Consider the following 72,089-nt stretch of genomic DNA (forward strand, 5'->3'; position numbering starts at 1 on the left):
GTTTATTGCCAAGATAGATTTATAAAATATTACTTGTATTTCTTAAGCATGGCATATCAAAAATCCCTAGGACTAAGCATAAACCATCAAATGAAATCACAAATAATTAATTAAAATCTTAATTCAATTAAAATTGGTGCAAAAAGTTAATATAGAATTAAATAAAATTACCCCAAGTATGAAGTTTGGCCTCCTCCGTCGTCCCAGTGTTGGGTTTTAGCTCATCATAGTAAAAATTCTCTCAAAATAATTATTTATTGCTCAAAAAGTTGTTTACAAATGATAAAAATGAGTAAAACAATTGAACAGAAAAATCGCAACAGAAATAACTGTTGCAAAGGCGCTGTTCAGCTGTTACAAAAAGAACGATAAATGATAACTGCTGTTGTACGAAGAACTACGACCCACGCGTGTGCGTCTTAGACACTGTTGATAAACGACTGCTTCTGCGAGTCCGTTCTTCGTGTTCTTCATCTTCATCAATGGCAGCAGCAGCAGCAGCAGAGAGAAATCATGGTTCTCGATCTGCAGCGTTCCTTCTCTCCTCCCAACTCTCGACAGCCTCTCTGTAGCACATTAGGAACATATTTATACGTAATTGAACCATTGAATCTCCTCCATTAATCCAAAAAATCTTCCCATTACTCGGCAGTGAATGAAAATATTCCCGATATTTTTTTCTTTAATTCTCTGATTTGTTACGGATTGTTCCATGTTTTATCTCTTCTCACGCGTCATCCTTGAGCTGTAGGGATTGTTTCCAGCCAATAAAATCAACCCATGCACGTCTCTTCCATCTAAGAATTCCAAGAATAGAATATTTTTCTTATTTTAGAATATCTTCCCTGATTTGATTACCACCGGTTATCTAACCAATTTTGACCGAATCCAACACCCATACCAGCTCTATCTAGGCCCTAGGAACAAACCCAATTAATTTGGGCCATTGAATCTCCTTTAATCCCGTCCAAACTTCCAACCCTAAATCTGCCAGTTGATAACAATTTTTTCCCGCCAATTTTGTTTTTTTGAATTTGGGAAGAAGATGTGCTCCCCCTAACCAGAACTTGGGTGCGAATAGCAGCTGCCTTGGGGTGACCTGGGGGTGCCCCTTAGTAATTAGGTTACCCCTTATCCAAAAGCGAGAGTCCGAATAACACTTGTCCTCCGGGTGACAAAATCAACTTTTCGAGCAGAATTTTCCAAAAATGTTTATTTCCAAAAAATACCTACAAATACATAAAATAACAAAATTAGTACAAAATCGAGTGCCAACAATATATAGTATTGAGATCAAATTAGACACAAAAATGTGTCTATCAAATACCCCCAAACTTATTATTTGCTAGTCCTCGAGCAAATTTATTCTTGAAAAGTGACCGAGTTAATCTCGGGTGGGTTTATCAGAGGTGTACCCACAAAAACCAATACTCCAGACCCTAACTATCTACGCAAAATCTTGGAAAGCACTAAAGAACCTCCTTGGGTGGCATACTTATTAATTATAGGAGGAAGTACCCTGATGCGAAATTCCAATTTCTGTACACGAGTTTTCACTCAAGCATACTAAAATTCATATAAGTGACAGAGCTCTACTAAGATAGTTTCACGATGGACATCATACTCGGAGTCAGACTAATCACATGAAAAGATTAAGAAGATGGAAAAAGAAAAATGTAGATGGTTGAAAAGTGAACGATGTTTCCCATATCTGTCTGAAGGCCACTGCCAGAATGAACCTATCCTAAGGGACTGAGATACCGGTCTGACTAATATCAACACAACTGGCATATACAAGGGAACCACTGATCAATAACTTAAATCTAGATCAACAAACTGGCAAATACATTAGGTTCTGGAAAACGAGTACGAAGATAGTCTCGTAAGATGGGTGAGGCATTGATGTCAAGTCCCAAGTGAGGGATATTTTTAAGAGTTAAAGAACATGGAGAATGATAATCACCCCCAAACATAGAGTTTTCGGCGTCTCTAGGTAGACTGGTCATAATCTCCCTAATTTCTAGGTCATCAGATTCCTGAAAGTGGGCGATTGATTTTTCTAAGTCAGGTTCATCCCCGCTAATCTCTACGAGTTCTTCTAAGACTATTGTTTCTAAATCGTTTGACTCGAAAACAGTACTCTCAAGATAAACTGGTTCCTCTAAACCATCATCCGTTTCGTAATCATCGTCTAAAACGGGGGTATTTCTAGTCAAATCCTCGTCCTTTTCAATAGGTAAATAATTTTTAAAATTATTTGGATTTGAACTAGAAATATCATTATAATCATCATCACCATCCTCCTCCTCATCATCATCACAATATAATTTTTGATATTCACGAATTCTCAAGCTTTGTTCCCAACTACATGGTCTATGTTTATAATATTTCTCATAGATCGTTAGAGGTGATTCCTCAATAAAAGTTGGAGTATCCATATATCGCTGCCCACGCATATATTCACCAAGAGTCATTTCCGAAGACGTCTCTTGATAACGAGAATTTCTAGACATATATTCTCGCAACGTCATCGCAGGTGGCGTCTCCTCAAAAGGATTCATCACCGAAGAAATATAAACTACAGAGGGATTCTATACAATCACAAACAAGGCCGACTCGACTCCACCAAGCAAACCTAAAGATTTCTAGCAAACAAAAAGCATGATGGCTCCACTTAGATTGTTTCTAGACCAGCTTCTATCTTTCGAAAGGGAATTCGTTGCAATTTGAGCAAACCCCTCTGGAATCAATCCGAGTCAAAGTAAGTTGAATTGAGGCGAGGGAATCTCAGTGGAGCTTTGATACCCAAGGCCTCACCGCTATCACAAGGCGGCGCAGTCACGCATTCAACTCACAGAAACCATCATGAACTTTGGAGTGTGCTTAAAGAGCAACCAATATTTTTCGAACGAGTTTCCTATTAAGCTCGTTACCCTATCGGTCTCGTTCTATTCCAAATTTTAAGCTTGGGTTCGCGTTAGGTTTCGTTTTCCTAAGGCGGGCAAGAAGGGAACGGTGATGAAATCCGAACCCTTATCTTGTTTAGGCCAGGCCTTGCCCTTTACTAGGAAAATAAAGACAATCCGGTTCGTCCTCAAACAATTATCACCTTAAGGCAGACAGTAACCCGCTTGCAGGAGATTCGCGGGTGTTTCGATTGGACTTACCTCCCGTACCAGACGGGCGATGAACCGTTGTCGTCGACTCGGGCCACGACTCCTATGCCGTGTGCGAACCCGAGGGGCCGAGACGATATAGTAATCGTCGTCCTTCCCTGCACACAGTTTATATAATATTTTTTTTTTAATTATATAACCCTTCCGTAGGGTTTTAAAAAAAATGTCCAGTGTTCAATGTCCGGGAAAAAAAAATAATGTCCAAAAATAAAAGATTACAAAAATAAAAACTTTAATTACAGTTTCTAAAAAAAAATATCTAAAAAAAAATATCTAAAAAAAAAAATTATAATAAAAAAAAGTCCTTCGTCTTCTTTCCGTTCTTTTTTGCTTTAAGCTTTGCTCCTAGTCTTTATGAAATCGCCAAAAATCTTTGACAACTTCTTCTTCTTTTTTCTTTTCGATCCAAGCCTTTAAACCTGTATCACATAGACAAATACCCAAAGAACGTAAAAAAGAACAAAGAAAAATAAATCTAAAAAAAAAAATTCTACCTAAACACAATTCCGCGTCGGCGGCGCCAAAATGATTATAAATTTTTCGTGGGTTGTAGTAATAAAGGTTCGAACTCTAAGACTTGTGAAGGTAAAGGATTTTTTTAGACTTATAAAAATATATATACAAAATATTAACAATTTTGGGCGAGAGGTAACCAAGACACTAGATTCCACTACTACGCAAGATTGAATGATAAATATTTCAAAACTCTATTCAATTCTTAAGTCCTCTTTTATCTTTAATTCACTATCAATCATACAAATTCTCAAATATTATTTGTAAACCTTAAGCATAGATTATCAAGAGATTAAACCAAGCATAACCTATCAAACTGAATAACAAATAATTAAGACAATCATTCAAACAATTTAAAACTCTGCAAAAGCAGCGATTAGGTGAATTATATAATTAAATGAAATAGTTACCCATTTATGTTGCGTGAATAGCTTCCTCCATTGCCTTGGTTACGAGGGAATTAACTCATCATGTTGGAAAACCTCTCAAAATATTTTATTAAGCTCAATTGATGTTTACAATAAAGAGAAAGATAAGTAAATGTTCTAAAACAGGATTATGCGACCCACAGAAGGCGTCCAAAATTAACGACAAAGCTGAGGTGCTGTTGTCGCTGAAATGCTACGACCCACACCTACGACCCACGGACGTGAGTCATTTTCACTGTTGATAAACGACTGCTGCTGCGAGTCCGTTCTTCGTGTTCTTGGTGTTCTTCATCAGCAGCAGCAGCAGCAGAAGAGTTTGATCAACTCTTGATTTCTGCGTCTGTGGCTCTCCTCTCTTCTCCCAACTCTCGACAGCCTCTCTGTAGCACATTAGGAACATATTTATACGTAATTGAACCATTGAATCTCCTCCATTAATCCAAAAAATCTTCCCATTACTCGGCAGTGAATGAAAATATTCCCGATATTTTTTTCTTTAATTCTCTGATTTGTTACGGATTGTTCCATGTTTTATCTCTTCTCACGCGTCATCCTTGAGCTGTAGGGATTGTTTCCAGCCAATAAAATCAACCCATGCACGTCTCTTCCATCTAAGAATTCCAAGAATAGAATATTTTTCTTATTTTAGAATATCTTCCCTGATTTGATTACCACCGGTTATCTAACCAATTTTGACCGAATCCAACACCCATACCAGCTCTATCTAGGCCCTAGGAACAAACCCATTTAATTTGGGCCATTGAATCTCCTTTAATCCCGTCCAAACTTCCAACCCTAAATCTGCCAGTTGATAACAATTTTTTCCCGCCAATTTTGTTTTTTTTGAATTTGGGAAGAAGGTGTCCTCCCCCTAACCAGAACTTGGGTGCGAATAGCAGCTGCCTTGGGGTGACCTGGGGGTGCCCCTTAGTAATTAGGTTACCCCTTATCCAAAAGCGAGAGTCCGAACAACACTTGTCCTCCGGGTGACAAAATCAACTTTTCGAGCAGAATTTTCCAAAAATGTTTATTTCCAAAAAATACCTACAAATACATAAAATAACAAAATTAGTACAAAATCGAGTGCCAACAATATATAGTATTGAGATCAAATTAGACACAAAAATGTGTCTATCAAATACCCCCAAACTTATTATTTGCTAGTCCTCGAGCAAAATTTATTCTTGAAAAGTGACCGAGTTAATCTCGGGTGGGTTTATCAGAGGTGTACCCACAAAAACCAATACTCCAGACCCTAGCTATCTACGCAGAACCTTGGAAACCACTAAAGAACCTCCTTGGTTGGCATACAATTATTGACTCTAAGAGGAAGAACCCTGATGCGAAATTCCAATTGTTGTACACGAGTTTGCACTCAAGCATACTAAAATTCATATAAGTGACAGAGCTCTACTAAGATAGTTTCACGATGGACATCATACTCGGAGTCAGACTAATCACATGAAAAGATTAAGAAGATGGAAAAAGAAAAATGTAGATGGTTGAAAAGTGAACGGTGTTTCCCATATCTGTCTGAAGGCCTCTGCCAAGGTGAACCTAACCTAAATGACTGAGATACCGGTCTGACTAATATTAACACACTGGCATATACAAGGGAACCAGTGGTCAATAACTTAAATCTAGATCAACAAACTGGCAAATACAAGGGAACCAGCAGTTGACTACACATAACAATAACCATTTTTTTTTTTAACTTAACGACATGAATAGATCTTTTGGATCCAAGCGCATGCTTCTTGTCAGCAGATTACACGATAGTTCCCACGGGTCCTGCATTCCACGCTTGCTTAGGCGACGGAAACAGGGAGAACACACGCATATTGCTATCCAAGTGTTAATACTTATTCCGATTGGTCTAACTGGTCCGGTCTTTTTTCTTTTTTTTTTTTGGAAAAGGTAACTCAGTCACTCTATTTCACCCTAGCAAAGGTAACAACTTGAATCGTGTGCCCCACCAAATCACTTGAAACAAAAGAAAACTAAAAATAGAAAGTGAAAAGGACTCGACAAGATATGGCGAAACTATCATGTTATTTCTAACACCTGAGCTCTGTGCTTTTATGAATAGACTCTATAGATGTTTCCATCTAGTCAGATTGGTTCCTCAACTCCTAAAACAAAAATGTTTCCATCCACTTAGATTGGTTAGTGCTATCCTTAATACGCATAAATTTCTAGGCTCTGGAGTTTATTTATTGCAACTAAAAAGTTTCTCCCATACCCCCAAACTTAAATCTAACATTGTCCTCAATGTTCTAAAGATGAAACTAAAAGCATGAACAAGGAGAAATTGTTACCACTTGAAGCAAAAGAGATAAGGAAGGATATTACCATGTTGCATGAGATTGGGTTACCTCCCAATAAGTGCTAAGTTTAAAGTCTTCAGCCAGACGTAGGAAAGGTTTAGTCAACTCGAACCGTATAACAGTAGCCGGAATAACTGTGGGTCTTTAAAACCAAAAAGAGCTGACAAAAGGAAACTGCAGTGAACCAAGAAAATGTACAAGACTAGCATGCCCTTACCTAGTTTCCTGATAACTATCGCTAATTGCGGTTCAGGTTCAGGTTCTATGAAGGGGTCTAAATAAACTATTTTCCTCGGATGCATTTCCTCATAGGTGGGATCCAAATTATTAGGTCCTAGAGTTTGGAAAAACTCAGATAAGAACCTGGAGTCACAAAATAACCTAAATAATTTAGGATCCTCTAAGTCAATTAGGTATGACTTACAAAGTTGACCACGGTCAGAGTAGTGGTCATTCTGAAGCAAATGTGTCGATTCTAATTTCCTAAAGTACTTAGGCTTAGTCTCAGAACTTAATAAGTGACACATTTGAAATCTATACGTTCCCACAATTGGAAGAAAACTATTTGGTGGGAAAACAAAGTCAATCTGGGTATCATAGCCTGGGCAAACCACATCGACCAGAGGATGGGTTTCTAACGACTGAACCTTTTTCAGGACATCATTAGGTTCGGGAAAACGAGTGTGAAGGTAATCTTGTAAAATTGTCGAGGCAGAGATATCAAGTCCTAAGTGAAGGGACTTTCTGAGAGTTAAAGGTAAGGCACTATGAAGGTGATAATCACCCCCAAACTTAGAGTTTTTAGTGTCTCTAGATAGACTAGTTACAATCTCCCTAATTTCTGGATCATTAGATTCTTGAAAATGGTCAATTGATTCTTTTAATTTATTATCAGGTAGTGCATCTTTAATCATCTCTACGAGTCTATGTTCTTCATTCAAGATTATTGTTTCTAAGTCGCTAGACTCTAAAACAACATTTTCAGAATAAACTCGTTCCTCTAAACCACTATCGGCTTCGTAATCAAAAGGAAATACTACATCGTCTAAAACGGTGGTATTCCTAATCAAATCCTCGTCCTCTTGAATAGGTGAATAATCATAAAAATTATTTGGATTTGAAGTAGAAACAATATAATCACTATAAAGCTCAATTGGATTACTAGATTCCTGATCACTATGCCTACATATTTCAGATTCTTCATCACTACTATCCTCATCATCATAATAGTACGAAGATGATTGAACCTTATCTAAATAAGTAGTGTTACCAATTATAACCTCGTTCTCTTGATTGTGTAAATAACTATCTTCATTCTCTAGGGTATTATTGGATACACTATATTGGAAATTCAAGTAATTTCGAGCAATTCTTTCGTTCGTCTCAGCTATCCGCTTGAGGTGGTCTTCTAAAGAAGGTTCACTCATTATTGTAGTTCTTTCGTCTATAATTATACTATTCATATCATCTAACTTACGCGTCGACTCAGCTAACTTACGTGTTGACTCTAGTAAAGAGGAATTATCAGAAGGATCATAAAAAGGACTACTTTTCAATAGTTTGATTGTATCCTCTAGAGACGAAGAACTAGTACTATAATCTTCTTGCTCGTAAGACTGATGCATGTGTGGATAGTAATTGGGCTCACCAGGGTATGACCCATATCCTTCCAAAGGATGGCGTTCCCAACCACTATTCCCAACATGGTCATAAAAAGGATGATGTCCATAATCAAAATCAGGTCGATACTCATTGTATTGGCTTCTATCATACCAGTTCGACATTATTAATTGCAGGGGAATTCTACACAATCACAAACAAGGCCGACTCGACTCCACCAAAACAAACCTAAAGATTTCTAGCAAACAAAAAGCATGATGGCTCCACTTAGATTGTTTCTAGACCAGCTTCTATCTTTCGAAAGGGAATTCGTTGCAATTTGAGCAAACCCCTCTGGAATCAATCCGAGTCAAAGTAATTTGAATTGAGGCGAGGGAAGCTCAGTGGAGCTTTGATACCCAAGGCCTCACCGCTATCACAAGGCAGCGCAGTCACGCATTCAACTCACAGAAACCGTCATGAACTTTGGAGTGTGCTTAAAGAGCAACCAATATTTTTCGAACGAGTTTCCTATTAAGCTCGTTACCCTATCGGTCTCGTTCTATTCCAAATTTTAAAGCTTAGGTTCGCGTTCGGTTTCGTTTTCCTAAGGCGGGCAAGAAGAGAACGGTGATGAAATCCGAACCCTTATCTTGTTTAGGCCAGGCCTTGCCCTTTACTAGGAAAATAAAGACAGTCCGGTTCGTCCTCAAACAATTATCACCTTAAGGCAGACAGTAACCCGCTTGCAGGAGATTCGCGGGTGTTTCGATTGGACTTACCTCCCGTACCAGACGGGCGATGAACCGTTGTCGTCGACTCGGGCCACGACTCCTATGCCGTGTGCGAACCCGAGGGGCCGAGACGATATAGTAATCGTCGTCCTTCCCTGCAAACAGTTTGTATTTAATTTTTTTATTTTTAATTTATAACCCTTCCGTAGGGTTTTAAAAATAATGTCCAAAGTCCAGAATTAAGTCCAAATAAAAAAGAAAGTCCAAAATAAAAAAAATTACAGTTTTCCTCACACACTCTAAAAAAAAAAAAATTAAAAATTAAATCCTAAAATTGTCCTTTTTTCTTCTCTTTTCGCTTTTCGCTTTAAGCTTTTTCCTCTCCAAGTCCTTAGTGCTCCACTTCGAACCTGTAAATCAAAGACAAAAAGACAAAGTAAAAAGGAACAAATAATTCTAAAAAAAAATAGTAAACCTAAAAAAAAAAAATTCTACCTAAGCACAAATCCGCGTCGGCGGCGCCAAAATGATTAAAGATTTAATGGGGGTTGTAGTAATAAAGGTTCGAACTCTAAGACTTGTGAAGGTAAAGGATTTTTTTAGACTTATAAAAATATATATACAAAATATTAACAATTTTGGGCGAGAGGTAACCAAGACACTAGATTCCACTACTACGCAAGATTGAATGATAAATATTTCAAAACTCTATTCAATTCTTAAGTCCTCTTTTATCTTTAATTCACTATCAATCATACAAATTCTCAAATATTATTTGTAAACCTTAAGCATAGATTATCAAGAGATTAAACCAAGCATAACCTATCAAACTGAATAACAAATAATTAAGACAATTATTCAAACAATTTAAAACTCTGCAAAAGCAGCGATTAGGTGAATTATATAATTAAATGAAATAGTTACCCATTTATGTTGCGTGAATAGCTTCCTCCATTGCCTTGGTTACGAGGGAATTAACTCATCATGTTGGAAAACCTCTCAAAATATTTTATTAAGCTCAATTGATGTTTACAATAAAGAGAAAGATAAGTAAATGTTCTAAAACAGGATTATGCGACCCACAGAAGGCGTCCAAAATTAACGACAAAGCTGAGGTGCTGTTGTCGCTGAAATGCTACGACCCACACCTACGACCCACGGACGTGAGTCATTTTCACTGTTGATAAACGACTGCTGCTGCGAGTCCGTTCTTCGTGTTCTTGGTGTTCTTCATCAGCAGCAGCAGCAGCAGAAGAGTTTGATCAACTCTTGATTTCTGCGTCTGTGGCTCTCCTCTCTTCTCCCAACTCTCGACAGCCTCTCTGTAGCACATTAGGAACATATTTATACGTAATTGAACCATTGAATCTCCTCCATTAATCCAAAAAATCTTCCCATTACTCGGCAGTGAATGAAAATATTCCCGATATTTTTTTCTTTAATTCTCTGATTTCTTACGGATTGTTCCATGTTTTATCTCTTCTCACGCGTCATCCTTGAGCTGTAGGGATTGTTTCCAGCCAATAAAATCAACCCATGCACGTCTCTTCCATCCAAGAATTCCAAGAATAGAATATTTTTCTTATTTTAGAATATCTTCCCTGATTTGATTACCACCGGTTATCTAACCAATTTTGACCGAATCCAACACCCATACCAGCTCTATCTAGGCCCTAGGAACAAACCCATTTAATTTGGGCCATTGAATCTCCTTTAATCCCGTCCAAACTTCCAACCCTAAATCTGCCAGTTGATAACAATTTTTTCCCGCCAATTTTGTTTTTTTGAATTTGGGAAGAAGGTGTCCTCCCCCTAACCAGAACTTGGGTGCGAATAGCAGCTGCCTTGGGGTGACCTGGGGGTGCCCCTTAGTAATTAGGTTACCCCTTATCCAAAAGCGAGAGTCCGAACAACACTTGTCCTCCGGGTGACAAAATCAACTTTTCGAGCAGAATTTTCCAAAAATGTTTATTTCCAAAAAATACCTACAAATACATAAAATAACAAAATTAGTACAAAATCGAGTGCCAACAATATATAGTATTGAGATCAAATTAGACACAAAAATGTGTCTATCAGAGGCCGCGTCAATCAGCGTACTGTCAAACTCGACATCCTTCAAGTGAACAGTTGTTAGGAGTCCCCAGTTCCATCTATGAATCGTGCTTTCCAAGAGAGGTTGGGGTTTGGAAACGGCTTCCCTGGCTGGAAATAGCTATTTTCCTGATGCAGTGCGGTTGAAGGCTGCAAATATGTCTTGACACTGCGCCTTGGAAAATACGGAATCTCACATAAATGTTTCATTATAGACTGCACGATTTTGTGGGCGAAGTCCCCAGAAATCATGCAGACGGGAAGAGGGTCTCTGTGAACTCAGGAGGGTTGCTGACTTTCTTTGCCTCGATTTTGGAGAAGTCGTTCCTGATCTTCATGCGTGATGAAACTGGATTGCTGGTTCCCTTCTACCGGGCGTTCAAGAGTAACACGAGCCTTTCCATCTGTAAACACGCGTCCTGCTGAAGTGCCTGCGCCGGGTGTTAAAAATGTTCCTTGTCAGCTTCATCTGGGGTTGACGTGACTCTTGTGGTAGCCGCTCCGTTAGTGTCTTGAGGAAAATAGGTATCTCTTTCTGAGTTGTAACCATGTCCGTCTGGGCCATACGAGAACCTTTTGTCTTTCCATCAAATCAACAGTGGTAAGAAGAGATCGGCTTCTTCTGGCTCCTCCAGTCTCTCATCCTGATGGTGGAGTAGCAGCGGCTCTGGTGACGGTTGGAGCTGTAACACTTGAAGAAACGTTGGAAGTGGCGGCAGCGTCTCTGTCTCTGGTGATTGGAGGTGTAACACCTGAAGGAATATTTTTCGCGGCAGAGGCTCTGGCTCTGGTAACCGAAGGTGTAACACTCGAAGGAACATTCTCCATGTTGCTGGTGTTGACAGGTGGCGTATTAGCACCACTGGGAGAAACGTTAACACCGAGAATAATTTCGGCGCCGGTGTTCTCAGGGTTTGTTGCTGATCCTGACTTAAGTTCTACCATCTTGAGATCGGAGTTGAAATATAAAATCGGGAATTGAGAAATTGATATTGTAACCGAGAGATTGATCTCCCATTGTGGTCGCCAATTGTTTGAGGTTGAAAACCGTTTCTGTTGATTTCTGTAATTTTGGGTGTGTGGGTGAGAAACGAATCTAAACCCTAAACAATGTACTGCACGAGAGTACTTTTGATTCGAGAGATCAATCTGTACAATCCTGGCCTAAACCATGAAATGGCCGTTCAGGCTTGCTTCGGTCACAAAGTGAAGGAGAAGGGTTGGTCTTAGGGAGGGAAGCGAAGAAAGTGTTGAGATCAGAATAGTTGATTCTGGAAGTGTGAGCGTTTGTGACTTGTATCAGAAAGTTGAACTGGCTAGCTGAATGAAAATCTATCAGATGATTTCTGGATGTTGTATTCTTTTCCTGACCAAAACTTGTTGTTTGGAGGAAATAGGTGAGACCTATTTATACAAGTCATAGTGAAACGTACCCTGGTCTCGTAGGAAGTGGAAACGATTTAGTGGTGGAAGAAAAGAGTAACGTGTAACTGCCAGGCGTTATGCTTCCATGATGAGGGAAGTGAATTCGTGTAACCGCCAATCATTACGCTTCCATGATGAAGGAAATGAATTGTTTACACCGTTACTTTTCACCACCACCAATTATCCTACTTCATGACACTTTCTTGTAGCGGGCGCATTGCACGCCGCACGTTGTAAACCGCCAGACCAATACCCTGATGAGCATCCCCCAGTTTGTGACATATTTTGATGTCTCGAGTGTTTTCGTGGAAAACATGTAGCACTGTGCTACGTAGGGCAAGTTAAAATCGAGAGGCTTGACGCAGGTAAATAACATGTGATGCTAGGCTCGTTTTGGCTAGTCGCCTAAAAATTGCTGCGAGCTTACCGGTTTGGTGGCGAACTTCGACGGCCGAGATCGCATCTTGTGAGTAAGGGTAGCCATTGATTGTGGCTACCTTGTGTTGGCGCCTGACAATGGCGCAGTGGCATTGCGGCATGACTTGTGCACGCCAGTGGCACGATGGTGCAAGTGGCGCCTGGCGTATCCATGGTCGCTGGGTTTAGACGGTTGGTCGCCTAAGAGTTCCCACAAGTCCATCAGTTCGGTGGCGAACTTGGATGGCTGAGATTGCATCTCATAAAGAAGGATGGCCATTGATTGTGGCCACATCTCGTTGCATAGCGAAGTGGCGTTAGCAACATGTTAATGGCATAATGCCAGTGGCGTGGCCATGGCAGAGTGGCATGCTAATGGCGTAGCCGTGTCATAGCGGTATGCCAGTGATGTTGCGGTATGGTAATGGTGTAGCCGTGGCATAGCGGTATGCCGGTGATGTTTCGGCATGGCCAAAGCTGAAAATTGGCTCCGTGGCCAAAGTTAGGGCTTGGCGTGGCCAAGGCGTCATGGAAGAATTCTTCGTGGAAGAATTAGGGCTTGGCGTGGAAGAATTCTTTGTGTAAGAATTAGGGCTTGGCGTGGCCAAGGCGTCGTGGAAGAATTCTTCGTGGAAGAATTAGGGCTTGGCGTGGCCAAGGTGTCGTGGAAGAATTAGGGCTTGGCATGGCCAAGGCTCCGTGGAGTCGGACCCACATGTGGCGTGGCAACATTGTCCCTATTTCCACGCCAATCCCGTTGCTCTGGGAACGTTATTTGGCTTTGGTAGCAATTTGCTCAAATTAGGGTTTGTCGAAACCCTAATTAGTGCACGTGGCGTGCGGCTGTGACATGGAGCTGCTTTTGTGCAAATGGAGCCATGGCTATGTCAGGGGAACTATGACAAGGCCATAGTGTGGAAACGGCCGCAGGAGTAGGAATTGCCGTGGGTGGCTATTTATGGCAGGTTGCCACGAAGTGGGTAGCATGTTGCGAAGTTGCCGCGGTAGAGTAGTATGTTGGCATGCTAACCAATACGTTGTTGTGGTATGGCACGTTTGGCCTTTAATGTATGGTATATTACGCGAGGCGCGAAGCCTTAACTTCTGCAAGTTAGTCAGGGCAATTGACTGAATTCTATGTGTCGACACATAGCTCTTTTAAGTTCGTTGCCAGAGAGCAGCATGCTTTTCTGATTGAATACCTTATGCAAAGATCTTATTCTTGATACTTGGAGATTCGTGCTACTCTGCTGCGAGTGGACACAAATAGTCATGCTATATCAACAGTAAGAGTTCATCCGGAGAACATAACATAGAAGGCATCAGATGGCGTTTTTTTTGCACAAATAGTCATGCTATATCAACAGTAATAGTCATGCTATATCAACACAAACACGTGGCTCTGTTTCCTTGCAGAGTGGCGTCGCATCAGATGCAAGGTTTTACGATTTTAACCCTAAGCTTAAAACCACCATCAACACCTAGGTTTATAAATATTAGGGTTCTTGATGTTTTTTTTACTGATTTTTTTGTTGGTAATTGAATGACGGTATGACACATTTTGATTATCAATTCTCTGTATACGAAGTATCAACATGAAATTATAGATGTTTTTATTGATCAATTGTGTTTGTTGTTTGTGACAAGAACTATGGAAGAACCCAGTCAAGAAACACCTACACCTCAAACTCAAACTGAAGTTGGATCATCTAATGTACCTAGTCAATCCACAGCTGGAGTTGGAGCTCAATCTACACCTGGAGTTGGAGCTCAATATGCACCTCGTAATGAAGCTACAGTCAGATGATGAAAACAAAGACAAGTCTAAAGTTACATCTGATGTATGGTTACAATTCACAAGGGTAAGGTTAGAGAAAGCAAAATTTCATCATTGTTTGTACACCTTTGCTGCTAACACGGGAAGAAATGGCACTTCTGGATTGTGGGATCACTTGGATAGATGCCGTAAAATCCAAACAGGAAGAAGAAAGGACAGACAAGTTTGTTGTTTCCTCCCCCCAAACCAGGTCAAGATGCTAACTTAGTTTCTTATATCTATAATCCTTAAAAGTGTAGAAGGGCTTTAGTTGAATTTATAATCAAAGCTGAGTTGCCTTTTAGCAGGGTAGAAAATGAAGGGTTTAGGGCTTATAGTCAGATGTTGGAACCTAGGTTCAAGGTCCCCTGTCGCATGACCATTTATAGAGATCTTTTGATAATATACAGGGATGAGAAGAAGATTTTGAAAGATTACTTTAAGGCATCCAAACAGAGGGTTTTTTTGACCACTGATACTTGGACTTGACCCAATAATTTCAATTATATGTGTGTCACAGTTCACTATATTGATCAGAATTGGAAGTTGCAAAAGAGAATTATTTTATTTTGCCAAGTGAAAGGTCATACAGGTACTGCAATAGGTAAGATGCTGGAGAGGTGCTTGTTAGATTGGGGATTTAAAGATGTGTTTGGTGTCACTCTGGATAATGTAAGTTCTAATACATTTGCGATCGACTATTTAAAGCAAACTTTGATTGGTTGGACAGGAGCGGTTGAAAGGACTGAATACTTGCACGTAAGATTTCGTTTTTGCTGTAGTTTAAATTTAAATGATTTCATTTCTAATTCAAGTATTCAACCATTCCTGCAAATTGCAATTGCTAATAGTTCTTGTTTTTTCATTCTTATAATAGGTAAGGTGTGTTTCCCATGTTTTTACTTTGGTTATAAAAGATGCAGTGAGACTCTATAACAAGTCGATCGCAAGGATCAGGTCAGTTGTCAAGTATGTTACTAGTTCTCCTGCAAGATGGGATAAGTATAAGCATTGTTGTGTACTAGAGAAGATTGATTGTAAGAAAGGAATAATATTAGACGTCAAGACAAGATGGAATAACACATATTTGATGTTAGAGGCTGCTGAAAAATATGAAAGAGTTTTCAAAAGGTTAGAAAAGTATGATAGAGACTATAGGAAGAAGTACATTTTTGAAGAAGCTGAGTATGTTGCTTTACCTAGTCATGATGATCTTCTTGTGCTAGCTAATTCCATGGAAGAGTTAACTTTTAGTTCTTCATCGAGTTCTGAATCTGATATGGAAGTTGATACTAATCCAAAAGGCAAGAAGAAAATGAAGAAAAAGAAGAAACAACATCGTCACCATGCTCCTTATGCAGATGATTAGAGTTATGCGAGAAGTCTTGTGAAGTGCTTAAAGGTATTATTCGATGCTACTGTTAGATTTTCGGCTGCAACACAAGTTACTACTCATACTTTCTTATGGGAAGTTGTACTCATCCATGAACAATTGGTTCAGTTTAGAGATAATGTGGCTGACTCTTTTGTTAGAAATATGGCTGAAATCATGTTTGTTAAATTTAATAAGTATTGGGGTGCTTATGAAGATATGAATTCTGCTCTATTCTTTGCACAATTGTTGGATCAACGAGAGAAAGAGAAGGGGTTGGAATTTACTCTTGAGTGTTTGTATGAGAAAAATCAGTACAAGGTTGATAGAGTTATGAAAAAGGTTAAAGAAGATATGGTTAGACTCTTTGAAGAGTATAAGTCTTCGTATGCAGTTGTTGGTGAAAGTTCAACTAGTGGTGTTCCTGTAGTTGAAGCTCCAGTTGTTACGCAAGAACAAAGCATCGTGGCGATGCTTACCTCAAGGAAGAAAGGGCATAAAAAGAACCAATTTGGTGTTGAAGGATTAAATGAGTTGGATAAGTATTTGTTAGAGGAATTTGACGAATAATAGGGAGGAACTGATTTTGACATTTTGGTTTGGTGGCAAAGAAATAATACCAAGTATAAGGTACTCTCATATGTGGCGAAGGATATACTAGTCATGTCGATGTCTTCTGTTGCTTCTGAATCAACATTTAATACCGGAAAGCGTGTGCTTAGTCCATGGAGAAGCTCTTTATCTCCTAGGACAGTTGAAGCATTGCTCTGCACACAAAGCTGGCTAGAAAAGCCAATTGCTCTTGATCTTCTATCGGAGTATGTACCAGATGATTGCTCTAGCATTGAGGAAGGTAATGTAATATTGTAATCTGTTTTTTTTTTTCTCTTTGTTTCTTTACTTGTCAATTCGAAGTTGTTATTAACTTAAAGTATCGCTTGCTGCGGTAATATTGGGTGCTTATTTAGTACCAGAGGAGTTTGATGATCCAATGATACTTGATTAATGATTGTTGAAGTTCGGATCTTGTTGCAGACTTGAGATGGAAATGAACTATGGAAGTGCTGGTTTTAACACTTTATGTTAATCTTTGAACAATATTTTCCTTCGGTTATGTACTTATGTTAGTTAAAGTCTTGAAGAACTTAAGTAGTTGGCTAGTTGCAGATTGCAGTAACTTTGAACAATCTTTATCAGTTTATGTCAGACTCAAAACTCTAGTAACTTTGTTGTTTTTGTTTTAAAGAACTTATGTTAATTATGCTTATGTTGTTATGTTAGTATGGATGGGTGTGGCAGGGAATAACAGGTAAAAATTGCAGGAATTGGAATTGCAGGAAAATGTGTTTTGTAAAACACTAAAACTGCAGGAACAATTGTTACAGTTCTGACACGTTTTAAAACCGGTGTCGAACTGAGCCGACTCGGATCGGTTTAAAACCGAACGGAGTGATTGTCGGCTCGACCACGGTTTCAAATTTGAGAACCGACACCTAGTCGGCTCCGTGGTCAGTATCGCCAAAAAACCGGGTCGACCGGCCGATGTGCAACCCTAGATTCTTCATTTGTTGTTTGGAATACAATCCAAAGGACTTGTTATTCACGTGTGTGACTCTAGAAGTCTAAGTCCTAGTGATACTGAGGAAACTAAGCAGCTAGGGATAGTCTACTTGGTCTCAACTATACGAAGTTGGATTAGATTTTGTATAGAGGCTTATTTCTGAGAGTATTCAAAACTGGACTAGGTCCCTGGGTTTTTCTGCATTTGAGGTTTCCTCGTTAACAAAATCTTGTCGTGTCATTTACTTTATTTCCGCATTATAATTGTTTATAATTAAGTAAATTACACACGTACGTTAATCCTAGTCACTTGATATTGATCCTATAGAGTTTTAGCTTAATACCGTACCTATTATCAAGTGATCACTTTGTTGTCGTATTGTCTCGATTTCATATCCATAGATGATCACACAAAGTGAATACCATAATTGTCGTATTGTTTCGACTTTGTCCATAGACGATCACACTTGGTATCAGACTTATAGGTTGATATTTAAAAGATTGTGGTGTATTTGGGTACCCTCGTCTTTTCATAGGTAGATATTTCAGGACCTTGGGGTTTTTATTTCTTTTTTTTGTTTTTTTTTTCTTTTTTTTTTTCTTTTCCAATGATCATAGAGACATCCTCAACTTCATCGACCACATCATTCTCAACTTCATCCATTACATCTAACTTTTCCGGCACCATGGCTACTGCAGATACGTTCCATGTTCCTTTTGAATGACTTCATACTGCTATCATGGAGAAATGGTAACAATTTCTTATTATTTAAAGCTCAGTTTACACCTTATTTGCAAGGTTATGATTTATAAAAATTAATTTACGGTTCCTTTACATGTCTATCGGCAATTATCAAATGAGCTCTTAATCCGTTGTATTTATCATGGCGATGCACATATAAACTCCTACTTGGTTGGATTATGTCTTCTTTAACTTCTCCAGTTTTGGCAAAAGTTAAGCCGTGCCAAACCTCTCACTCAATCTGAACCAAACCAGATGGTTTTTTCGCATCCAAAACTGATACACATCTTATTCATGTAAAAGAATCTTTTTGTCTATTTCAAAGAGAAATTTAACTATGACAAATTATATTCAGTTTGTCAAAAATATTCTTGATTCGCATGCCGCAAATGGTGTTGCAGTTTCTGATAGGGAATTTCGTCATTATGTTATTAAGGGTCCTGACTCGACATATGAGTTAATTGTTATTGATGGTGAGTTTTTGACAAGGGCATTCGTGGTAAATTGGCCTTGCCGTAGTTGCAGAAATATAAAGTAATGTATCCTGACACGACATCAGGAGTAAGGATTTGTATCTACAACTTATATTCCGCAAGAGAATCAGTAATACATATCCAACTTTCGGTTTAACCGTCTCATAAGATACATGAGCAAAGTATTTTATTACTGGTACTCTATCATATTGGTTGGAAAAGCTCCTAGACGAATTGCTCGCTAGTATAGAGCAATAATGTCCTCGGGGCTGCCACTGATGCTGGTGATAACTACCCTTCAGATGTTCTCTACCTGTACAAATCCTACTGAAAGTACTATGTTAATACATGGCCATATTGAGTATTGTCTCAAGTCGCAAACTCCCACGGCCGAGTTCCTTGAACATGCTATAACAAAGCTATCGTATTTAAATTGGCACTGGAACAACATTAAAAGTTTAAATCTAGACCTGGCATACTGCCTTAAACTCAAACCCTAAATTGTAGCTATATGATGATTACATCAAAAGTATCGCGGTATATTGTCTAGGCACGGCTAAGCCCATGGCATACATCGCATATCCCATAAAGTACCTTAGCCAGCTATGGCTAAGGCCGTAGTATAACCATTATAACTTACAATGCTTCGGCTAAGAAAAACGGGTTAATGGCTCGGAAGAAATCATCTCAAAACAATTGACTAAGTCCATAACACAATTTGGAAAAACATGGCATGTGGCATATCCGCCATTGAGCCACATCATAAGTCATGGAACCATGCCACGCGTTATTCATGGCCTTGGCAGCTTAGGCCAAGGCCATGGCACCATGCCACGCGTTATTCACGACCTTGGAGACTTAGGCCAAGGCCATGACACCATGCCACGCGCTATTTATGGCCTTGAAAACATAGACCAAGGCCATAGCACCACCCTGCGCGATATTCATGTCCTTAGAAGCATAGGACAAGACCGTAACACCATCACATGCGTCATTCACGACCTTGGAAGCTTGGGCCAAGGCTGTGGCACCTAGCCGTGCGTCATTCTCGACTTGGAAGCTTGGGCCAAGGCCGACGAACCTAGTCGTACATCGTTCTAGGCCTTTGCAGCTTGGGCCAAGGCCGTGGCACCTAGGTGTGCGTCATTCTCGGCCTTGGAAGCTTCGGCCAAGGCTGTGACAACTAGTTGTGCATCATTCTCGTCCTTGGCAGCCTAGGCCAAGGCTGTGGCACCTAGTCGTGCGTCATTACCGGCCTTGGAAGCTTAGTCCAAGGCTGTGGCACCTAGTAGTGCGTCATTACCGGTCTTAGAAGCTTAGGCGAAGGCCGTGACATATAGTCGTGCATCGTTACTGGCCTTGGAAGCTTAGGCCAAGGCCATGGCGTCATGTCACGCACCATTCTCGGCCATCACAACTTAGGACAAGGCTATGGCACTATGCCACGCGCCATTCTCGGCCATCATAGCTGAGGCCAAAGCCATGGAAAGACTTTGTGCACTATTTTCGGCCATGATAGATTATACCACAACAAGGCACGACTGCGCCCTAAACATATGGAATACCAATGGTTACGATTTAGCCTAAGTAAGATGAGATCTACGATTCATAAAAAAAGCATAAGAAATATCAAAACACATCACATGGGGGAATCTTCTTGGGGTATTAGTCTGGTGGTATACGGAAACATGCGGCGTGCCAACACCCCATGTGAAAATTTAGAGTAGTGGTGACAGTTGCAAACTGTATGAGAGAGCATGGATTCGTGGGAAAGGGATTTCCAGAAACTTCCCTAGTTTATCTCACATGATACCCATATTCTCCATCTCTCCACAACCTCACTACCTCCACTATTCACGAGATTGACATTGCGTATTCTAAACTAATATAAATAGGTCACTTAGCCTATTCAGAAAATAAAACAAGCTTTCGTATCCAAAATCTATTTATTCTTCATAGTTTCCAATACCCAACACACACAATTCAATATCATTGTCAATTTCTCAAACTTTTATGCTTTCCTCCCCTAAGATCAACCCATCTTCCTGTCCATTGTGACCAAAGCTGATGTGTTTTTCAATTGAGTTGTAGTAATAGGTTCGTTGAGGCTTGTGAAAGCAAAAGATTCTAGACTTAATAAAACTTAAAATAAAGAAAACTTAACTTCAAATTTTGATTTCAAGATATGAGAAAATAACCAAGACACTGATTCCACTATTACACATGAATGAATGATGGTAAATAACCCAAAACTCTAATTATCTTTAAGTCCCTTATTTTCTTAACTCACAAATAATCAGGAAAATTCTCAAAAATTAATTGTATCCCCTAAGCATAGATTATCTAATCAAAGTATAACCTATCTAATTGAATCACAACTGATGAAGAAAATTATGCAAACAATTAAAAACTCTGCAAAAGCAGTGATTGAGTGAATTATAATTAAATATTAGAGAAAATAAAATAGTTACCAAATTAATCATGTGTAAATAGCTTCCTCATTGCCTTGGTGGTGAGAGAATTAACACATCATCATGTTGGAAACACGCTCGAAATTCATTATTATTGCTCAAAAATGGTTTACAAATGATGAAAAGGGAGAAATATAATGAAAACCGGGTTTGTAACAGTTATATGTGTTACAAACCAGAACGACACACAATATGTGTCACTGATACTGTAGAAAATAAGTCTGCCTCTGATGTACGACCCTCGGCTGTGAGTCGTTATCACTGTAGAAAAAGGACTGTCTTTGATGGTCTGTTCTTCGTGTTCTTCAGCTATGCAGCGGCAAAAATGGTGGTTTCTGCAGCTTGATTTTTCGACTCTTTGGTGCTCTATTCCTCTCCCAAACTCTTCGTTTTCTTCTCTGCTACCCCAAGACGCTATTTATACACAACATGCGATGAAAATCTCTTGTAATAACTCGTAATAATTCTCCTTAACTCTGCCAGCCTCGGAGATATTTTTATTTCCTTTTTCTTCTTCTTCACGCGTCTGTTACTGTAAACTATCTTTATTTGTTTTCTACACGTTTCTGCTCCAGTTTGGCACAATCCAAGCACAAGCATTACACGTCTAAATCTTGCGTAATCCCGTGATATACTCCTGCAAAACTCGTGCTTCTCTGTTTTCTTCCACGCGTGTTTGTAGCCCAAGTTAGACGAAACAAAACACATTACCATCCCTGTTTGGTACGTCCAAGTCATCCCAGAAAATCTCAGCCATTGAATCTTTCTCTAACTCTTCTAAAATTCCAACCCTAAATGTTCCCGGTAACTGGACAAAATTCCGGTAAAACTCCATGGAATTCTGTCCTCATCACCGATGATTATCCATCCCAGTTCTTTCCATTATAATGACTATACCAAGCCTGTTTAGTGTTAAAAGGTCCAACCAAGCTGAATTTGGCGATTGAATCTCCACCAATCAGCTCCGAAAATCCAACCCTAATCTGTTGTTCGTGATTATCAACTTTTCCCGCCAAAAACGTTTTCAAACGAAGAAGAAAGGGTTGCCCCTTATCCAACAGATGGGGGTACGAATATCAGGTGTGTACCCCTTAGTAATTGGGATGCCCCTTAACCACAGTAGGGGTCCGAATAACACGTGTTCTCCGGGGGGTGCTCCGAGCAACTTTTCGAGCCGAATTTTCCAACAATATTTATTTCCAAAAAATACATACAAACACACAAAACACCATAATAAGGACAAAAATAAGCACTAACAATACAAAACATTAAGGACAAATTAGACACATAAATGCATCTATCAAATACCCCCAAACTTATTATTTGCTAGTCTTCGAGCAAAACTAATAAAAAAATGAAACCGAGTTAGTCTCGGGTGGGTTTAACAGAGGTGTACCCACAAAAACCTTTTACTCCAGACCCTAGCTATCTATGCAGAACCTTGGAAGGCACTAAAGAATCTCCTTGGTTGGCATACCTATTGACTACAGGAGGAAGTACCCTGATGCGAAATTCCAATTGATGTACACGAGTTTGCACTCAAGCATGCTAAAATTCATATAAAGTGACAGAGCTCTACTCAGATAGTTTCTGGACATCATAAACCGGAGTCAACCAATCACATGGATAGATTAAGAAGATGGATGTAGAGAAAAACGTGGATGATGTTGACTAAGGTGAATCTATCCTAATGGACTGAGATACTGTCTGGACTAATATCAACACACTGGCATATACAAGGGAACCAGTGGTCGATAATCCTAACTATAGGTCAACTCAGCTGGCATATACAAGGGTACCAGTGGTCGACTTTATTGCATTTATTCCGGTTGGTCTGGTGGTCTGGTCTCAATATATTTTTTTTATTATTTTTTTTTTCTTGTATCTCAGTCACTTTATTTCACCCTAGCAATGGTAAAAATAAAAATAAAAATAAGTGATCAGGATTCTTTCGATGTTTCCATCACGAGGATATGGCGAAACTACCATGTTTTTTTTCTAACACCTGAGCTCTGTGCTTTTATGAATAGACTCTTCTAGATGTTTCCATCTAATCAGATTGGTTCCTCAACTCCAACAACCAAGATGTTCCCATCCACTTAGATTGGTTAGTGCCGACCTTAATAAGCATAAATTTCTAGGCTCTGGAGTTTATTTATTGCAGCAAAAAGTTTCTTCCCCACCCCCAAACTTAAATCTAACATTGTCCTCAATGTTTCTAATCAAAGAGCAATACCAAAAAGTAAAGTAACATGAGGAATCAGTAAAGAGAGAAGTCGGAAAGATGGTACCTGGGTGAAAAGAGAAATCAAAGACTAATATACAACATACAATCGCCTCGATGGTCAATCAAGGGTAAACAGGGTCCTCCAGAGGGACCTCCTCAACATCACCTGTAGGAAAGGGCTCTAAAAAGGGTTTCAATATCTGACCGTTAACCTTCTAAGAACTACTACCATCCGGTGTCTCAATTTCAACAGCTCCATGAGCAAAGACAGTGCGAACAATAAAAGGACCCGTCCACCGAGAACGTAACTTCCCAGGGAAAAGATGCAAGTGGGTATCATACAGAAAAACTTTTTGACCTGGAGAAAATAACTTCCTTAAAATATTTCTATCATGCACAAGTTTCATTTTGTTCTTATACTCCTTGGCACTATCGTAAGCATCTATACGAATCTCGTCCAACTCATTGAGCTAGAGTTTCCTATGGGCTCCTGCCTTGTCAAGTGAAAAATTTAGCTGCTTAACAGCCCAATAAGCTCTATGTTCTAACTCAACAGGTAAATGACATGCCTTGCCATACACAATCCGATAAGGCGACATTCCAATGGGGGTCTTAAACGCAGTACGGTAATCCCATAAGGCATCAGTAAGCCTAGACGACCAGTCTTTCCGATTAGGATTAACTGTTTTCTCTAATATACGTTTTATCTCCCTATTGTAAACCTCAACCTGACCACTAGTCTATGGATGATACGGGGTAGCTACCTTATGTGTAATACCATATTTCTTCATCAAAAGCTTAAAAGGTCCATTATAAAAGTGCGACCCTCCATCACTAATTATAGATCGCGGTGTACCAAAACGTGTAAGTATATTATTTTTTAAGAACTCAATCACAACCATATAGTCTTTGGTTTTACACGCAACCGCCTCAATCCACTTAGAGACATAGTCTATGGCGACAAGGATGTATAAGTTACCAAAAGAATTAGGAAACGGACCCATAAAGTCAATACCCCACACATCAAAGACCTCAACAACTAAAATAGGGTTCAAGGGCATCATGTTCCTACGGGAAATGGTTCCTAATTTCTGGCAACACTCATAAGTAACACAGTAACTGTGGGAGTCTTTAAACAACGAAGGCCAATAGAATCCACACTGCAATGTCTTAGCAGCACTCTTCTTAGCACTAAAGTGACCTCCACAAGCATGATCATGACAAAAGGAAATAATACTGGACTGGTCACTCTCAGGTATACATCTCCTAAAAATCTGGTCTGGGCAATACTTAAATAAATAAGGATCATCCCAAAAGAAGTGCTTAACCTCGGCTAAAAACCTAGAACGATCTTGTTTACCCCAATGTTGGGGCATTCGACCAGTAACAAGATAATTCACTATATTCGCATACCAAGGTGTTTGGGTAACAAAGAACAGTTGTTCATCAGGGAAGCTATCCCTTATAGGAAGGGAATCATCAGGGAAATCGACAACTAGTCTAGACAAGTGGTCTGCTACTACATTTTTTGCACCCTTTTTGTCTCTAATGTCCGGAGAAAACTCTTTCAACAAAAGGATCCACCTAATCAATCTAGGTTTCGTATCCTTCTTAGACAAAATATATTTCAAAGCAGCATGATCAGTATATATGACGATCTTAGAACCTAAGAGATAGGGTCTAAACTTGTCTAAGGCAAACACAATGGCTAACAGTTCCTTCTCGGTAGTGGTATAGTTCAACTGGGCATCATTCAGAGTTTTTCTAGCATAGTAAATCACATGAAGTAATTTGTTTTCTCGCTGACCTAGCACAACACCAATAGCATAATCTGAAGCATCACACATGATCTCGAAGTGTAGGTTCCAGTTGGGTGCCTGGACTATGGGGGCGATAGTGAGTAAAGTTTTAAGCTTCTCAAAAGCCTCTAAACAAGCATCATCAAAGACAAACTTAACATCTTTTGCAAGCAAATTGCAAAGAGGTCTAGCAATCAAGCTAAAATCCTTAATGAATCGACGATAAAAACCAGCATGCCCTAAGAATGACCTAATATCTCTTACGGTTTTTGGGACCGGTAAAGTTTTAATAAGGTCAACTTTGGCTCTATCTACCTCTATACCCTTCGAAGATACGATATGCCCTAGAACAATTCCTGAACGAACCATGAAGTGACATTTCTCCCAATTAAGCACTAAATTCTTTTCCTTACACCTAGTCAAAACTAATGACAAATGATGCAAGCACTCATCGAAAGACGAACCAAACACTGAAAAATCATCCATAAAGACCTCTAAGAACCGTTCTACCATGTCAAAAAATATGCTCAACATACAACGATGAAAGGTCGCAGGGGAATTACATAGCCCGAAAGGCATGCGTCTATACGCAAAGGTACCAAAGGGACAGGTAAAAGTGGTTTTCTCTTGGTCTTCTGGGGCAATAGGAACCTTATTATAACCGCAGTATCCATCTAAAAAGCAATAATGGCCACGTCCGGCTAATCTCTCTAGCATTTGGTCGATGAAGGGAAGGGGAAAGTGGTCCTTCCTAGTGACCTTGTTCAATTTTCTATAGTCAATACATACACGCCAACCCGTGGTCATTCGGGTTGGGATTAACTCATTGTTATCATTCTGGACTACAGTAATACCGGATTTCTTGGGAACAACCTTAACGGGGCTGACCCACTTACTATCTGAAATGGGGTAGATAATGCCTGCATCTAACAACTTTAGAACCTCGGTTCGAACTACTTCTTTCATATTAGGGTTCAGTCGACATTGCATCTCCCTAGAAGGTTTGGTGTCATTTTCTAAATAGATATGATGCATACAATCAATAGGACTTATACCCTTAATGTCTGCTATGGTCCACCCTAAAGCTTCCTTGTTAATTCTGAAGGACGGTTACTAGCCTACTTTCCTGATCACTATCCAATTCGGATGCTATAATCACAGGTAAAGTTTCAGATGGGCCTAAAAACACATACTTCAAGGTATCTGGTAATGGTTTAAGGTCCAATTTAGGAGGCTTTTCCAACGAAGGAACTAGGGTAGACTCAGAAACGGGTATAGGTTCGAACTTAGGTTTCCATCCATTAATAGTGTCTATCAAAGGGGTTGAATCTAACAAAGCATTCACCTCATTAATCACATTATCATCATCAAAATGAATCCCAAAGTGAGCTAGGCATTTATCTAATGGATCTTCCATCAACGTGTTTGGTAATGATTCCTCGACTAATGTTCATATCATGTTCACTTCTTCTATGATCGAATCATCCAGTTCAGAGGGTAGCTTACTAATATGAAAGATGTTCAGCTCAATAGTCATATTACCAAAAGACAAATTCATAATACCAGTTCGACAATTAATGATCGCATTGGATGTTGCTAAAAATGGGCGACCTAAAATCACTGGTATCTGGTTCTCTGGGTCAGGGACAGGTTGGGTATCTAGGATAACAAAATCCACTGGATAAATAAACTTGTCGACCTCTATAAAAACATCCTCGATCACACCCCGAGGAATTTTAACTGACCTATCAGCTAAATGAAGTGTCATCTGGGTAGGTTTCATCTCACCAAGTCCTAGCTTAAGGTACACATGGTATGGAAGTAAATTCACACTGGCTCCTAAGTCAAACAAAGCTTTCTCAACACGGTATTTACCTATTGTGCAAGAAATAGTAGGGGACCATGGGTCTTTATACTTAAGAGTAGTGGTATTTTGAATAATGGAACTCACGTGACTAGCTAGGAAGGCTTTCTTTTGGACACTAAGATTACGCTTTCGTGTACACAAGTCCTTAAGAAACTTGGCATAAGCGGGAATCTGCTTAATCGCATCCAACAATGGTAGGTTGATAGTTACCTCCTTAAAAACCTCCAATATATCATTAAAGTTGGACTCCCTCTTAGTTGGAACTAGCAGCTGGGGGAACGGGGCTCTGGGAACAAAGCCGGGCTCAACAGGACCCTCATTGGTGTCTTTAGAGACTCTATCAGTCTCCTCATTTTCTGGCTCAGAAGGGTGAACTACAGCATCTTCACTTTCAGGCATGGTGACCTTATTGTCAACTTTCTTCCCACTCCTAAGGGTTGTAACAGAATTCACATGATTGTACGATTTCTCTCCTTTTGGATTAGGATCAATATGACTAGGGAACCTTCCATCTTCTCTCTCAGTGAAAAACTTAGCTATTTGGCCAACTTGAAGTTCTAATTTAGCAAGAGACTGGGAATTATTCTTAAAATTCTGCTTGGTTTCCTCTTGAAAATTAACCTGGCTCTTTATTAACATTTCCTGGCTTTGTGATAGCATATCCTGGCTCTTTTTTAATATACTAAGAGATTCCTCTAAGCTAGTCATTTTATTCTCAGAAGGGTTCTGGAACTGGGCTTGACCTGAAGAGTTCTTAGCATAACCAAAACCTGGGGGAGGCTGAGAATTACTAGACTGACCTTGATTCTGGCCCTTAGACCAAGAAAAATTAGGATGGTTTCTCCAACCAGGATTGTAGGTCTCTGAGTATGGGTCAAACTTCTGACGGTTCTCAAACCTAACATTGTTATAGACAACATGGGCTTGCTCTTCACTAACCTGACCTTCCCAAAATGAGTTATCGGGATCTATTCCACAACTAGAGACTTGAGAGGCTTTATTGGGTTCAACAAGAGACCTATGTTTAGGCTGATTTAATTACAAAGCTTCTAACCTTCTAGACAAAGCAGCAAACTTAGCATCTGACCCGAAGCTTGTATCTACTACATTGGTGCTACTTTTATTGACCAAGAGTTTTTAGGGGGTTCAACACAAGACTCCCACTGTTGGGATTTTTCAGCAATAGCTCATAAGAAGGTAAAAGCATCATCAACATTTTTACTGGTGAACTCACCAGCGCACATAGACTCGACCATGGCTTTGGTCGAATAGTCTAAACCATTATAAATAATCTCTACAAGTTTCATCTTATCAAATCCATGGTGAGGACACTGGGATATGAGAACATTGAATCTCTCTAAAAACCTATAAAGAGACTCTCCCTCTTGTTGCACACTAGCACTAATTTTCTTCCTAACAACTGCAGTTTTATGCTTAGGGTAGAATTTCATATAGAAAGCAGCAACAAGTTCCTGCCATGTTTCAATGGACTCAGGTGGTAGGTTGTTCAGCCAGGTCTTGGCTTTATCTCTCAAGGAAAAGGGAAACATATTAAGTTTCAAAACTTCATCAGTAAGGTCTTTTATTCTAATTGTCCCACAGATTTCCTCAAAGTCCCTAATATGAAAATAAGGGTTCTCATCATCTTTCCCTAAGAATATAGGTATCATCTGAAGAATACTAGGTTTTATCTCGAAATTAGTCGTAGTGGCTGGAAATTTAATGCACGAGGCTCGGTTGGTCCTAGTTGGGAACATGTAATCTTTCAAAGTTGCCATCGCTGACACAGCTGAAGTACTATGGGTACTTTCCTCACAAAGAGACAGATTCTCAAAACTGAAGTTTCCAAAAACGGGGCTCTCAAAAGAAGAGTCTTCGATCTCCCCGCCTTCACAAGAAGAACTACTAGGTTTATCACTAATCAAACGACCTAGAGTGTTTCTTTTCCAAGCCTGTTCTCTGATGACCTCGGGCATACACTAGAAAAAAACAACAAAACAAAAAGAAAAGTCCTAGAAGGAAGGGAAGTTCTATGCAAACACAAACAAGGCTGACTCCACCACAGCAAACCTACTGATTTCTAGCAAACAAAAAGCATGATGGCTCCACATAGATTGTTTCTAGACCAGCTCCTAATCCTGCGAAAGGGAATTCGTTACAATTTAAGCAAACCCCTATGGAATCAATCCGAGTCAAAGTAAGTTGAATAGAGGCGAGGGAAGCTCAGTGGAGCTTTGATACCCAAGGCTTCACCGGTATTACAAGGCGGCGCAGTCACGCATTCAACTCACAGAAACCATCATGAACTTCTAAGTATGTTTAAAAGAGTAACCAATATTTTTCGAACAACTTTCCTATTAATCTCATTACCCTATCGGTCTCGTTCTAGTCAGTATTTTAGGCTTAGGTTCGTGTTTGGTTTCGTTTTCCTAAGGCGGGCAAGAAGAGAACGGTGATGAAATCCGAACTCTTATCTTGTATGGCCAGTCCTTGCCCTTTACTAGGAAATTAAAGCAGCCGTTTTCAAGTCCTCAGCATATATGCAAACGAAGGAAGACAGTAACTCGCTGACAGGGGATTCGCGAGTGTTTCAACAAACTTACCTCCCGTTCCAGACGGGGGATGAACCGTTGTAGTCGACTCAGGCCACGACTCCTATGTCATGTACGAACCCGAGGGGCCAAGGCGATATCGTAATCGCCGTCCTTCTCTGCAAATAGTTTATATTTAAACTACCATTCCGTAGGGTTTAAAAAAAATTAAAAAATAAAGTCCATAGTCCACAGTCCAAAGTCCAAAAATAAAGTGGGAAAAAAAAAGATAATCTAAAAAAAAGTTCTAAAAAATGTCTCTCTTTTTTTCCTCTCTTTTTTTTATAAAATAAAATAAGAAAAATATCTTCTTATTTCGCTCCTTTCGCTTTGCCTTTTACTCCAAGTCTTTAAGTATTAACCAAAGCTTTGGCAAGATTTTCTTTCGCTCCAAATTCCAAATTCTGTAAGGAAAAGACAAAAACCCAAAAATGTAAAGAAGAACAAATAAAATAAACACAAATAAAAACCTAAAAAAAGAAAGAAAAAATCTAAAAAACTCTAGCCTAAAGACAAGCCCGCGTCGGCGGCGCCAAAAATTGATGTGTTTTTCAATTGATTTTTAGTAATAGATTCGTTGAGGCTTGTGAAAGCAAAAGATTCTAGACTTAATAAAACTTAAAATAAAGAAAACTTAACTTCAAAGTTTGATTTCAAGATATGAGAAAATAACCAAGACACTGATTCCACTATTACACATGAATGAATGATGGTAAATAACCCAAAACTCTAATTATCTTTAAGTCCCTTATTTTCTTAACTCACAAATAATCAGGCAAATTCTCAAAAATTAATTGTATCCCCTAAGCATAGATTATCTAATCAAAGCATAACCTATATAATTGAATCACAACTAATGAAGAAAATTATGCAAACAATTAAAAACTCTGCAAAAGCAGTGATTGAGTGAATTATAATTAAATATTAGAGAAAATAAAATAGTTACCAAATTATTCATGTGTAAATAGCTTCCTCATTGCCTTGGTTGTGAGAGAATTAACACATCATCATGTTGGAAACACGCTCGAAATTCATTATTATTGCTCAAAAATGGTTTACAAATGATGAAAAGGGAGAAATATAATGAAAACCGGGTTTGTAACAGTTATGTGTTACAAACCAGAACGACACACAATATGTGTCACTGATACTGTAGCAAATAAGCCTGCCTCTGATGTACGACCCTCGGTTGTGAGTCGTTATCACTGTAGAAAAACGACTGTCTTTGATGGTCTGTTCTTCGTGTTCTTCAGCTATGCAGCAGCAGAAATGGTGGTTTCTGCTGCTTGATTTTTCGACTCTGTGGTGCTCTATTTCTCTCCCAAACTCTTCGTTTTCTTCTATGCTACCCCAAGACGCTATTTATACACAACATGCGATGAAAATCTCTTGTAATAACTCGTAATAATTCTCCTAACTCTGCCAGCCTCGGAGATATTTTTATTTCCTTTTTCTTCTTCTTCACGCGTCTGTTACTGTAAACTATCCTTATTTGTATTCTACACGTTTCTGCTCCAGTTTGACACAATCCAAGCACAAGCATTACACGTCTAAATCTTGCGTAATCCCGTGATATACTCCTGCAAAACTTGTGCTTCTCTGTTTTCTTCCACGCGTGATTGTAGACCAAGTTAGACGAAACAAAACACATTACCATCCCTGTTTGGTACGTCCAAGTCATCTCAGAAAATCCCAGCCATTGAATCTTTCTCTAACTCTTCCAAAATTCCAACCCTAAATGTTTCCGGTAACTGGGCAAAATTCCGGTGAAACTCCATGGAATTATGTTCTCATCATCGGTGATTATCCAGCCCAGTTCTTTCCATTATAATGACTATACCAAGCCTGTTTAGTGTTAAAAGGTCCAACCAAGCTGAATTTGGCGATTGAATCTCCACTAATCAGCTCCGAAAATCCAACCCTAATCTGTTGTTCGTGATTATCAACTTTTCCCGCCAAAAACGTTTTCAAACGAAGAAGAAAGGGTTGCCCCTTATCCAACAGCTGGGGGTGCGAATATCAAGTGTGTACCCCTTAGTAATTGGGATGCCCCTTGACCACAGTAGGGGTCCGAATCACACGTGTTCTCCGGGAGTGCTCCGAGCAACTTTTCGAGCCGAATTTTCCAACAATGTTTATTTCCAAAAAATACCTACAAACACACAAAACACCATAATAAGGACAAAAACGAGCACTAACAATACAAAACATTAAGAACAAATTAGACACATAAATGCGTCTATCAAAAGCAAGATGAAACGGGTGCTATCGTGGTTTAGGCTTGGCCTGTTCGATTTTTATTTTTCGAATATAAAAAGAAAGAACCTTAGCGGTGCATTTGTTCTACTTGGAAGTAATTTATAGGTACTAATAATTGGCGACCACAGGTGGAGATCAACCTCTCAGTCACGGAGCCAGATTCTTCACCCATCTGAAAATTAGATTCTTCAACCATATGAAAATCAGTTCTTCAACCATTTGAAAACGGGGTAGATATTAGAACCAATTCAACCATTAAACTCAATTAGGTCCAGAAACCAATTTCAATTCTGGTGTTCCATTCATTATGAAGCTAATCTTTCAAGCAGTGCCACTGGAAACGCCTTGGATAGCTGGGCACTAGCAAATCTCCTAGATCAGATGAAAGTACCACAAAGCCTCGTCGAAACACAAGAAGACGTGACTAATACTCAGAAGTGCCCAACGTCTTCTCTCGAGATCCGGATGGAGCAACCGCCTCTGCAACAACACAAGTGTTATATGGAGCGAGCCGGAAACGCCTCAAAGTTGTCACTGATGTTAATACCGCCAGGGCCCATGCCCAGAGAGATAAAGGGAAGGTTTGCATAGCCGTTGTTCCATTATGGAGATAGTCGACAACAAATCTCAACACCAGTATAGTCCTAGAAAGGCACTTGCAGAGTTCACAAAAACAAATATCCAGACCATGGCATATTTCCGAGAGTTCGTACGTCTTCAGTAACAAAGAGGGCTTGGCACATCTTTGTTAAAATCGTCATTTAAGGGCTCACCTATCACGACAACCCAAGCAAAGCAAGCCCAGGACATCTTCAAATCTACTACAGGAGCCAACACGTCAAGAAAGTAGCCTCAAGAAGATAACGACGCCCACTTCATCGTGCCAGGAAAGAATCCGCAACCGAAATTATCACTCGAGGAAATATGGAGAGACTGCCACAAAATAGCAAAAAAGAAGATTCATCACTCTTCCGGCACCGACAGCCTTACGCATAAGAGATCCAAAAAGCTGCTACACTAAAAGGGCCCATGTCTCCCATATTTTCTATGTATAAATGAAACGGGTAATACTCAGGAACATATTTCTCAGCTTTTGAATACTTAAGAGGGATACGAGTGTCACTAGATGTTGCAAATCGAAGAGTTCTCCAAATCGCCTGTGAAACGAACCTACACCGGGTACAACAGCGGCGCGTCGAACAACAACTCTGATCGGTCCCAGATGATCAAGCTTCCTACCATGAATATTTCTTCATTTCCGAGCAAATTACTGTCACATTCCTGGGAACTGTGGCTTCCCTTATCGAAATAGAGACTGCATGGGCATTAAATTACAACAATTATTGGTTTGAATTTCGTTAATTCGTTTACTTTAGGCCTAAGTTAATTAGGAATCAGTGGATCTGTCCAACCCACGTGTAAGGTGACGATGTGTAGTCTCTTTCAGTTAGGGTTTGAGTAGTATTTATTATCTCTTCGTCCTTGTAATATGTTAAGAAAAGAAATGGAGAGAAGCTCAGTCCAGCGTGGTTGCAGTGTTTAATGTATGAGTCTTCACTATCAGTTGTACTTCCCTCAGAAATCATAACATTTGGTATCACCCAGAAGATCTTAGGCGTGCTTCTGCAATGACTGGAGGTCCTACAATTAAAGATGTTGACCACACAACATGAGAAATCAATCGTCTGATATCACTACTCACTGAATCTCATATTAAAGCTGAAGCAAAACGTGAAGCAGATGCCAAAGCTCAACAGATCTTAATGAACAGGCTGGTACAAATCTCATAAGACACATTAAAACACCTTCAAAACCAACCAAATTCATCAGATCTAAATACAAACCAAATAACTCGCACCACTGGTGAGTCTCATCACTCTACAGGACCTTCACATAATATACTCAAACCTGGAAAACTAGACTTTCCTAGATTCGATGGTGAAACTCCTAGAAGTTGGCTACGAATGTGTGATTGTTTTTTCCAGATGCATCCCATGGAAGAGTTTCAAAAAAACCGAATTTGCTGCTATATATATGGATGGTATAGATGATTCCTGGTTATTTGATTATTGTTCTGGTAAAACCTCTGTCCCTTGGTCTGAATTTTCTAATCATTTATGTCGCCGTTTTGAAGATCTAGCAAATGATAACTATGTTGGATGTTTTAACAAACTCACCCAAATTACTATCTGGAGGAATACTTTCATACATTTGAACAACTTAAGGCTTTCATGATTGCAAAAAAACTCTGGCTTGGATGAGGAATATTTTGTTCTGAGTTTCATCAGTGGACTCAAACCAGAAATTAGCAATTCAGTTCGAATGCATAACCCCACCTCCCTTTCTCAGGCTTTCTTCCTAGCCAGATTACAAGAGCAAAGTTTTACTCAACCATCTGAAACCCTCCTCACTAAACAACCAACCACTTCTTCATATTTTCCCAGACCATCCAACACCCACAAATATAACCCTCTTCCAATCAGTCCTTCACCAACACCCATTCCACCTAAAACACCTTATATTCCCCCTATTAAACGCCTCACACAAGAGCAGTTGGCTCAAAGAAGAGCTAAAAACTTATGTTATAACTGTGATGAGAAGTATGCGTATGTGCATAGATGCAAAACACAACAACTATATATGGTATCAGCTGAGGATGATATTTCACAAGAGAGCCAATTACCTGCACCAGAGTCAGAGCCAACAAATACCATTGTGGAGACTGACATGGAGATTTCTCTCAATGCCCTCACTGGCCAACATAATAATGACACTATATGCCTTTCAGGGATGTTAAAGAAACAACCAGTCACCATTTTGGTGGACACAGGTAGCACCCATATCTTCATTGATGCTTCTTTAACAAAAAGACTTTGTTGTGACATTCAACACACATCAAAACATGTTAGTCACAGTTTCAAATGGTGAGAGAATAACAAGCTCATGGGTTTGTTCCAAATTACAATGGCAGATGCAGGGTCATTCCTTTGAAGCCGGATTACATTTTCTACCTTTAGGTGGTTATGACATTATGCTAGGAGCTGACTAGCTAAGAACCTTGGGAGATGTTATGTTCAACTTTTCAAAGTTATCTATGTATTTAAATCACTTGGGGACCAACTTGACAGTCAATGGGAATCCTTCACCTCCTTCCTTAATGATGATGAGTGGAAAAGCTGTTCATAACTTCATCAAAAAACACACTCCTATTTTAGTTGGACAATTTTTTGCACTCTCCACTGAACCTGCTCTTAATCCCGTTCCACCACCTATTCAAGAAGTGTTGCACCAATTACCTGATGTTTTTGAGGAACCTACACAACTACCTCCACCAAGAGCCTTAGATCATAAAATACCTCTCAAGCCTGATGCTAAACCTGTCAATTTAAGACCATATAAATGCCCTCACATTCATAAATCAGTGGTTGAATCCTTGGTGCAGGAAATGCTTGATACTGGACTTATTCAAGATAGAAACAACCCTTTTGCTTCTCCAATACTTCGGCTCAAGAAAAAAGATAACACATGGAGGTTATGTGTTGATTACAGGAAACTCAACAGCCCTTCCGGACTTAGGCAGGATATTCCGGCAAAATAACAAGCATCCCGATGACTACATCAAGAGATTCAGAATTGAAGCCCTCGACTGTCACGCCCCTAATGCGATGGAGCATCAATTAGTAGAATCGTATATTAACAGTATAATTCCTGTGTACCATGCTCTAGAAAATTTAAATTTTTAAACTTTCTTGGAGTTGCACGAAACGGCCAAACGATCAGCCACCACCGCTCCAGCATTACTCGAATGAACAAGACCAGTCAAAGACAAGAACCGCGGAGACATCCGTGGAAATAGGCGCCTGATCAACAAGCATTATTTGGTTCAGGCATCCATAAACGTTGTTACCAATGAAGAATCAAAGAGGAAAGCCTCGCTTCAGCAAGACACACGTACCAACCACCCATGTCTACTACATCACTCGCTCAGAATTCAGCACCGCCTACCCTCCGCACGAAGCTGCGCGTCTGCATTAGCCAACAAAATCAGGTTCGGTGTTTCCAAGTTTCCAATTTTCTATGGAATAGGGGTTTTCGGGTTTCCAATTTATTATGGAAGGGGTGCATCGGCTGTCGGATCTTCAGATACAATCTATATCTATCAAGTTACCTCAAGTGCGACTCCTGCCAATTGATCAACAAATTCCGGATCCAGAAGATTGCCGTTTTTGTCAGTTCGTCAACCACCTCAACAGTGAATGCAACAACTTGAAGCTTATTTTCAAAAAAATATAGATCCGAGAGAATTACACATGGGGACTGAAGGGATTAACAAAGATCCACTCCTTGCCAGAAACTTCACTCTTTCCGGAGAATCCGCCAATCAAGACTTTAATGGAGCGAATGTGCGAAGTTTTGTAACTATCAAAAAGCCAGTACAAAGATGTCTTCACAGCCCTCAACCAAGTTATCACTGGTAAGCGCCTATCCTTTTCCGAAGAAGCTGCAACTCCATACAAGCCTGCCTCTGAGACCGAAATCAATAAGAATAATATGAAGTCCAACTGGGGACTTCTTACAACCGCATATATTGGGTAAGTTGAGTTTGAGAAGAGCTTATCGATGCTAGATCATATGTCAACATCATCACTGTCAAAGCCTTACGAGCCGCATGGATTACTCGACATGAAGTTGTACACACACCCGTTATGATCAAAGATCCTGAAGGAAGATTCAGAATTGCATATGGTCATATCACCCTTGAGCAACGTCAACTCCGACGCACCTCAGTTGCAGAAGTTACCATTAAGGGACCCGCCTGACGATCAACAGTAAAGCAGAAGTACCATTCAAGCGAATGTTCTGAAGTTCTACAATAAAATAGCAAAGCTGCATTGATTGTTATATGAATCGCGCCGCATAATAGATTTGGATCTGAATCAAATACCCGTGGACGACATGATCACATACATACTAGAGGGTTGTGTGTACAAGTAAGTCATATTCAATAAATTTCTTTACAGCCAGCTTCCAAACAATCTGTTGAAGCCCGGGGACTTGACCCGGACGATCTATCCCGTTCCAACTCGACGATGTGAATGAGAAGCTGGTCCTGTTCATATCAAGCGGATAAGAGTAACCCCGAATAAAAGCAAGAAAGGAACCAGTATCCCAAGGCGTGTCAATCTGAGATACGGAAATCCAATCATTTCTAACCCGGTGATACTGTTGAGAAAATCGCCACCTCCTCTGGAGAAAACCCCTATTTAGTTATCAAAACTATATTAGGAGGGTATTATAAATTCATCAGGACCTACAAACCCACATAAATAATCATACATGGCAAGTGGCTTAAAGCTATCACAACTTAAGTACTTTACCCCTTTTATACAATTTTTCTGTTTTCTGTAACATTTATAATTCCCCCAAAGATGTCTGCAATGCCTTGCATTCATACATAGGTTTTCGTCTTATTAAGTTAGAAGTATTACTTTTGGTCTATTAGAAAATTCTTTCGTAAATCACCCATTTAAAATTTACCCATTATCTCAGAGACGTACGAAATCCTTAAAATAAGATCTACTAAGGAAGAAAATCTCTAGAGACCTGTGCAAGAGTTTCAGTTGCAAGTGTGAACTCGGTGCCCTACTCAATGGCACCACATGGAGCATTATCTTCAACAACCGCATACGAAGAATCAAAGTATCTCGGGAATCATTCTCGGGAATCAAATATTTACAAAAGAGCCCCTCACTATCGAAAATCTCTTCATCTCATAGAAGATAGACAACCAGGGAGCCACAAAACTGATGACAATTCTTTGCTCTCCAAAAGGTACGTCATAGAGGTATCTTCACATATACCAACCACGGATCTACTACGCGTCTACAACTCCTAGCAAGGCCGCATTGCATTCCCAAGCCGACTCGAGAATACAACTATAATCGCCAAACAGAAGTATGATTGGGGACTGCTCGTCGCATTCCACTCAATACTTCAAACCAAGATTCAAAAGATGGTCTTTATGGGTGAATACTGTTTATACTGGTTTTGATAAATTTGGGTGTGTGTGGATGAGAAACGAATCTAAACCCTAAACAAATGCACTACATGGGAGTGCTTTTGATTCGAGAGATCAATCTATACAATTCTGGCCTAAACCAAGAAATGGTCGTTCCAGACTTGCTTCGGTCACAAAGTGAAGGAGATGGGGTTGATCTTAGGGAGGGAAGCAAAGAAGGTGTTGAGATTTCGAAGGTGTTGGTTGTTTATGACTTGTATCAGAATGATGAACTGGCTTGCACAATGAAAGCAATCAGTTCTGGGTGTTTTCTGGATACTGTGACAACACTTGGTTTTTCTGTGTTGTTTGGAAATAGGTGAAGGACCTATTTATACAAGTCATTGAGCGCAACCCTCATCTCGTAGGAAGTGGAGGAGGTGAAGTGATGGAGTAGTTGGGTCGTGTAGGAGTGGTGATTGCCACATGATTACACCTTTGTCCACTTTCCTCATCACTGTTAACCGTCCACCTTTTCCTGAAACGTTCTTGTAATGGCGCGTTGCACGCTGTAAACCGCCAGACCAATACCCCAGTAAGTATCCCCCAGTTTGTGACATGCTTGATGTCTCGAATGAGCGGATCGTGGAACCCACTGCAGGAATTAGCATACGGTGCTATTAAGTTAAATAACTAAGTTATTTAAGTAATTGATATTTATGAAATATCGTGTATGCTCGATGCATGTAATGCATCGAAAACAATCAATATGTATGAAACATCATTGTTTTAAAGCTTAACCGAATAAGTCACGGATTAAGCGTCTTAAAAAAGCATCACGTCCAACCATCTTCGTGTGATCGCTTGGAGGCTACACGGGTGAGCCATCCCCCGGTCGATCACTCCCTGTGGCAGAGTGACGGACAGTGATTGTGGATGGGGAAAAATGGTTCGTCGATTTTTCGGGAAAGTGGAGAGTCGAGCGTGCTGTCGAGACTCCTCAGCCAGGAAAAATGTTAATCCTCACACAGATGCACCGCTGCAAAGGGGGTGCTTAGATTCATGAAATCAATCTGTATGACTCCGGCCTAAACCAAGACAATGGCCGTTCCAGAGTCAATTCGGTCGCAAAGAGGGAGATGGGTTGATCTGTAGGAGGGAAGCTGAGAATTGTGTGAGATCAGTGATGATCGAGGATTGTGGGTGTGTTGAAGGTTTCTGTAATAATGGTGAACTGATAAGTTCTAATAAGTTCTGATGGATTGATGAATTCCCGAGAGTGATATCTCGAGAAATTCTACGTAGACGAGAGTCTGTCTGTTAAATCATGGTTTCAGAGACTTATTTATATTGTCAGAGTCGTGAACACCTTGATCCCTGTAAGTGTGACGGTTTCTTGAGTGAAAGAGTAGGAAAGTGGGAGATCGTAGTAAAGTCAGTTCCATGTCGCGTGGAGACTTCTGATCGTGCACCCACTACTTTGCTAACTCCTTCAACCGTTTACACGACTTACGCACATTTCTCGTTGTGGATGAATCCACGTGCTGTAGACCGCCAAACCAAAACCCTACGTGATATCCCCCCATTTGTGACGTGATTGATGTCTCACAAGTCGTGGAGTATGCAGGGCAGACGTGTTTTGATTAGTCAATTGTTGACAATGAGTCTGAGTTTCGTTGAATCGAGCATGAATGATGAATGCTCAGCGATTCACGGGTTGAACATGTAGTTCTCTGAAGCGATGTCAGTATTGTTGATTCACTGATGAATTATTGACGAGCGACTGAGCAAGTATTGCTCAATTCTGCGAATTACTGAATATTGAGGATTTGATGAGCAACTAAGCAAGCATTGCTCAATTCACCAAATTAGTGATTTTTGATAGTATGTCGTGCAACTGAGCAAGTATTGCTCAATTCTACAAATTACTGATGAGTTGCTGAATATTGATCAATATTCGAGAAATTGAGCAAGTATTGCTCGATTCGGCGAATTATTTACTGGTGACGTGACCCAATAAAATATTAATTAAAATATTGGTAGATTACCGAATATTGTATAATTAATTTTTATGTTGATTGGTGGATCAACATAAATTTATTAGTGTTTGAAATTGCCCAGAATGATGGTTTCACAGAGCGTTTCTTCGAAACCCTAATTTTCGATCAATCCTTCATCAATTGGAGAATTGTTGAAAATTAGTCATGAATGAAGAGGGACCGACCACATGGGATGATGAACGCCCATGTGATGCCCAGTGCTCGAGTGAGCACGCACCAGGGTTCTCAGTTTGAGAATTGGTGAAAGAATGATGATTAAATGGTGGTTTCACCATTTACTGAAAATATTCATGGATTCATCATTAGGTGGTAAAACCTAAGTATGAGAGATGATACCGACCAAGGGGCATGGGACATGCTCTTGGTGGTCACGGGACCAGTTGTTGGTCATTTGGAGAATCCCCAGTTCGTTGGAGAGAGTTCGGGACCAGTATAAGCAATTAAGCAAATTAGGTTAGAATTGCGAAAACGTGTGGGACCGGCTTCGTGCAAGACCTAGGAACGACCTGGTCGGTCATGGAGGCATGTACGTGTTGCCATGATTCCCATGTCTCCATACCGAGAGTTTCAGTATTTTCTGATGCGCGTTTGAGCAATATTGTGAGTTTTCAGAAGAGTTTCATCTTGACTGAGAATTCTCGATTTTTTTGGTGGAATGAGCATGTATGCTCAATTCATCAATATTTTGAAAATATTAAAATAAAAGTGTTTTAATATATAAAATTTTCGTGGGAGGCTAGCCAGTCGTGTGACCATGTTGGCTTTTGGTTTTTCGTGATTTGAGCAATATTTGAGAACATATGAAGAAATCATGAAATTTGCTCAAGTCCGGAAGTTTCACGAGTTGAGAAAAATAATAATTATGAAAGATTAGGGATTGCAAGGTGTGGGACCGACCATAGCTAGGGCATGGCCGGCCGGACATGTTGCCCGGTCCCGCATACCTTTCCCTGTTTTATAATATTATTATTTTCGTGAATCTTTGAAGTTATGGAGAATCCTTGAAGATATGGAGAATCCATGAGTTTTTGTTGAAACAGAGGAGTTTCGTGAGATTGGGAATAATAATTATAAAAAGCTAAGGATTGTGAGGTGTGGGACCGGCCATGGGCATGGCCGGCTACGTTTCCCGGTCCCGTACACCTTTCCTTATTTTATAATATTATTTGGTGAAGCCACCATATCATGGAGAATTCACAAGTTTTGCACAAAATAAGGAATTTTTCTAAGATGGAGAAACCTTCATGAGTTTATGAAAATAAAATAAGGAAAAATAATGGAGGAAGCATGGGACCGGCCACGGCTAGGGCACGGCCGGTGGGCCCGGCCCATGGGCGCTTCTCCATTATTTTATTATTATTTTCTCTCTCCTATTTTTTTTGTAGGATTCCCCATTATTTCATGTTTTTGGATGCTCGTTCGTGCATCCGAGTGCTCAGTCGTGCATCATTGTCGAGTACACTCGCACCATTTTTGTGGGGCTTACTCAGTGATGGTCCAGATGCCCGATTGCTGAGTATTTATTACTAATTTATGAAATTCAGTGGATAATAGTTCATGAAACTAAGTAATAAAAATGAATAATTGTTCATTATTAATTCATAGAATCATCGATGGATTCGACTACGAATTCAGAATAATAAAATGAGCATTACCACGCTATGGGATCGTGGATTCGACTTAGAATCAGAGTAATTAAAATTATCCATTACCATTTCATGAGATCAGTGGATTCGGTCATGAAATCGGAGTAATGAGATAACACAGTTGTGTTTTATTGCCATTTTATGAGATCAAGCCGTGGATTCGATCATAGAATCAGAGCAATTTTTATTGCCATTCCATGGGATCAGGTCGTGGATTCGACCATGGAATAGGAGCAATGTTATTGCCATTCCATGGGATCAGGCCGTGGATTCGACCATGGAATAGGAGCAATGTTATTGCCATTCCATGGGATCAGGCCGTGGATTCGATCATGGAATAAGAGCAATGATAGATTATTCTGGGAATTCAGTAGTGAATGTCACCACAGAAGTAATCTATTTCAAAAAAGATATTAGCCAGTTAAAGCATCACATCCATTCTGAGTGGTGCACAGTCAGGGAGTCACAACGTTGTTTACGACCTGAAGGCGTTAGTGTTCTCAATCTACGGAGAACCGCCTGAATCTATGCACTCTCTCCACATAATCAGGGAATGGTGAGTGTCACCGACGTCCTGAAGGCGTCCGCCGCCCAACTATTCTTCTATGTGGAGGTGGGTCTCTCTCTTGCAGTCAGGGAACAATGAGTATCACCGACGTCCTGAAGGCGTTAAGTTCTCAATCTACGGAGAACCGCCCAAACACGTTATTCTGCATAGAGGACACGACGAAATGCTAGGGATCAAACGCTCAGCTAGTGGAGGCTTTTCGAAAACATATTCGTCATGGCTTCGTAAAATATGAATCGTTGCATGCTTGAAAGCCGTGTCAAAAACACGCCTCATGATTTTATGATTTTGCCCTTTGTTGAAAATCCACCATCTACATTAAGTCTCATGCTTAGTGAGGAACAATCATGTTCCGAAGTATGCATTAAATGGTGATTTTTAAATGACGAGATCAGTGGTTGAACTCAGTCTACAAAGGTAGTTTCAGAATCCTCGATTTACCCAATGGTGTCATGTACGAGCAAATGCACAAATGAGGATCCTGATAGTGAGGGGGAGTGTCATCTGAACGTGGAGAGATGAGGCACTGCTGATTTGGGTGTTTGGAAGTTTAGTTATGGTCGGTTTAGGATTTGCAGGCCCGAGCCCAAAAAAGGAAACCCATGTGTTTATTAGGTTTTGGAAATAAATTTGATATAAAAGGGAAGAAGCCCTAATTTTTTTTTATTGACCGACCAGCACTCCCTTTCTTCATCACCCTCACGAGTTCAGCAGCAGAAGGAAAATTTCACGTCAGCCCCGCCGACGTCCGATCACCGTTCGGCAGGTAAGTCCGTGCGATTTTATTTTTGCTGTAAGTTTTATGATTCATGAGTTGTTCACAAAACCAAAACTCCCATGGTTGCATGCGCGCGTAGATTTATGAAGGATTTTTAGAAAACGTAAGTATATACCCGTTTGTCCGTTAGTTGAAGGAACGAGCAAAAACCCCTAATATGGAAGAGACACATAAAGTTTTGAATAGACATGGTCTAGTTGCAGTAGCAAAAGTTTTGTTTATTAGGTTTCATGAAAACCCAAGTTTGTTTTTGCAGCATGAATTTCACAAATACTTTTGAGAACGTAGGTTTGTTCGTAAAAGTAGTAAATGATAATCCTTAGGGTTAAAGGAATTTTGAAAAAGACCTGGAGTTCATGATGAAAATTTGTTTGAGAACTTTCGAAATTTTATTTTAAGTGTGGAGAGTTCTTCAAAAATAGAAAAGTTCCTCGTTTCACAGACGAATGCTCGATTGATTAATTTTTTTTTTTACGTGAGTTGTTAACTCACAATTTTTTTATTTATTTACGTGAGTTCATTAACTCAAGAATTTTTTTTATGCGCGTGACTTATTCACATCTTATTAAATAGAAATCGAGTTTTGAGAACACGCAATTTATGAATTGGTGAATTCACAGTGTATGTGTGAATCCAGTGATTTTATAGCGTATGTACACGTAAAAATCAGCGAGTGCTCACATAGAGGGTTATGTGAATTACTCATAGTTTCTCGAAAAGTCAGTGTTGAGTCTTGAATAATATGTTTTATGCTCGATTTTGCAGGTTTGATAGAACGAGCAAATTTGGGGTTTTACGCTGTTATCACTAAGTTCGTGAAATCATAAATATGTAAGAGTTGAGGATTACCATTTTTGTAGACGTCAATATGAGCATCATAATTGTCTCGTTGCTTTAATTCCATTGTGTTGATGAAATACGTGTATGGATGTCACAACAACTTTGCAGAGATGACTCAGTCACATAGCGTTTCTGAAGATGATGTTTCCTCTAGAGAGGATGTTTCCACAGACGCATCTTCCAGAGATGATGGTTCCTCCAGAAAAGATGATTCTGAGATTTCTAAGGAGAAAGCAGAGAGCCCCAGGACTAAGAACATTCCAACTGTTGAGGACAAATTCTTTGTGTACATGTATAGACCTGAAAAGCGTCCCTTAGGCTCCTCATTTCGGTTGCTGATAAATCCCAGGAGCACCACTCAGAATAAGTTAGTATCTCCTAAAGCAGTAATTCGGTTTTGTTTGCAAGGGAAACACTTTTCGGCTTATCACGTGGAGTTTAAGCTTTCACGAAAACCTCTGACGCATTTCTCTGGATGGGAAAGACACATGCTGGGTCATAGCCGTGTGAGGACCGTGTTGGATCGTGCTCAGGTGACACGATCCATTCAAGCTGCTGGAGATTTGAACATCAATCATGATATACCAGGTATGGTAGCTTTGCTCTCCCGTTGGTGTGTTCCTACTCACACGTTCATATGCAGATGGGGAGAATTTACTATTACTTTAGAGGATGTAGCTGCTTTGTTGCACCTTCCAATTACCGGTAATTTTCCTGAAGAGATTTCATCAGAGGAGAAAGAGATATCTAATGTATTGGAGGCCAAGATGCACGAATTCAATGAGTCACCCATATTCTGCTATGCTCAATGGTTATCGCATTGGTGGCCGAGAGATAGAATTCCTGAAGAACCGGTTGATGGCACTTTAACAATTGCTGCTTTCTTATGTATGTGGCTCTCCAGGGATATCCTCGAAGATTGTGGACACTTGCTGAAGCCGTTTGTGATTCGCTTTGCCATAAAGATAGCCAAAGGTGAGAAAATTCCCATTGGCAGTATATTCTTGGGTTCATTGTTCGCCAATTTAGATTCTTTAAATATAGACTCCAGTATTTCTGACGGCTTCATGAAAGTCGAGACATATGCCAATACCATAATTCTCCAAGCCTTGATGTGGGAGCATCTTGAGAGTTATGCCCCCATTCCCCGTAGTATCTTGCAAGGTCCCAAGGTCGACACTTGTCATGCCTTCCTTGAGAAGAACAATGCCAGGATCATGCGTCGGTCTAGAAAGAAGCCTCAATATAAGATATGCATTACTGATGTTTTGGACATTGAATCCGAGTTCAATTTCGCCCCTGGGTGTCGGTTCCTTCTCTCTTCTCACAGCTGATCACTTTTAATACCGCTGAAGAGAATATCACGTTGAGTACTGGTGCTCGTCTAAGCGAAGGAGATATATCTTTCGTCTTGAGTTGTACTCCTGGTTTCTTTATATCAGTAATGAATGGAGAATTCCAGGTAGAAGAATACAACATTGAAGAGCAGCTAGACAGATGGGTCTTGATCAGTGTTGTAGATGGTGGATTTTCGAAAAAGGCTAAATTCGTAAACTCATAATTATACGAAGCTCTGATTCATCAATCAGACGTGAGTATCGAGACACGGGTCTCTCATCTAATTCTCAACGGAGAATACTTTCTCTCAGAATACATGTAGATATGTAGTCTCACGACTGGACAACGACATATCTCATGAATACTGAATACTTTCAGTGATTATTTCTATACAACATCACGAGATGGACGGATCCTAGACAGCTTGCTCTGCTAGTATAGAGCGATGACGTCTTCAGGAACAAACAACAAGTTTACCCTGACTATATAAAGGATATGACTTACCAGCAAGCTCGTATCAGGATAATTAATGCTCCTAGACAGCTTGCTTTGCTAGTATAGAGCCTCAAAGTTAATTATTCCTAATTGCAATCGCTCCTATTCCATGGTCGAATCCACGACTGGTCCCATGGAATGACAATAACAATTGTTCTGATTCTATGATCGAATCCATGACTTGATCTCATAGAATAGCAATAGCTATATTATCTCATTACTCCGATTTCATGATGGAATCCACAACTGGTCTCATAAATGGTAATAGATAAACCTTAATTACTCCGATTCTATGGTCGAATCTACGATCCCATGGAATGGTAATGCTCACTTTATTATTCTGAATTCGTAGCCGAATCCTCGACTGATCCTATGAATTAATAATAAACATCTTATTACTCAGTTTTGTGAATTATTCTCCACTGAATTCCACAATTAGTAATAAATAATCAACAACCGGGCGTCTGAGCTACCTTTAAGTAAGCCCCGATTTAAATGGTGAAGGTGTATTCAACGATGATACACTAACAGTCACCGCACGAACGAGTATTTCAAAAATACAACGAAACGATGAACCTATGCAAAATAGAGAAGAAAATAATAAATAATTAAAAATATTGACCAGGGTGCTGGGAGCACGGACGCACGACCGACCGACCGTGTCGTGGTCAATCCCACGCCAGTTTTATATTTTTAATGCATTTTTATTATTTTCCATGATTTGATGAAAATCCTCTCGTTTTATCAAATCTCCTTCGTCTCGAGGAAACTCCTCGGTTTCATGGTACTTCCATAAATCCATAAAAAATATATAAAATTAAGGAAAGGAGTGTGGGGCGTGACCATTGGCCAACCAGCCATGCCTTGGTCCCAACCGGCCCCACATCCACGGTTCCTTATTATTTATTATTATTATTATTATTATTTCTCAAATTTCATGAAAAACTCCTTGATTTCATGGTATTTTTGCACAAATCATCAAAGAATAATAAAATAATAAAAATTATGAAAACTTGTAGGACCGGGCCTTGGCCGACCGGCCATGCCCTAGCTGGTCCCACACGCCCCTTTGTTTTATTATTTTATTATTAGTTTTCCTTGAATTCATCAAATTCCTTGATTTCATGGTATTTCTCTCAAATTAGGAAAAATTCTCTCAAATCATCAAAAATACCTAAAAAATATTAAAAATTATGAAAACTCGTGGGACCGGCCCCAAGCCGGCCGGCCATGCCTCCACGGTCCCACACGCCCTCGTTTTATTATTTTAATATTTTTTGCTTCCCTGAACTCATGAAAACTCCTTCAGATCATGGAAACTCCCTAAATTCATCAAATTTCTCAAAATTCATGAATTTTTCATAAAATCATCAAAATATTATAAAATTAGGAAAACTCGTGGGACCGGGCCCTAGCCAGCCGGCCATGCCTTCCACGGTCCCACACACCCTTATTTTTATTATTTTAATATTTTTTGCTTCCTTGAACTCATGAAAACTCCTTCAATTCATGGAAACTCCCAAAATTCATCAAATTTCTCAAAATTCATGAATTTTTCATAAAATCATCAAAATATTATAAAATTAAGGAAAAGGTACCACGGGACCATGGTCATGACCGGTCGACCATGCCTTGACCAAGGCGGTCCCACGCCTCCTCATTCCTTATTTTATAATTATTTTTCATCATCTCATGGTGTTTTCCTCAGTTTCGTCAAAACCCTAATTTTGGCATATTTTCTCGAATGGATGCTCGATTGCACGCCAGAAAATATCAAAATTCTCAGGACTGAGACGCATACGCCTTGGGGACATGAGCACGCTATCTTGACCGACCAAGATTGGCTCTTTGGCTCACGGAAGCCGGTCCCATCAATTTTCACAGTTTTGACCTAATTTGCACAATTGCTTGTATTAGGTCCAAAACTCTTCCAAACACTTTGGATTTTCATGAAGTGATCGTCGGGCGGTCATATGACAACCTTGGGCCGGTTTCATGACTCCATGGTCGGTCCCTCGCCTCGTCATAATTAATTAGGTTTTCTCACCCAAGGCTCAGACGAGTATTTTGAATAAATGATTAAGCCTGCGTTTAATCATTCTTCCACCAACAAATCGTCAACTCTTCGGGAGTTCTTCGTATTTTCTCACGTGAGCATATATACACTACATGGTTGAGCCACGGTCCCATGTAGTCTCTCCCTCCTTCGTCCCATGGTTAAAATTTCGATGAACCATGAATTGATCATCAATTGATCAAATTAGGATTTCTGAATCCAAGGGTCATCATTCCAGATTCCAACCTTAATAATTTTACGACGACCTCATGGTCATTAATACATGGACTCATCGTCCTATCAAACCACGAAGTCATCAATTGACTAACAAACCACGAGACGTCAATCTTGTCACTTGGGGGGATATCACTTACGGTTTTGGTTTGGCGGTCTACGGCATGTGTGTTCAAATACACGATGGAATGTGAGCAAGTCGTGCAATCATTTAAAGGAATTCACGAGGTAGTGGGTGGAAAATCGACCAAGTCTCCACACGTTGAGCAACTGGTTTCAAACACGATCTCCACTTCCCCACTCCTTGATTCCATCAACTGTCACACTTAATGGAATCATGGTGTCTACAATTTTAGCAATATAAATAAGTCTCAAAATCATGATTGAATCATCAACAGTATCATCAATATCACGTCTCATCGACAACACGAGATCATCAATTGAGCAACTACTCTCAATTGAGCAATTTCAATCATTCAGAGCTTATCATATTCAGAATTCACACACCCACAATCTTTGATTACCATTGATTCCACACATTTCTCAGCTTCCCTCCTACAGATCAACCCATCCTCTCTTGTGACCGAATTTACTCTGGAACGGTCATTATCTTGATTTAGGCCGGAAAACTACAGATTGATCTCTCGAATCTAAAGCACCCTCTTTGCAGCGGTGCATCTGTGTGAGGTTTAACATTTCGCTCGGTTCGAGGAGTCTCCTCCGTACGGTCGTCTCCTCAATTCCTTAAAAACCAGCAAATCGTTTTTCCCCATCTAAAGATTGGCGACCACAGTGGGAGATCATTCTCTCGGTTGCAATCTAACAATCTCACAAGATGGTTGGTCTTAGGACTAATCCAACTAATTCAGATCAGAATATTTCAAACGGCAACATTCCTCATGTTACATCTGGCGGCATGGAAGGCAGAGGGGTCCCGACTTTGGCAGAGTTGGTTCAAATCCTAGAGGTCCATACCAGGAACATGGACCTGATGAAGGAGACGATAAACCACATCCTCGACTTTCTCATCAAATTAACATCTGAGTTTGGCGGTACCTCCGCTCCAGAAATCTCAACACCGGGGACTGAAGCATCATCTGACCCTCGAATCAACAGCTTCACCACATACGATAAGCCGGTGGAACAAGAGGTCACACATTTGATCGAAAATCTATGTGAACTCCTGCACTTCTTCAGGGATCAGCGCACAGACACATTTTCAGCACTCAACCAGATATCATCCAGCGTGCAAATGACGCCACCAATACCATCAGTTGAAGAAGTCTCCCTAGTGCCTGAGCATTCGATCGAAAACATCTCTTTTGGAGAAGAAGATCGCATGACGGATGAAGGACACAATCGAGCATTGTATGTCACTGGTTTCATCAAAGGAACCGAATTTAGAAGAGCTCTTGTTGACACCGGTGCTTCTACCAACATTGTCACCATGAAGACTCTCAGGATGGCCAGGTTCCCACAAGGTAAAATCGTTCGCTAGCCCATCCTAATGACAGGATTTGAAGGAAGTCAAAGCCACACATATGGATATGCATACATAGATTTGAGGGTGGGGCCGATTCGATCGAAAGCGAAGTTTCATGTGATCGAGCAAGAACCTGACTACCATATAATACTGGGACGCCCATGGCTCCATGATAATAAGGTGGTTCCTTAAACATACCATCAATGCATGAAGGCCCTGCTCGACAACAAGATCGTTCGCATTCCGGCTTCATCATCTCCTTATGCTCCCGTCTATGATACTGAGTTCCTTCAATCTCAAAAAGGCATCCCGGAACCGCCAAACAGGATTCACAATACGCCACTTCCAAACTGGAAGACTATCGAGAAGGATGATAACGATCCGTCATCCTCAACTGCTAAAGTGATCAAGTCACCTACTACACTGACTAAACGCCATAATGATCAAGTCTCAACTCCAGGGATGATAGGTGCCAAATATTGCATAATTCCTTATCATTTTATTGGCATTTATTTCATTTTGTGTGCTTTAATTTTCCATTTTATGCCGAATCTTGTATTTTATTGTTTTCAAGTATAATTATTGTATCTAATTTAATTTTGTGATTTTAGGTAGCAAATAAAGCTTGGATACTCAGAGAAGCGAAAGGAGCAAAGAATTGGTGGTCGGAACAAGAAAGCAAGAGCTTCGCGGAATCGATGTGAGAAGTGTAGAAAAAATGCCACGCAAAAGACAATTGCAATCCGCTTGCGCTTATGGTGCATTCCACTTACAATTCCTCTTACAATCTGTTTGCATAGTGCTTCAAAGAATAAGTGGGCTTGATAGAAGAAGTAAACCCAGGGTCTGATCCGTTTTTGTACTTGTTTCGTCAAATTTGATGTTCTCGCTCAACACCAAATCGCCTTTCCATTTCTCTCCCAAAATATCCTCACGACCAGAAACCCAACTTCATTCTCATCTTCTCCTTCCTCACCTCTGTGTACTTTAACCATCACCCATCTCTGCCTCTCCATCATGTACTTGTTTCTCCACCTAAACCACCATCTATGCCGGTAGTTCTTATTGTTTCCACCTGCTCCATGAAAGATATCTCTAGGTATTGTTTTCACAACAAGAAGATTAGGTATGAAGATATGATTTCATCTCCGAAAACGTGGATACAAGTCATGGATTTGATTGCAGCACTCAATGGAGGAAAATAGGTCAGAATTTCTTGTCTAGAAGCAAGTGAGTTGCATCTTTATTCCTTGATTTATGGTTGTATTTGGTAGAAAACATGGATTGATAATTTGGGGGAAATTTTGTATAAATAGGGAGGAGTTCTCATATTGTAAACCATGCCCGGAGTAGCCGGTGCACCAAGCCTTAGTAATAATTTAGGTTTAATTTCAGTTTTCTTCATGTTTTAGTTTTCTAACTAGGGTTGAGATGAATCTCCTAAATAATTAGAATTGCTTGATCTTGTTCTACTTGTTCTCCATGAATTTATACTGAGAAGCATGATTTAATCTCTGAATTCATAACAATTTACTTTCACCTTGTATGTCATGCATCCTTGGTAGTTTGATCAATTCTTTGTTATGTATTCAAGCTTTGTAAACTGATTTAGTTCAATTTGTGATTGCCTATGCCTTAAACAGATAGGTAATGCTAGGAATTGACACTTATAGTTCAGTCTTTGATTGGTTGTGCCGTAACAAGACAATCAATGCTTGGGTTTGACAGATTTTTGTCTTGAGGTTAAATCATCAATTTGTGCAAGTGATCTATCACATCTTTAAGGAAGTTTGAGGCTAGAACCTCTATAACTCCTTGATTAAAAGAGAACTAGTATATCAAATTAAGGAGTTCTAAGCATTTAGATTGCGGATTCAAAACCGTAGTTATCTTTGTATATGTTTTACATTTGTTGCTTTAGTATAATCATCAATCCTAGCCGTATCGGCAAACAAAACCCCCTTTGTTAACTCTTTCGTCTTTAATTAGTAATAGTAGAACTTAGAAGTTTAGCTTCGCATCGTTACAACTCCCTGTGGGATCGACCTGTATTTGCCATATCTACGTTATAGACACTGCGCGCTTGCAGTTTAATATCATAGGCATATTTTAGTCTTACCAAATTTTTGGCGCCGCTGTCGGGGAGTTGGTAAACGGTATAGTTAGATTAATAGGTTTTGCTTTACTAATTTGTAGTTAGATTTGTATATATTTGATCTTTTATTCCGTACAGTTAAAAAAAGAAAACTGGTACTGTTTCAATCTGCCCCTCTGTGAATTTCGTTAATTTTTTTTACAGTAAAGCTTGTTTAAAGTCTCATTTCCATGTAGCTTTGTTAAATTCTAAATAAAGTTAGTATCTTGTAAATAGGTGTTGAAACTGTTGTTAGTCCAAATTTGGTTTGTGCCCCACCATTTAGTACTAGTAGGATCTTGTGAGATATCTGATTGTGTTTTAGTTTACATTTTCTATTGTCACGTAGTGTTTGGAATTTGCATTTCATTTAGGAGTTTGTTTGTTCGTAACTTGTGTACTAATTAATCTTCCATTTTTCTGCAGTATATACTATTTCACCATTGTCATTGTTCGTAGTACTAATGTGTTAGGTTTTGTCTTCTCCTAATTGTTTGTCTGTAGTGTTTGTAGTCATCTGCTCTTAACGTTGGACAATTTGTCAGTGCCATTTTCATATTTCATCTTAATTGCATTATTGTAAGTAGGTGTCGCATAAATCCCGTTAGATAAGTTGTCATTGTACTTTTGTTTTAGCTTGGATGGATAAGTTGAGTTGTATTTGCATCTGTAAGTGGTAAATTGGCCTTGTCCTGTAGCTTTTGGATTTTGTATATCCTTTAGATTTCTTCACTGCCTTTAGCTTAACTTTATATTAGTCCAGTACACTCTGTAGCCTAGTCATCTCATTTTTCTATACATATAGTGTAATTAGTCTTCTGTCCCACTGATAACTGTAGCTTAATACTAACATTAGCCGGGAATAGTTCATTGTAAATATATGTATCTTGAGAATTAAATTTTAGATTCACTTGTAGACCATAAGTCATCCATACTTTGTAGTATATGTTCCATATTTAGTTAGTACTGAGTTGTCTTCCACTTTTGTTTTTGTCAGTAGTATTAGGTTCTGAATCTTGGTTCATTTATTGTTAATGTTCTCATAAATTTTGCCATCAGCTCTCAGCTTCCGACAATTTTTGTTGGTTAAACTTCAACATAGAAGTCACTAACAAGCTGGTTAGGACAAGATTAGGAAATTGATGTAATCTTAAGGGAATTAGAAGTCATCTAATTCTAAGAAAAGGAAAGACATGTAATAAGGTAATATGACTAGGAAAAGGAATTCATAGTTCTATATATATATGATCACCAAAGTTGTGGTTGATCATATGAGCAAGATTAGAGCTTGTGTTTAGTTTTGAGAGATTTTCTAAACATCAATAAAGAGAGTTGTCTTTATATAAGCTAGGTTTCATCTTGCAGTTGCCATTAATTGGTATCAGAGCTTGTTTCTGAGCCATGGAAAACGAAACCACCATTGTGGGTGCAAAACAGTTCACGCCACCATCAATACAAGTTCCAATCCTCAACGCCACAAACTACATAGTATGGGCCATGAGAATGAAGGTACTGATGAAAATCTACAAAGTTTGGGAAACAATTGATCCTGGTACATTGGACCCAGACAAAAACAATGTTGCCATTGGATTACTCTTTCAAACAATACGAGAATGTCTTGTTCTACAAGTTGGTGAACAGGAAACTTCAAAGAAAATTTGGGATGCAATAAAGGCACGTAATCTCGGAGATGATCGAGTTAAAGAAGCCCGTCTGCAAACCTTAATGTCTGAATTTGAAAGAGTGAAGATGAAAGACACTGATACTATTGATAGCTTTGCAGGAAAGCTATCAGAGATAGCCTCAAAAGCTGCGTCACTTGGACAATCCATTGATGAAGATAAAATGGTAAAGAAGTTTCTCAATAGTTTACCAAGATCCAAGTATATTCATATCATAGCTTCTCTCGAACAAGTCTTAGATTTAAAGAAGACTAGCTATGAAGATATAATTGGAAGATTGAAAGCATATGAAGAAAGAATCCTTGATGAAGAAAACAATGGAGAAACTCAAGGAAAACTCTTGTACACAAACTCTTACCAACAAAACTCTGCGACAAGAGGAAGAGGTCGTGGAAGAGGTGGTAGAGGAAACAGAGGCCGAGGAAGGGGAGGAAGGTTTAACTCACAAGATAGAACAACAAGTCAGAATGATCAAAACCAAGGGAAAAAGAAGAAGGATAGATCAAACATTATTTGTTACAGATGTGATAAACCAGGACACTTCTCCTCTGTATGACCTGAAAGAATACAAAAGATGGAAGAAGCAAACAAGAATGAAACAAGGGAAGAAGATACAACTCTTTTCATGCACGAAGTTGTATTCTTAAACGAAGGGAAACTAATACCAAAGAACTACGAATCAAAGGATGGAGAAGAAGGAATCTGGTATTTAGATAATGGAGCCAACAATCACATGACTGGTAAGAGACACTACTTTTCTGAACTCAATGAGAAAATCAAAGGACAAATGAAGTTTGGGGATGGATCTTCTGTAAAAATTGAAGGGAAAGGATCAATTCTATTTCAGAGCAAGACCGGAGAACAGAAGCTTGTCACAAACATCTACTTCATCCCAAACTTACAAAGCAACATTCTAAGTTTAGGACAAGCTACAGAAGTTGGATGTGATGTTAGAATGCGACAAGATTATCTAACAGTTCATGACCCAAGTGAAAGACTTTTAGTTAGAGTCTCACGCTCACAGAATAGACTCTACAAGATAAGTCTCATGATGGGAAGGCCATTGTGTCTGAATATGAGACTGGAAGATCAGACATGGAAGTGGCATGCAAGATTAAGACACATAAGCTTTAGAACTTTAAAGGAAATTTCTCAGAACAAGATGGTTCGAGGGATACCACAGATAAACGATGAATCAAGGATCTGTGAATCATGTTTAGTTGGGAAACAAACGCGTCAAGGTTTTCCAAAAGCAACAACATTCAGAGCCTCAAAGCCTTTAGAGCTTCTTCATGCTGATTTATGTGGTCCTATTACACCACAAACCCTTGCAAATAACAAATACATATTTGTTATTATAGATGACTTCTCAAGATATATGTGGTCTATTCTTATGAAAGAAAAGAGCGAAGCATTTGACAGATTCAAAGCTTTCATAAATCTGATAGAAAAAGAGTTAAAAGAGGAAGTCAAAATGCTTAGAACTGATAGAGGAGGAGAGTTCACTTCCTTAGAGTTCAACAAGTTCTGTGAGTCAAATGGAATCAAAAGGCAACTCACAGCACCATATACACCACAACAAAACGGAGTGGTGGAGAGGAGAAACTAGACTCTAATGGAGATGACAAGAAGTTCTTTAAAGGCTATGCAGGTACCTAATTATCTATGGGGAGAAGCTGTACGAAACTCCACATACCTAATAAACAGGATACCTACGAAAGCTCTGAAAGACATGACTCCATATGAAAGTTTGCGAAAGAGAAAACCAAACATAGATCATTTAAGAGTGTTTGGTTGCAAAGCATATGCAAAAGTTGATTCTGCAACTCTTAAGAAACTAGATGATCGATCTCAGACTCTTGTGAATCTAGGAATTGAGCCTGGATCCAAAGCTTACAGATTATTCAATCCAACAACGAAAAGAGTAATAGTGAGTCGAGATGTGGTATTCGATGAAAAAGCAAACTGGAACTGGAAAGATACTTATGATGGATCAAGTAGGGATCCAGGAATGTTTCACATGAGATGGGGTCAAGTAATTGATGAAGGCGAAGGACCCATAATCATTAATACCAATGGAAACAATGATGTTAATCAAGAAGAAGAAGAGAATAATAAAAACACTGAGAATAACGAAGAAGTAGAAGAAGAAGAAGAAGAGATCGATGAAATAACTCAACCCATTCCACTGCGAAAATCAACAAGACAGATATAAAAGCCACAGTATCTGGAGGATTATGTTCTTCAAGCTGCAGAAGAATGTGAGATAATGCTACTTTCTGTTAATGATGAACCAAGGAATTTTCAGGAAGCAAAGGTCTCGACTAAATGGACACAAGCATGTAGAGAAGAAATTATTTCAATCAACAGAAACAAGACTTGGTTTCTAGTTGATAAGCCAGGTGGGGTAAAAGTGATTGGTCTTAAGTGGATCTTCAAAATAAAACGGAATGTTGATGGTATTGTCAACAAATATAAGGCAAGACTTGTAGCTAAGGGATACGTTCAAGAATCAGGCATAGACTTTGATGAATTTTTCGCACCAGTTGCTAGACTAGAGACAATTCGTCTCTTAATAGAAGAAGCAGCATCAAACTCATGGGAAATTCACCACTTAGACGTTAAGACAACATTCTTACATGGTGAATTGCGAGAAGATGTGTATGTTGAACAACCAGAAGGTTTTGAAGTAAAAGGACAAGAGCATAAGGTTTATAAGTTATCAAAAGCTCTATATGGTCTAAGACAAGCTCCTCGAGCCTGGAATACAAAGTTAGATCAAATCTTAAGAGAAATCAGATTTGTTAAGTGCTCTAAAGAAACATCAGTATACATAAGAGAAGAAAAGGGAACGCTTCTTGTGATTGCAGTCTATGTAGATGATCTATTTTTGACTGGCAACTCCCTTAAGGTGATCAATGAGTTCAAGAGAGAAATGTCATCAAAGTTTGAGATGTCAGACCTCGGAAAACTCACTTATTACCTTGGCATAGAAGTCCATCAAGGATTAGATGTGATTCAGATTAAACAAGAAACTTATGCAAGGAGAATTCTGAAAGAAGCAGGACTTGAAACTTGTAATCCAACTAAGATACCAATGGAGTTTGGACTTAAAGTTTCAAAGGCACAAGAAGAAGCTGAGATTGATCCAACGAGTTATAGAAGAAATGTTGGATGCCTTAGATACTTGTTACACACAAGACCAGACTTGGCTTTCTCTGTGGGAGTATCAAGCCGTTATATGCAGAGTCCACGCAAGTCTCATGGTGATGTAATAAAGCATATATTGAGATATCTAAGAGGAACAATCAGCTGTGGATTGAAGTATGGTCGAGGAGGATCAAAAGGAATTGTTGGGTATAGTGACAGCAGTCATAATATTGACCAAGATGATGGAAAAAGTACAACTGGTCATATATTTTATCTAGGAGAAGCACCTATTACATGGTGTTCACAGAAGCAAGACACTGTAGCCCTCTCATCCTGTGAAGCTGAGTTTATGGCTGCAACAGAAGCAGCTAAACAATCAATATGGCTTCAAGAACTGTTGGGTGAAATCAAAGGAAGAGAACCTGAAAAAGTTCTCATCAAGATTGATAATAAGTCTGCAATTGCAATCACTAAAAATCCAGTGTTTCATGGGAAGACGAAACACATTCACAAAAGGTATCATTTCATACGAGAATGCATCGAGAAGGAGGTCATTAACGTTGAACACATACCAGGAACTAAGCAGAAAGCAGATATATTGACAAAGGCATTAGCTCGGATCAAGTTTGAAGAAATGAGACAATTGATTGGAGTACAAGATATGTCACGGGTAAGGTTGAAGCTTAACGGGGAGAATGTTGGTTAAACTTCAACATAGAAGTCACTAACAAGCTGGTTAGGACAAGATTAGGAAATTGATGTAATCCTAAGGGAATTAGAAGTCATCTAGTTCTAAGAAAAGGAAAGACATGTAATAAGGTAATAGGACTAGGAAAAGGAATTCATAGTTCTATATATATATGATCACCAAAGTTGTGGTTGATCATATGAGCAAGATTAGAGCTTGTGTTTAGTTTTGAGAGATTTTCTAAACATCAATAAAGAGAGTTGTCTTTATATAAGCTAAGTTTCATCTTGCAGTTGCCATTAATTTTTAGTGCCATTTGAATTTTCTTAGTTGCATCATAGAATTTTGCATTTACGTTACTTGTTTTTGTCTGTAGGTTCATCTTAGTCGCAGTCTTGTGTGTATGTGCTAATTTTCCTTCCTAGTTCAAATGCATTTTTCGTAGACTTGTTTTCGTAGCCTTGTAGTACAGTAGCTTTTATCAATTTCATTTTCTGTAGATGTAAATGCGTTTAACTCATTTTTTTCCCTTGATTTATATATACACATTTGGGTACTGAAGTTTTCTTTTGAGAATTATCAGGTGCTCATAAAGTTGCGGCAAAGAAGAGAAGCGTGTTGTTGTTGTGCCTACTAAGATACTGTGCCGGTGGGAATAAAGAACTACTACAGATGCTACAAGGAAAGTAACAATATTCAGTTAAGTGTAGTCTTCTCCCGGATGCACACCAGAGGTAAGTTTCACAGACACTACAACAAAATGACGTCTCTGCTTTGTAATTGCTTAGCCTGAATGGTATTAATATTGGGTTTAACAACTGAGCTTCATATTTTGTTAACAAATACGAGATGGCCTCTCGTTATTTAACCATATTTTTATTGCCATAGTCCAATAAAAACCCTGTTCAGGATTGATAGACGTCGCAACTCTCTACCATTGTTACAGCAACAACATTTTTAATTTTTAGTTCTTGTTATTATGATTATGTACTGTTGTGTTTAGTCTAGTTTATATATAATTTTTGCATGCATCATTCTGTTTAGGATTTGTTAGTAGCATAAAGAATATTAGTTGTTTCATTTATTTATTTTTTAAAAGAAAAAAAAATGTCTGGATTTTGGCCAGCTGTTAGGGATGAGAAATCATCGAACAAATCACTTAAAGAACTTTCCTACGAGCATGCTTCATATTATGAGAATCCCATAGACCATGGTTTTAACAACTCTGGGGAAAATTACGGACCTTTTCAAGGTCCCGAGCTACAATATATAGACCCTAATTGTTATCCACACGTGTATCAGTCACCACAATGGGAAGTTGAACAATTTTGTACTCCCATGAGTCCTTGTATGCAATCCATAACAGAAAATCTCAAACTCATTGAGCATAATAATGCTAGATTTGAATTGAAAGTATTACATGATAATCCATATAGAAACACTGCTGAAATTCCTTTCTATAGTGACCCTCATGTGCAACCATGTACCGAATACCCATCTGAAATGAGGATACCCACTGTTGAAGACTCCCCTTCTATTGAACAACTTAATATGATCTTAAAGATGAATCGAATTCGTTTACAAAATGAAGTAAGGGGGAATTTCAAAATGAAATGTTTGTTAGTCCTAATAAATTACATTCTGAAAATAGTGTGTTTAGTCCTACTCGTGCAACTGATATTGAATATAATCTTAATCTAGAGGTAATCGAGTCGACTAGAGACACTATGATTTTGAATAGGGCATTGCATTCTTTTATTATTATTATTATGATGATGATGATGATGTTATGTTAGAAGAACATGTTTGTTCTGATAATTTTACGGAACCTTTGGTTTCAGAGACATTAGACTTTAGTTCAACCTTCATGAATGATGTTTCTTCTAGCATTCAATCTGCATATATATGTGATGTTCATCCTGATTTGGGGCTTGTACAACTGTTCTGCGAAAAAGAGCATGACACACAACTTGTGTCTGACTTAGGGAAGGCTGAATTGTCTGTCGACACAAATGATAATATGCATGAAAATAACTTTGATGTGTTTGATTCCCTGACTAAGTTACAACATGATGTTTCTCCTGGTTTTCTTATGCATGAGACTGAAATTTTTGATGATGATGATTCTGAGTTGGGACTTGCTAATATGTTCAATGACTGTGAGCATGATACTGCAGTTCTTGTTTCTGACTTAGGGAGAGTGTGTAAAAATATTAGTGGTCAAATGCATGAAAGAAAATTGGATGTATGTAGCTCCCTGTCCATGTCACAAGTTGATGGATTTCCATGCAACCTAGATTTTGATTGCAGAAAGATTGTAAAACCAACTTTACTGAGAGTTCTCAATCTAGGATTGAAACTGTGTGCTTCTCAAGTACTTCTGGACTATTTTGCATCAAAATATAATAACCTTGAGGAACCACAGTTGGAAGGTGTATCTCTGCCTGTCCCTAACAATGTCCACTTTGAATTAGATCTTGTGCATGCAGTAGCCCTAAAATTGCAAGATTTTGTGCTCAAAAACACTTCTGTTGAAAAAAACCGGTTTTGGGGTAACTCATCTAAATATGCAGTCTTATTAGAACTCTCATTTTATATAAGTGTATGACTCTTGACGTTTCTGCATGTCATTTTCTGGATTGATCCTCAGCTTTTTAGGTTGTATATTTATGGTGAATTATCTTTGTATATAACTCAGTGGGTAATATTAAAATTTCTCTCGTGTCGATTTCATTTATCTTTTTCTGTATATAAGTGTGTTAATCCAATGTGACTATCAGCTGAGTTCCTGTTGGATTCTAGCCATGAATAATGGAGTTCTGAAATTGCTTTCGCTCGACATCTGGTAATCTCTTTCCATTTCTCTACCTAGCATGGTTCTCATGGTATGCTGTGGTTATAATTCTGTTTATCTTTTGAAACATTGAGGACAACGTTTAGATTAGGTTTGGGGGTGAAGAGTAGATACCTTGACTGTCACTGTTCTTATCATTGAAACTGAACTCTGCCTTGTTTTAAAATAAAAATAAAAAATGAAAATAAATTGTTGAGCTCATCTACCTTGATTTGTGGTGTCTGCATATATAATATCTTAGGATTCTTAATATAGATGATAAGGCACCACCTGATTCTAGCACAATTCACATTAGATACGAAACTTGCACATGCACGATCTACCAACACATGTATAGCCTCGGGTCGCAGGTGTTTTATCGATTAAGTAGACTGCCAATCACTTTAGAATACTGAATGAGACTTGACTAGCTTGTTCTTCGGTTGGACGGGATAGAAGTTGGAGGATACATATTGAAAAGCAACCATTGAATTTGACCGGGTGCATCGAAAAGGACTACCTCTTGCTAAGTGTCGATGTAATTTTTCTTTTTGTTCATAAGTTAAAAGTGTTATTGTGATGTCTTTGTTCATCTGTTGAAAAAATAAAAAAAAAATCAGAAAAATTCATCTAAAAAAAAACAAAAGAGAATATGAAAAAAAAAAAAAAAAGAAAGAAAAGAAACTGAAATGCAATGTTCTGTTGTTTGTCGTTTACACCATTGAGTGGTTTCTCTTTAGTTAAGTTTTCAAGCCTGAAACATGAAGTAAAAAGGCAGTCAATGTTTCTTTGTGTATATATGAATGTAAATAGTCTTGTAATGAGCAAGGTAGGGTGTATGCCATCGATGTACAACGCAGGTAAACTGAAATATCACCAACTCTTAGGTGAACATTCACAATTCTCGTAAAGCCGGACAGCTAGCTTGGCTTTGAATTTGGTTCTTAGCTTAAAAACTATCTCTTGGTAATTGGAAGTCATAACTTCTGATCATTCTCTAAACATGTGTAGATACACTTTACACTCTTATCACATGTCTTTAGTTGTTCCAGTGCTAGAATTGTGCCTTTGAAAGCTAGATTGACAGATCCATTTTGCTGTAAGCTTAAACTGAAATGCAGGTGTTACATTTCATATAAGATGAGCACTATTTTGTCCTAGAACTTTGTGTGTATGTTCTAAGCAAACCCTCACGAGACTTCAACTAGTCCACTAGGGACACTTAGTGGTTTAAAAGGCTTATTGCATTCGCTAAATGCAATCGAGAAACCAACGACAGTGGTATAGGTAGGATTTCTTTGGTTTTGTTTTACTCGAGTAAAATTCAAGTTTGGGGGTATTTGATAGGTGCCAAATATTGCATAATTCTTTATCATTTTATTGGCATTTATCTCATTTTGTGTGCTTTAATTTTCCATTTTATGCCGAATCCTGTATTTTATTGTTTTCAAGTATAACTATTATATCTAATTTAATTTTGTGATTTTAGGTAGTAAATAAAGCTTGGATACTCAGAGAAGCGAAAGGAGCAAAGAATTGGTGGTCGGAACAAGAAAGCAAGAGCTTCGCGGAATCGATGTGAGAAGTGTAGAAAAAATGCCACGCAAAAGACAATTACAATCCGCTTGCGCTTATGGTGCAATCCACTTACAATTCCTCTTACAATCTGTTTGCATAGTGCTTAAAAGAAGAAGTGGGCTTGATAGAAGAAGTAAACCCAGGGTCTGATCCGTTTTTGTACTTGTTTCGCCAAATTTGATGTTCTCGCTCAACACCAAATCGCCTTTCCATTTCTCTCCCAAAATATCCTCACGATCAGAAACCCAACTTCATTCTCATCTTCTCCTTCCTCACCTCTGTGTACTTTAACCATCACCCATCTCTGCCTCTCCATCATGTACTTGTTTCTCCACCTAAACCACCATCTATGCCGGTAGTTCTTATTGTTTACACCTGCTCCATGAAAGATATCTCTAGGTATTGTTTTCACAACAAGAAGATTAGGTATGAAGATATGATTTCATCTCTGAAAACGTGGAGACAAGTCATGGGTTTGATTGCAGCACTCAATGGAGGAAAATGGGTCAGAATTTCTTGTCTAGAAGCAAGTGAGTTGCATCTTTATTCCTTGATTTATGGTTGTATTCGGTAGAAAACATGGATTGATAATTTGGGGGAAATTTTGTATAAATATGGAGGAGTTATCATATTGTAAACCATTCCCGGAGTATCCGGTGCACCAAGCCTTAGTAATAATTTAGGTTTAATTTCAGTTTTCTTCATGTTTTAGTTTTCTAACTAGGGTTGAGATGAAACCCCTAAATAATTAGAATCACTTGATCTTGTTCTACTTGTTCTCCATGAATTTATACTGATAAGCATGATTTAATCTCTGAATTCATAACAATTTACTTTCACCTTGTATGTCATGCATCCTTGGTAGTTTGATCAATTCTTTGTTATGTATTCAAGCTTTGTAAACTGATTTAGTTCAATTTGTGATTGCCTATGCCTTAAACAGATAGGTAATGCTAGGAATTGACACTTATAGTTCAGTCTTTGATTGGTTGTGCCGTAACAAAACAATCAATGCTTGGGTTTGACAGATTTTTGGCTTGAGGTTAAATCATCAATTTGTGCAAGCGATCTATCACATCTTTAAGGAAGTTTGAGGCTAGAACCTCTATAACTCCTTGATTAAAAGAGATCTAGTATATCAAATTAAGGAGTTCTGAGCATTTAGGTGGCGGATTCAAAACCGTAGATATCTTTGTATCTGTTTTACATTTGTTGCTTTAGTATAATCATCAATCCTAGCCGTATCGTCAAACAAAACCCCCTTTGTTAACTCTTTCGTCTTTAATTGGTAATAGTAAAACTTAGAAGTTTAGCTTCGCATCATTTCAACTCCCTATGGGATCGACCTGTATTTGCCATATCTACGTTATAGACACTGTCCGCTTGCAGTTTAATATCGTAGGCATATTTTAGTCTTACCAAGGGACAAACTTCATGACCGATCGAGACGTAGAAGGGAGAATCGTTTATCACCGACGGAAAGATTAGCAATTAATCGGGAAGAACGATGAAAAGTCTCCCCACCATGAAGAATCATGTCAGAGTGAGCAATCACTTGAAGAAGTCCAAGATGCCCCACAACAACTACAGGATGTCACTGACTCTACCACTGACGATCTTGAAACAATCAACATTTGGGCAGAAGACGATCCAAGGACAATCCTGATCAGTTCAGCGCTATCACCTGAGGAGCGGACCGAGCTGGTGAAATTATTAAAAGAATATCAAGATGTCTTCGCCTGGACGTACGAAGAAATGCCGGGTCTGGATGACAAACTCGTCACCCATCACATGTACATCGTCCCTGGTTCCAAAGATGTCAAACAACCGCCCAGACAATTTAGACACGAAGTCCAGGAGCAAATCAAGGTCGAAATCCAGAAACTGTTGGCAGCAGGGTTCATCAAACCTATTCTTCATCCAACATGGCTAGCAAATGTGGTACCTGTTAAGAAGAAAAATGGTCAAATCAGATGTTGTGTCGACTTCAGGAACTTGAATAAATGTTGTCCGAAGGATGATTTCCCTCTACCAAACATTGACATGCTCGTCGATGCAACCAGCGGTCACGGTTGATGTAGTTTTTAAGTGGTAGTAAAGTTCGTTCAACTCAGATTATGTAGACTCGATTTTAGACTCAAATTAAAATAGAAAACTTAAAAAGAAATTGTAATCAAGTTTATAAAAAGCACTGAGACTTTGGATTCCACCAATCTCCAATTTTTATGTGATTTAATCTAGTCAATATTTATGCAACTCTTTACGTTTAAAGTGATTCTAATATTTTCGCCTAGACAAGTAGATTCTCAAAACAATAGTTGTAAATCAAAATCATGGACCATCAAAAGATTTAACCTAAGCATGAACCATCAATTGAGAACACAACCACTTAATCAGAATCATATATTCGATTTCAGTTCAGTGCAAATAATCATAAAAGAATTACGAAAATTAAATTAAATAGAATTTACCACATAATAATTGGAAAAATGGCTTCCTCCGTTACCTCAGCAATGGGGTTTAGCTCCTCATATTAATCACTTGCTCAAAATATTTGTTTATGGTTCAAAAGTTGATTAAAAGATGAAAAACTATAACTCTGAATGTTTGCAACGATGTATTGGAGTCACAAAACGAATGATTGACTGTTACAAAGAAGTACTGTAGCAGTGTTACGAATTTGAGACGTTGTTCTTAGTTGCAACGCTTGTTCTTCAGCAGCAGCAGCAGAAATACGGGTTTCCTGCAACTTGATCAACTCGCCTCTGTAGTGTTACAAACTCCTCTGCGACTGCTCCAATCACTTCCTCTTTTTTCCTAGGACTTAAACACACCTTTATATTACTCAGAAACCCAAAAATTCCGATAAAAATTCTCTCTTTCTTTTCGTGCAAGTCACGGAAATAATCTTCTCTGCCGACTTGTTTACGCGTTTCTGAGCTTTCCCAATCGTCTAAAACTCTTCCTTAGATATATATGTATCTTTGGAAAGATTTTTAGGTCTTTAGTCTCTCTAGAACTTCTAAAAATAATCTCAATAGGGTCCCTTGTATAACTCCACCTCTGTTTTGCTCCAAATCGATTTCTAGCCCAATTCAATCTATTCAAGCGCCCATACCAAGCCTGTTATGCTTAATCACGTCCAGACCAAAAAATTCCAGCGATTGAATCTCTCTAAAACAACCGAGAAATTGGAACCAAGTTTCACTCGTTGCTGCCATTTTTTCCCTGCCAATTTCAGTTTTTGAACGTGAAGGGGAAAGGTTACCCCTTATCCAGTGGTCGCCCCGTATCCGCTTCTGGAGTCCGTATAACACTTGTCCCTTGGGTGCGTTTAGTAATTTTTCTGGGATGTTTTCAACACTTTTCTCGGGGTTCCTCCGGGGTATTTCTGGGATGTCACTGGTACGTCTGCTACGGAGGTTCAAATGCCACGTTTTGAGCCAATTTCGCCGCAAAAGCTTATTTTTCCAAAAACACCTACAAAGAGATAAAATACCAAAACAAATACAAGAATGAGAACTATCAATATATAGAATCGAGACAAATTAGACACAAAAATGCGTCTATCAACGGTATGTTCTCATTCATGGACGACTATAGTGAGTACAACCAGATCAAGATGTATGAACATGACGCCAACAAGACTGCGTTCCATACTCCCATTGGGAATTTTCACTACACCGTGATGCCCTTTGGATTAAATAATGCTGGTGCCACCTATCAACGAGCCATGACTGCCATATTCCACGACATGATGCACAAGCAAGTAGAAGACTATGTTGACGATGTGGTGGTAAAATCGAAGACTCGAGCATCTCATCTCGAAGTTCTAAGGCAGGTGTTCGAAAGGTGCAGAGAATACAAATTAAAAATAAATCTTTTAAAGTGCGCATTCGGAGTTTCTTCCGGAAAATTCTTAGGATTCCTGGTCACGGCTGAAGGGATCAAAGTCGACCCCGACAAGGCAAAAGCTATTACCACCATGCCTCCTCCACGTACCGTGAAGGAACTACAGAGCTTTATGGGCAAGGTAAATTATATTCGACACTTCATTCCTGGATTAGCTCAACTCATTGCTTCGTTCACGCCTCTGCTGAAGAAAGGAGCAAGCTTCACCTGGACAGCTGTTCAACAAGAAGATTTCCATAAAATACAACAAATATTATTGTCACCGTCCGTCATGAGGTCTCCAGTGCAGGGACGAGCTCCGATTCTTTACACAGCCTTTAGTGACGTCGCCATCGGCGCACTCCTCGCTCAGGAAGACGACGAAGGCGTCGAACGACCGATTTACTACTTCAGCCGCACAATGAGAGATGCTCAACTCCGATATCCAAAGGCCGAAAGGGCATGCCTGGAATTGGTACATGCAATCCAGAAGTTCAGACATTACTTACTATCTAACAGGGTCGTACTCATCTCCAAAGCTGATCCCATAAAGTTCTTGTTATCAAAGCCAGCCTTGATAGGGAGACCAGTGAAGTGGCTACTCCAGATGTCAGAATTTGACATAGCTTGCACGCCACCTAAAGCCATCAAAGGTCAAGCGGTCGCAGACTTGCTCGCCGCCTAAAGCCATGGAAGATGATGCAGCCGCACACGTTCAGAGGTGTCACCAATGCCAAACTCATGGTAATCTCATCCACACTCCTTGTCTCCCGTTGAATTCTGTGAATATCCCGTGGCCTTTCTACATCTGGGGACTAGATATTATTGGGAAGATCAATCCAGCATCTTCAAAACAACATGAATACATCATCACTGCGACATAGTACTTCACCAAGTGGGTCGAAGCTATTCCTCTTCGAAGCACCACTGGATTTACGATTGTCGCCTTCATCAAAAAGCACATAATATGCAGATTCGGAGTTCCTAAGCATATCATCACAGATAACGGAACTCCTTTTTCCAATCAAGATGTTGGGAAGATGCTCAATAAATATGGGATCAAACAAATCTTCTCCACGCCTTACTATCCACAAGGAAATGGTCAAGCAGAAAGTACCAACAAAATTTTGGTCAGGATTATCAGTCGGACGATTCATGACAATCCTCGATCATGGCATGAGCAATTACCCATGGCTTTATAGGCTTACAGAACTGCATCAAGGAGCTCGATCGGTACTTCTCCATATTCCCTTGTCTATGGAGCCGATGCCATACTTCCAGCAGAAATCAAAGTTCCCTCAGACAGGATTGCAACATCCAGTGGTGTACAACGAGATGAGGCCGAAATCTCCAGATCAAGAATTGCTGATCTAGATATGCTGGAATCAAGGAGAACCAAGGTGGAAAAATATGTGGAGGCCTACAAACAGAGAATCTCCAGAGCCTACAACAAAATGGTAAGACCTCGAACATTTCAAGTAGGAGATTTGGTATTAAAGAAGGAAAAACACATTCAACAAGACATGTACGCTCCTAAGTTCTCTCATAAATGGGAAGGGCCATATGTTGTTATCAAAGCAGTGTCTAGCGGATACTACAAAATTTTAGCAATCAATGGAGGAAAGGAAGGAAACATCATCAACGAAAAATGGCTCAAAGCTTATTATGCCTGATCCATGAAACAAACTACCTCTTCATCATTTCAAGTATTTTCAAAAATGTAATTTCATTCCTCCAAAGAGCATGTGAATGCTCCTTTGTTCATTAAACATTTCAAAATGAGCAAAATTCGTTCATACCACGATCAACTGTTTCACCTAACTAGAAACTCAGATTTACTCAAAAAAAAAAAAAAAATAACAACCACAAATGCTCACTCAGAGCAAACCATCCAGCAACGGATAATCCCTGTAAGAAGCCTCGTCAAGATTCTTCTGAAAATCTTGGTTTTTTCCTTTAAGTCTTCGAACGCTTTCTCAACCCTTGCTGACTCCAGAGCCAGTAACCTCTCCTCATCCAGTAAATCCGCATTCATGGAAATCGCATCAGCAGCCTCTGTCGCCTTATGAACCTTGATTATCTCAAGACGACGACGGAGCCAGCTTACATTGAATCGCAATATCTCACAATTCGAGATCATTTCATCCCATTGGTGCATCTCATGGTTTTTGACGTCTCGCAAGTGCATATGATTTATTTCCTTGATGATCGGCAATAACCCCGCTATCGTGGTTAAAAGGATTGGAAGAAAACCTTTCCACACTTCTGTGATGGCAATATGACCATACTTCTTCTAGATCTTGGTGTACATAGATACATGACATTTGGGAACCACGAATCCGCCGACCATTTCATTGTCCGGGAAGGTATTAATCAATGTGGCTTCAAATAAAAGTCCATCGGTTGGGTATTCACGAGCATGGACACCGTCTCCGGTCTCCATGGATCCTGCAGAATCTTCACATGCCTGGTTGCTGCTTTCCTCGACCTCAACCACGGTCACGGACTTTCCACTATTTCTTCGTCTAGCGTCGACACGGACATCCACCTATGATGAAATGAAAGAGTGTTAATCCCGGGACTCAGTACAATCTCAAGAGTCATAAGTTTACTTATAGACGATCCAGCTTCAGCACGAGCCGATCCATACCGGGCAAGAGCTCTAACAGTCCGCTTAGGCCTTGCATTATGATGAGTAGTATTCTTCTTACAGTCCTACGACAAATCATTTTCTTGTGATCAACAATCGAATAGAGACAAGAAAGGAGAAGAAGAAGAAGTGTACAACTTACTGAGATAGACGTCGCCATTTCACGCTTCTACTGAAGATCATCTTGAGAAGAAATGTTATTGCTCGACATGACGACAAAGAGGTAGGATCAAAACTTCTCTGCACGATGAAACTGACTCAGGAATGGAAGAAATATTTGCGTGGATCATAGATTTGGAGTCTTGAGGATATATATATATATCAGGCGATAGTTATATAGTCAACTCAATTACGAGTTCCACTGAAACCCTAGACTTCAAAGATCGATAACGGAGACACAGAGGAAAATAACACAGTGGGGACTGAACATCACGGGTCAGAGGATAGGCCACGCGCCTTGTACATGTCATGAATTCTCGGCCGTGTGTTATGTTACTTCTCATGAAAATCGACAAGTCATGATGAATTTGGATATATGGGCATCGGTCCATGTCATGGATTAGAAGAAATCGACATTAACAAAATGTTCATCATTCAGAAGAAAAGTCTAGTTAAAATAAAGTCGTTTAAACAGTCGAAAAGAAAGATATCTACTATGAAGACTGAAAAGGGAATGCTCTACCATCTACAAGAATATGGAAGTAAAACTACTCGTCGGACTCATCCGAATTGTCAGCTTCATCATCATTGTCCTTCTCGGAATCATCTTCTTCAGAGTCACTATCAGGATCATTGGTGAAGTCCGGTGGACGGAAGATAACATCATCATCTGAATCCGAATTATCTTCTGCTGCAGCTTCAGCTTCAATTTTCTTCATCGTCCTCCGATGCTCTCTTTCATATCGATCAGGCTTAATGTAACGCTCGGATGGTTCCCATGCGATCTCTCCTTCAGAAGCATCAGCATCAGAATCATAAGGCACCCCATCCAAGAATTGACGCTTCTCCTCAACCCTCTGTCTCTTACGACGGGTGCGATCTTTTTCACGTTGACGGGCATCCTCCTTTTTGTCTTCAGCTCTTTTCTTTTCGAGTTCAGCAAAAGAGACTCTTCGTGTAGCCAAAGGAACATTATGCTTCGCCCCTTTCGGGGTAATCCTAGCCTTTGATTTCGCTACAGGAGCGTTGGAATCCTCATCAGAAGAGCCAGAGGAAGAAGAGGAATACCAGTAATCGTAATTGCTGTTACTGTTGGTCGACATTTTCTGGAACTGGAAGATCCAAGCTTACTACCATGTAAACAAACCAACATCAGAAAAAAATGGTAACTCTTAACTCTTACCTTTTACACTTCCACTAACAATGGTGATAGTAATACTAGAGTTAACACCTCAAAATCGTTCGTCTCTTCGAAAACTGCAAAAACGAAACTTTATTTAATTTCCGAAACTGATTTTTCATGAAATCACGGACACAATTTTCATAATGTGAACATTCACACAACTGACCTATGAAGGTTACAACAATAAAGTATTTCATCATAAATATATTGTCTATCTTCGAAGGTTCCTCAAAACCCACGTTTCTGGTTTTTCAAAAAAGCGGCAATTAATGCAACTTGCATACATAAACTCTCCAGGATTTTATTTAATGAAAACAAACTCATGAAAATAAAATATATCATCATATTTTGCACAATATATGTCACGGCTGCATATACATATATAAAAAAAAAATTATTTTTCCTTCGTATCGTCGTTATTTGTCTTTAAAACGAAGGTTTATTTCAAAAAATATTGTGAAAGCTCACATCTCATACATATGATAAAGTTTTGTATTTACATGAAAGCTCATAAGAAAATTTTTATCACTGGACACAAGTTCATCATCCATATTTTTCTTCGTGTCATCGTTATTTGTCTTTAAAACGAAGGATTATTCTGATTTCATGAAATTCACTTCTTTTATGATGAAACCTTGGTATACATGAAAGCTCATACACTAAGTTTTATCACTGTACCTAGGTTCATATTACAAAAAAAATCTCTCCTAAATCAGGGATTATAGTTAGTTTTCAAAACTAATGATCGAACGAACATACGTTTTCAAAAACGAGGGTTTTTTCATTAAACTCACACTAATATACACACATGTATATATAAACTCAAGCATGAACAATTCATGAAAATCATAACATCAGCAAACAAAAACAAAAAATTCGTGCACCTGTCGGCGCCGGTCGGAAGTTGGCCGATGGTGGCTATGGCCGTCGGTCGGACGGAGATGCTCCGACGAATTTTTTCTGCTTCTTTCCATGGCGACGTGAGGGTGATGAAGTAAAGGGAGCTACTGGTCTTGGAAAATAATAAAAAAATAAGGGATTAATTCCCTTTTATACTAATTTTTATTTCCAAAACCTAATTTTACAAGGTTTCCTTATTGGGCTCGGCCCGTAAATCCTAAACGACCATGGTCCATCATCCAAACCAGCGATTCAACACCAATTTACGCTCATCAAACGATGCTCCAATCATGACATTGAAGCCTTCATCAAGTCGTGGTTTGCTCATGCTCTCTAAATCCGGTAACATCTCAACTTACGACTAAGTTCAATTACTGGTATTATTATTTATGGCCGGAAAATCACCATTTAATGCTGACTGAGGAACACAGCTTTCCTCAGTAAGCAGGGGACTTAATGTAGATGGTGGATTTTCGACAAAGGCTAAATTCATAAACTCATAATTATACGAAGCTCTAATTCATCAATCAGACGTGAGTATCGAGACACGGGTCTCTCATCGAATTCTCAACGGAGAGTACTTTCTCTCAGAGTACATGTAAATATGTAGTCTCATGACTGGACAACGACATATCTCATGAATAATGAATACTTTCAGTGATTATTTCTATATAACATCACGAGATGGACGGCTCCTAGACAGCTTGCTCTGCTAGTATAGAGCGACAACGTCTTCAGGAACAAACAACAAGTTTACCCTGACTATATAAAGGATATGACTTACCGGCAAGCTCGTATCAGGATAATTAATGCTCCTAGACAGCTTGCTCTGCTAGTATAGAGCCACAAAGTTAATTATTCCTAATTGCAATCGCTCCTATTCCATGGTCGAATCCACGACTGGTCCCATGGAATGACAATAACAATTGTTCTGATTCTATGCTCGAATCCATGACTTGATCTCATAGAATAGAAATAGCTATATTATCTCATTACTCCGATTTCATGATGGAATCCACAACTGATCTCATAAATGGTAATAGATAAACCTTAATTACTCTGATTCTATGGTTGAATCTACGATCATGTGGAATGGTAATGCTCACTTTATTATTCTGAATTCGTAGTCGAATCCTCAACTGATCCTATGAATTAATAATAAACATCTTATTACTCGGTTTTGTGAATTATTCTCCACTGAATTCCACAATTAGTAATAAATAATCAACAACCGGGCGTCTGAGCTACCTCTAAGTAAGCCCCGATTCAAATGGTGAAGGTGTATTCAACGATGATACACTAACAGTCACCGCACGAACGAGTATTTCAAAAATACAACGAAACGATGAACCTATACAAAATAGAGAAGAAAATAATAAATAATTAAAAATATTGACCAGGGTGCTGGGAGCACGGACACACGACCGACCGACCGTGTCGTGGTCAGTCCCACGCCAGTTTTATATTTTTAATGCATTTTTATTATTTTCCATGATTTGATGAAAATCCTCTCGTTTTATCAAATCTCCTTCGTCTCGAGGAAATTCCTCGGTTTCATGGTACTTCCATAAATCCATAAAAAATAATATAAAATTAAGGAAAGGAGTGTGGGGCGTGACCATTGGCCAACCGGCCATGCCTTGGTCCCAACCGGCCCCACATCCACGGTTCCTTATTATTATTTATTATTATTATTATTATTTCTCTAATTTCATGAAAAAACTCCTTGATTTCATAGTATTTTTGCACAAATCATCAAATAATAATAAAATAACATAAATTATGAAAACTTGTGGGACCGGGTCTTGGCCTGCCGGCCATGCCCTAGCCGGTCCCACACGCCCCTTTGTTTTAT

This window comes from Papaver somniferum, chromosome 1 (genome assembly GCF_003573695.1).
Source record: "Papaver somniferum cultivar HN1 chromosome 1, ASM357369v1, whole genome shotgun sequence".
Lineage (NCBI taxonomy): Eukaryota > Viridiplantae > Streptophyta > Magnoliopsida > Ranunculales > Papaveraceae > Papaver > Papaver somniferum.